Consider the following 72089-nt stretch of genomic DNA (forward strand, 5'->3'; position numbering starts at 1 on the left):
ATGAAATAATCACAGTAAATTCACTGCCATCTATCAACACACTTTAAAACTAAAATGAAGATTTTAATACGATAAAATGTATTTAAATATGGATAAATTATTTTTTTTATTTGCATTAATTATTTTTATATGATTGACCCATGTTCTTTCACTGATATGCGTTAAAATTGTTAAATTACAAACGAAACCGTCAACGCCCTCTATACGAGAGTAGGAAGTGGCGCCATCTGATCGCGATTAAAATTTTCGTGATTTTCGAGGCACGTTATTTTCCTTTGAAACGGGTCACTCACGTATTTTAAGTCGAAAGATGCTCGTGGTAGTTGTTGTTGTTGTTAATATGTCTGTGTCTCACGGAAGTTTTGTTATTAGTTTTTCTTAACATCTTAGAATATTTAAATAATAATTAAGTCTAAAATCAACTGTTACAAGATCATTTTAGGGTCCCGTACCTCAAAAGGAAAAAATACGGAACCCTTATAGGATCACTTTGTTGTCCGTCCTTCCGTCCGTCTGTCTGCCCGTCCGTCTGTCTGTGAAGACCCTTTAACTCGGGAACGCTTCGAGACATCGAGTTGAAATTAAAACCATATACTCAGGTTTACGCTCCCTTGAGCTGTGAAAAAATCAAACTTTTAAGTAAACGTAAAAAAAAGATACGGCCTTTTATACCGCACAAAACGTAAATTTCGACACTCTCAAGGGAATCAAAATTTATAGGGTGAAATTTGGCAAATTACTTGCCAAACACATCGTCTTACACTAAAAAAACCCTCGGTGGGCGAGTCTGACTCGCACTTGGCCGGTTTTTTCTTAGAATTTTTCTTAGAAGAAGAACCGAATTTTACTCCATTGTCGAAAGCAGGATTATCAATACTTTTCTAATCAAAGAAAGCGGTTGCGAAGAGGAAGCGAGATCGCTTTATTGTGAAAGATCTCGGGTCCGGAGGTCCGGGGTTACAGGCAGATTTTAGGGGTCATTTATTTTATTGATTTAGAAGATAATACTGGATAGTGGATGGGTTATAACCTTATAAGGCTAACCTTATACCTAAGTAATGTTTTTCTACTTTTTCTTTTAGAATTCATCCAAGCACCTCTGTGCCGAAAAAATGGCATCAGAATGATATCTGAATGATTGCTTTTAGCTATCGTGCGTCTCGCTTGGGCCAATACATGTACGGACAAGTACTGTCCGCGCGCGAATTCCGTGCACGGCTGAGGAATGTTAGGAATGTTAGGCGTCATGACAGAGTGGTGTCATTTTGTATTTTGAAACTTAAATTAATTCAGTCACTTAAAATACACCAAAACAAATCATAAACAAAGGTAACAAACAGTCCAGTAAACATTAACATTAGCTCAACTTTTTACTTGTACGAGACGTGCTGTTTCAGAATTCGCTTAGCGTGCAACTCACAAATTTAATGCCTCATTACATAGCATTTAAATGCAAAGCCCGTAGAAAAAGGTAATTAAGCTAAAGAAATGCAGTGAAAACTGTACTGCGACCTTCGAAACCCATACAAAACCAACTTTAAAAAGCTAAATTAAACTGTACAGCAACGCAGCAAGGTACAGTTTTGTTTAAACAGTTGATGAAGATGGGACTTTTGAAAAGTACTGCTGAGATATAAGTAATCGAGTTTTTTGCGCTCGATCACGTATTTCAAGTAGTAGTTGGCTAATAACGACCAGATAGATATAGATATGGGTATTTTAGGTAGTTGGGGAGCCTGTTAATACCTTCATATACATATAATATCCATCATATACCTAATTTAATTAAGAATTTTTTTAACAATACCATCTCGTAAATATAATTTTGGTTGTCACGGAGGTCGATACTGATTTAACAATTTGATGAGGTTTCGATCTTGTTTTGACGATAATTCCTAGCGAATGCACTGAAAGTAAGAGTTTTGAATGACTTATATTGACCGGGATATAGACCGTGATTAACTTTTGTAGATTTGTATATCCCGGTGAATATAAGTGCACTGAAAGTAGTCTAATTAACTCATTAAACATCTCACAGATTAGAGTTTTGAATGATTCACGGTTAGTTTCACTAGACTTATATTGACCGGGATATAGACCGTGATTACCTTTTGTATTATTTGTACAAACACAAAATTACTATTATTACTATTATTATTAATTAGTTGTGTATTTATACAAAAGGTAATCACGGTCTATATCCCGGTCAATATAAGTCTATCTCACAGATTCTTTTGGCGCGTTGATTCATCCGATACAATTGATGCTGACTTGCTGACTGTACATTACTTATTCAGGTTTTGAACGCCCCAAGGCGTCCCAGTGTGTCAAATTGGAAGCAATTTGACACACTGGACGGATGTATTATAATAATATAGCGGCTTCTTATAATGTAGGCGGTTATGACAGTAGCCGTTGGACATTTTGTTTAAATTTAAAACCTGCAATTAACCGGGATTGTGTAAAGCTGTAATTGTGGACATTAATTAGAGTAAACATAGTGTTCAAATACTAGGTTCCTGGTGGATCCTACGTGTTCTCCTTCTTCTTCTTCTCGTGTCGATGGTTTTAGACTTTCCAACTATGCGGGACCAAAAGTTAGTAGTTAGTTTGTGCCGGTTCTAGCCCCTCCTCCTCCTCCCGTTCTAGACCAAAACTTTTCCGCTAGGGGGCGCCACTAGTTAGTTTGGCAAAGATCCGTCAGATGGCGCCACTAGTTAGTTTGGCAAAGATCCGCTAGATGGCGCCACTTGCTAGTTCCATAAAAGTCCGCCAGAGGCGCCACTAGTTAGTTCTAAAAATATCCGCTATGAAATGTATAGATGGCGCCACTTGTTAGTTCCGCAATGATCCCCGCTAGATGGCGCCACTGTGTATGTGTAAGAGCGCCTGTTGTTATTTTCATAGCAAATCCGTTAGATGGCGCCACTTGTGAGTTCCATACAAATCCGCCAGAGGCGCCACTAGTTAGTTTGGCAAAGATCCGTGAGATGGCGCCACTTGTTAGTTCCGCAATGATCACCGCTAGATGGCGCCACTTTGTATGCGAGTTATCGATTCGCTTAATGGTTCTCGATGAGATGTATAGATGTCGCTAGAGTCAGTGGACGTGGAAGTTTTAGTTCCAAAAACATCCGCTACAAAAAGGTATAGATGAGCTGCCGTCCGAGTAGTTCTAAAAAAGTCCGCATTTTACGACGTTTTGATCGCGTGGTTCATGCTCCACGTGGGTGATTGGATGCATAATAAAATAATGTATTCACTCACTAAACATTTTTATTTAGTCAATAGACAAAACTAAATTTATACCATATATATGTAAAATACAAAAAATATTATCAAATATTAAAATCTAAAACAAACACATGTAAAATTAGAATATAATATCTAACATAAATCTATAAATAAACTATAATATGCATCTATCTCCTTATGTCCTAATGCCAATGTTTGATGTGGTTTTGATGGGATTGGGAATCGCTTGTCATCATAATTCTTTAGAGCGATTTTGTTGACAGTTTGTGAATATAACTGATGACCTTTACTTCGTATAACATTCATGTTCCTATATTGAGGTGGAGCGTTCATTACACAGTTGTAAAAATCCTCACCTCGTACAGTTTTAGCTATGACATATTTTTTTATGCCCTTGATTTTTTTAATAACATTATCCTCTTCCTTCTCTCTACCCCCTATTTCCCCCATAAAAGCATTCTCTGCTTTCTCTATATAATAACATTTGGATCTTATCCCTATAAATTTAGAAATTATTCTCCCACTAACCTCATCCTTCATTTTTCCCAATACATTCTTATTAACTCTAGGTAAAGCGTAAATATTATCAATTTGCAAATCTGATGTATCGAATCTACCTTCTACATCCGGTTTGATATCCTTATAGAAATCATTAGTATTAATGTTATAGATGAATGAGTCTGTATCTGTGTATAATAGCTGTATATTTTCATTATATTTAGGTAGCATGTAATTATAATGGAAATCATACATATGGGTTTTACTTAGTTCTAAGACTGTAAACCCTACATATATAGGCTTATCATACTTTATACTATTTCTAGTCATTTGTATTATCGAGATATCATCACTGATTATGCATGAGCTATGAAAATTAAGACGACCGATTAGAGCGCGCGCACCTAACCGTCTTCCTTGACTCTCCCAAGCACTAACAACTCTAACATCCTGTCGTTTTTCAACGTTTTCCATAGTTTTACCAAAGACTGCATTGTTCATTAATTTATAAAAGTCTTTCTCAAACTTGTTTCTAGACTGTATTCTTTTATCTGTATTGAGATCAATGTACGATTTAAGCCATGGACGTTGAGTAAACTCGAGGATGCGGTGATTTTTTTTTACTTTCAATCCATGTCTTATAGCCTGTAGCAGATTTATATAATGAATTTTATAATTGCTTTTATCTTCTAGTGTAGCTAATAATTTCTTTGTTTTACTCATACCTATCGATGGAACCTTATTTTCAAGACAAAACGGGAGGTCGTTGTGTAAATCATGCAAGCTCGTAGGATACTCTAAATCTACTTCAAAAAAGTAACCCTTATCATTTTCAGGACATAATGTACTCATATCGAAACTGATTATTTCCTCTTGAGACAGCCAGCGAAAACTTCCTGTAGGCAAATACTGGGACATAGCCCATCCATATAAATTATTAGCATCTAAATAAACGATGTAATTGGAAGGTTTATCCGAATCATAATTTTTCATATATTTATTATTTACTACTGCATATTTCCCACAACACTGACTCAGCCCCCCTCGTATTCCAGATGAAATGAATTTTATCATAGATATGTCAGTAAGTAGTTCTAACTCGATTTTAGTATGCTTTAGCATAGAGTCCCAGCTGAGTCCGGGGGCGGTATAATAATGAGCCGGGTCAAGCTTATACGTCTTAAGACAAACATCACGGAAGTTCTCAAAAACTTCTGCCAATAACATGACGTCGGTCTTAAGGTAGTGGTCACTATACTCCCCCAGAGTTCCGATATTGAAGGCATCCCAAACATCTCGGGCATATTGGTAATCCTCATCGGAAATGGGGGAGCTGGCGAGGCTGTTATAGAAGGCAGTCACAGGAGGTAGTGAAGTTTCCTCAAGCTGGGCCCACCCTCGTACATACTCATATGGGAAAACCCCCTTGCGCGTGAGTAAATCTATTTTATCATGAGGGAAATGCGAGGTGATAATGCTAAATTGATTTTTTGGAAGGTTTTGCACTAATGTATCCAATGAGGATGCCATGAATCTAAAAGAGTCTATAAACCTAAGATCTAACTTTAGAACCTCACTCTTTAAACTAAGTGATATAAATTTCTCTTTATTCTGAGGTATAACATTAACATTATCATACTTTTTCAATGATTTAATTATAAAGTGTGAGTCATACCCACTGAAATTATGCATCACTATGGGGATTGCGTTAATAATCTTATAATTTAAGTTGCAGTTAGAATGTGCAGCGCCCCTAAACTCACCTGTGAGGTGACAATGATCACGTACCCTATCATCTCCTAACACACCCCCACAAATATGACAGTTTATAACAGATTGGAATTCTACCTGCTGCTCTCGTGTAAGAGAACGCATAGGTTCTATAGTATTAATCTTGTTTACAAATGGCACTAACTCTGTCTCTAATGATTTAATAAACTCTTTCGCACAGTCCTCACCGCGAAATGTAACATATTTCGATTTTGATTCATCATATGAGCATTTAATAAAATAACCAAAGCTATACGGTTCATGTGACTGATAGTCTAGAGTATATGAGGAAGATTGAGACGGCGAGCATGTAGGTATTATAGGCTTTAATAAAGCCTCGAAATCAGCATACACGACAACTGGTGCTCGTAATTGATTTCGAAAGTTTTTAAACTTTAATATATTATCCCCATCATTTGGTATAATTGTTTTAACATGGGAACAGTCATGTTTTATATGCTGCTTGAATTTAATTTCATTAGAAAAAGGTAAGAGACATCCATCACAAAACCACATCTTATGATGATGTCTTGAAAGCTGCGCGCTTATCAATCTACTTAAATTTTTTATCCAACAAAAGTGTTTCTTCTCACCATCTTCGATTATAAGCATATTTATATGACGGTCGCGTCGTTTTTTCGAATGATACACAGGTCCCGCTATTGACTCCTCAATGATTTCAAATACGTTTACACTTATATTATTCAATACTTCAAAACGTTTAATCCCACTCAATGACATGGGAAAAGACACTCCTTCAAGGTTTAGTATCTCCTTATAGTGGGGATATGATGTGGGGCGATCCACATGTTTATCACCAGGGTAGAGAGCACTAACAACGGCCCACGCAAAGCATGCGTTATCATCATTTTTAACATTAATACAGGCCTTCCTCGCTTGCACCCACTTTGGAAGGGGGATGTACGATGATCCTTGCAAGGGTTGATACTTATTAATATTCACTTCTAGATGCAACACTTTACTTATAGCCCACCCACTGTCACGTTCTTGAAAGTCTTCAGCCTTGACTCGGATCTCCTCCATAAACGATTGATATATTTTATTTATTTTGCTAGCATCTAATGAAATCACTTTATTCTTAGTATTGAAAGATTTCACCTCCTCCACCTCCTGATCATTATCATTAACCTTTATCCATTTACTGTATCGTCCGAAGAGTTCTAAATTCACCTTAACAGCGCTCTTAACCCTAGAAATGTTCTCCTCTATGAGGTTAATAACTCGCAGGCGTACACTCTCCATGAAATCTTCAGGAGTGAGATATTCATCCTTCGAAAACAGTCTATATGAGATTATCCGGCTCTTGAAAGCGGATGTTACTATTTCCGTATCTCCATCATACATCTCACATTTTAGACTCTGTTTATGCATTGCACTCTTCAGGTGATTATGTAATGACGTGACATCTGTTTCACATATATCACATTTTCGCTTTTTGGAGGTTGATGCGTCATCTTTAGCTCGTAGTGGTAGCTCTTCATCGCTAACTCGACTGCGTTTCTCCCCCAACCGCTGATATGAATTTTCACATTTGGCAGGTATATCTTGCTTTGGAAAGGTCTTATCACGTTTAGAACACGCTGACTTATCCGACTTTAAATGTTTCTTACAGTAAACCACATGTCGAAGCATGTTATCTTTCCGAGTAAAGTTTTGGTTACAATATTCACAAACAATGACCATGTTTACTTTTTACACATCTACATACACTCAGACTGACGAAATTATTATTAGCTGGAAATTATTTACGAGGTGCGGGGCGTGCCACGTGACGGCTGACTCGCAGGCAACTGGGCGTGCGTCTGCGGGGCGCGGGGAGCGGGGGACGTGGAAGTGTCTAGAAAGATGACGTAACTCAGGAATGCGGCGGTGAGGTGCGCTGGCACTGCCTGGTACACTCACATACACACACACACACACACACACACACACACACACAAATGTCGCGACGGCAGGTGCAGGACGGCGGGTGCCGCCCACGCACATATTATTATTATTATTGTGATTATTGCATCATCAATCAAAGACAAGTCAAAGAAGAGACTGCATTTTTTTTTTGCTTAAAGAATAATAAGGGTTTATGTTAAAATAAAAAAATTGGTTAGTTATTGATACTTTTTATTTTCATCAATCTTTAATCTATTCAATGAAAATATAGGTATTACACAAAATATCGGCTGCATAACACTTTATTTCAGAGTCGACAATATCGTTTACGTTGCACAAACTACTTATAATATTGCGTGCCTGCTGAATATTGGTGGGGTAATATATCTTGAAATGCTTTTTGAAAAAGTTGAGACGGTTCTCATATGTAGACTTTATCTTGTTCAAGTATCCGATACGTGCGTTAATACACTCCATAACACATTCGATAAGACTCCATTCCATGTGGTTAATCACCAAGGGGTGTGAGTTTGTCATAGATTCATCATCATCGTCACCGTCACATGTGAGTAAAAGCAACGGTACTGGAGAGATACACATCCGAAGACGATCGCACTGAAGCAGCTCTGGTGAAACACTCATTGGGTTATGAAAGTAGTTTCCAATTACATCAACTTTTTCCGCAAACATTGCATTCCATTCTTCACAGGTGAGTTCATATTGTCCATTAAAACTGACACAGGTATCTAATCTGATTTTAGCTTCAATAAACTGCAACTTTAAGTATACATGGATATTTTCAATCAGAGCACTTGCATCAGCAGGACAGCGTTTAAGATTGTAGACACTCTTGCTCAGCTCACAGCAACCGAAACCAACAACATTAGCAGCAGCAGCAGCAGCAGCACCGGAACAATCAATTGACGGTGTGTAAGAAGGTGAAAAAATGTTTGAATAATTCATTTTTTTAATTATTATTTTTTTAAAGCTCCAAGACACGTTTACAAGTGAAGACGGTCAATGGTCTACTGAATGATTTTACGCGTGGTACTGGTGAGTGCGTTGTACTCAAACAGTGAATCACTGATAATGAGACAGTATGCCGTGGTGTTAGCCGGCACGTTCCCTTTAAACTCCATTTCCAATTTAATATCAATAGCCCCAGCTCCCGAGTTGAAGCTGTCACACTGTCTTGACGTGTCGATGACTACCAATGGAGATTGTGTCTTGTAATGAGCATAATTTACTTGGGGGCTGGTATGATCACGGTTGTAGTAGGATAGTTGGAAATTGGTAAATGCGTCATATAAAAGCACATAGTTGTTTGTTTTAAATTCAGCCGAAAAGGAATCGTATGGATAATACTGTGCGTTCAAATACGCCCTGCAATTGGTGAGATTACAATGGTCGAATATACTCATATCTTTGCTCTTGTCGTTCCTACGAGCCGTTTGGAAACCAACAATGAGATAGCGAGGTTTCTCCAGCTGAGTACTCGTCTTGATGCACCAAATATGACGTTCTGAGGCAGGTAGTATGGGGTATTCATACAGCTCCCATGTGCGGAACGCTATCTGAACCGGTATGCTTCTCTCAACATACGACATTAAGCGCAGTTTCTCCTTGTCTGATACTTTTATGACAGGCATCCTCCATGTGACACGGGTGATTTCAATCTCACCATTTGGAACCGGCGGTTGCGGTACCGTGTTGGCATCAACGGCTGCTAAATCTAAACAGTTTACATCTGTACTGGCGCGATTCAATATCAACTCGTTTTTCCCATTCATTATAACCTTCTTATAGTCCTCGGCGAAACCCAAGATATGAGATAGTGGTATAGTTACAGTAAACTTGTCATGTATCTTTTTGGCGCCAACTTCCCACCCCGCCGTCTGAAGACTATGATCCATTTCCTTGGTGTAGGAGACTAGTCCCTTCATGGTGGACGTGATACCGCAGTTTCTCGCTTGATCAATCTCCACACCGTTCAATTCATAACGAATGTCTTGAAATAAAAATGCAGCACCATTGTTCACCAGTAGACATCCTTTCTCCACTGTGCCCTCCACTAATATTTGACTCTGACTCGGCAGTAGAATTAGATCTTGACGGTTGATACAAATGTGGATGTTGTCGTTATTTTTGAAAGAGTCATTATACGGAGTGTATGGGTGAAATTCTATACTTTCTATACTATCGTCGAATAACACCTTCTCCCCAATGTCTAATATAGATGACGAGGACATACTTTGAAACCGATACTCTGTAAAAATGCACTGTTTTCTCTAGTCAATTTCTTTGGTTGTTGTTGTTGTTTCTGTAGTGACTGGTGCAGCTGTCTCTTGTTAATACGACGATGACGATGAGGACGAAGAGTAGTAGTAGTAGTAGTTTTCTCAACGAGAGCAAGATCTCGACTAATTGTAGAGGTGTTGTTACCAGGGCTTTTATTGTTATGAATAATCATTTTACTTTTTACGAATATGCAAACGAAGTGCAATGCTTTCACCTCGAAAATTCACCGTATCACCGTGCTCGTTTACAATGCGCAAACCAATGTTTTGTATGCGAATGTTACTCTTCTTGACAGGCAGATATATAATGTTGGTGGGTTGTTCAATAATTTGATAGCCGGGCGGGACGTCAGGTGAAAACTCGTGTAAAACATGTGACGGCTTGTTGTTTACGAATGAGCCCTCCACAATGTTGCACTCTATTCTTATAGTGTTTGTTATGATTATGTTAATTGTTTTATCCGACCAATGTGCAGTTTTTGCTTTGAGCTTTTTCGGTGAATAACCAAACAGTGACCCTATGCTGTTTGGTTTGTCAAAGTGAATATCATACTTTGGCGAGAATATCATACACTTGGAGGTATTGTTATTTACCAAGATGTCTGCCACTGCCACCATTCCTTCACCCTCTGACCCTTTAGTCCTCTTTGACATTTCCTCCTTCAACAAGTGTATTATGCTGGAGAGCTCGTATGAACCTTCGGGAATTGCGATTATATCATCCCCATAGTGAAACAGATTATTGCTGTTATCAACATTGGGAATAGTGTTGAAAGTCTTAAAGTACACGAGAGCACACTCGTAAAAACCATCAATGTCCAATTCTAGAGCCGGTTGAAAGTCTACATTCAACACAGGCTCGTTACCGCTCACACTAATTGTGAATGATGTCATAGACATGATGATGATGATACCTGCTGACGTCTACCACGTTTAATGTAAGAATGAAACTACACATGTAATGCTCATGATATTTATTTAAAACAAACGCTTAGCATTGGTATATAGGAAATCCAAACACAAGTGTCCACAATTTACAGTATTAAATTTCTGCAATCGATTGTAATTATACTCTATTCGCACGTTGCGTTGTTGTTGTTGTTTGACATCATTTATATAATCAATAAACTCTCGAGGTGGCCTCAAATCACCAAAGCTATCAAAATATAGACAATAATCACCCTTTTTCGCATAGGCACACCAATGCGTACCTTCACCCCGCTGAGAGTCCAAATTGATAATACCAGTTTCATAATAGTGAGGTTTCTTTGGGAGATTATCTCGCATGAAAACACCTCTAAAGTAGGGGATTTTCACTCTATGTGCAAATCTCACAATGTCCACATCGGTGAGAGCTTTACCCATTGGGGGTAAATTTAATTTCTTGTTTTTTTTTTTTCATCGCCTCCATTAGCCGGTGTAATGTAGAGTCCCATTCCACGTTTATAAGGTGCTAAATATAAACCTCTACCGAAAATCTTGCTTTCGGTATTATTATTATTATTTCTCCTCTTTACCATTTCATAAATATTTTTAGCAACAGTGGTAACACCACCGGCCAAAGTTCCAGTGGCGGCTAAAGCACCCAGTAGCGGTATCAAAGCTGGCAGGAAACCGCCTCTCTTGGGTATCGGGATGACTCGCTGTTTGTGTTGTCCCTTGACAATTTTTCCTTTAACAAAATGTTTTGCCGCTTTTACACCCACTTTGAGTAGTGTATTAGTAGTTGTATCCTTCTTTTTCGCAATGTGTTTCTTTACAGCATCACGACTTGCTTTTATGACTTTTGATATGGGAATCATGCCCATACCGTGTTTAACTTTATACTTCATAATCTTATCTACCGCCAACGCGGCAATACGTTCACCAATTGGACGATTGTGGCCACCAAGCCAACGATTTTTAGCAGCTTTGGCCAATAGTAAATCTGCTTGATGTCGTCCCTCCAATGTCTTGTCACGCGAGTAGGCTATATCGTGTAATTTACAAGCTTCGTCAAGCGGATTCACACCGGGATCGTTGCGAGCCAATCTCTCCTTCAATCTAGTACCGGGACCGCAATAATTGTAACCGGGTATGTGCACTTCAAATGGTAGATTATTAATTAAACTATTTATTATACCACCACCGCTACAGCTATTATGAGGTTGCTGTCGTCTACGTCGTTTGGGATTATGTTTAACACTAACCCCACCAATGTGTGTTATCATCTCAAGTATCACTACTTGACTGTGCCGGTGATTATAAAGTATGCCTATATATATCTATATAATTTTTATACTTTTGGACATGTGAATGTGTATAAAATACACGTCCTTACGATTTGGTACATCACACTGAAATGAAGCTTAAAAAACAAAACACGTCACTCGCTATTAAAGATTGGAGTGTTGTGCTGGATGACAATGTAAAAGCACATGATCAAAACTCTTTTAAACATGGCTCGTTGCTGGCGAATAACATTAGATGTCTCATCTGTGGACCTTCCAATTGTGGCAAGACAAATGTTTTGTTGTCTCTACTCTTACATCCGAACGGTGTAAAGTTTCATAATGTGTATCTGTACTCGAAATCATTGAATCAACCTAAATACAAGTTTCTGGGTAAAGTTTTAGAGCAGGCGGGTGACATGCCGTTTCACACGTACAATGATAAGAGTCAAGTCGTCCCACCGGAAGAAGCCGCCGAGGACAGCGTCATTGTATTTGATGATGTGGCTTTGGAAGATCAAGATGCCATTCGTCAGTACTTTGCAATGGGACGTCATCGTTGGTTGGATTGTTTCTACTTGTGCCAGACATATAGTAGGATACCTAAACAGTTGGTACGTGACAATGCCAATCTTATATTGCTATTCAAGCAGGACGAGTTGAATTTAAAACATGCCTATGACGATCACGTAAACACCGATATGAGTTGGGAAAAGTTTAAGGAAATTTGTCGCGAGTGTTGGCAGAAAAAGTACACTTTTTTAACAATCGACAAGGAGAGAGACATTAACAAGGGTCGATATCGTAAAGGATTTGACGTTTTCATTATTGTATAAAATTTAGTGTCATCTCCGGTTTATTATCAGTTTTATGCGGTCAGCTACTGAGGACGAACCTCTATTAATTTACATTAGCAACGGTGCACTTGTACTAAAAAAGAAGAAGAAGAAGACATGTTTGGTAACAAAAAGTTGAAACGGAAACTCGTAGACTCCATTGAGAGTGTAAAGAGAAAAGTAAAAGCGTTGCGAGCAGATAAGACGTCGCTCGACACTTCGCTAGCGCAAACCTTTGAACCAATTACAAAACCGCTCAATGTTTTGATGAATAAAGCTTTAGAGTCAAAGGGTAATAATAAGAATGATAATGGTGACAATGCCAAACCCACAGTAATGAATTACCCTCATCATCCTCATCCTCCCTTGATAAATACCTCCACACCATTACCACAAGGATCACGTAAAAGGAAATATCTAATCAAAACCGAAGAGCCCAATAGTAAACTACTCAAGTACAGTAATAATCTTTTAAAAAAAACACAACAGTTTGCTGATGATGATGATTATGATTCGAATGATTTTAATGATGATGATGATGATGAAGAAAAAGATGATGGAACAAAAACAGAGGGAGATGAAGAGCTTACGAGTAGCGATAATGATGATGATGATATGAAGTCGGCTCTTGACATTGACGCTGATGAAGGTGGTGGTGGTAATAATAGTAGTATTGATGATCTACAAAACAAATATATTAAACATCTTATTAAAACGCCAAAAATACCATTTGGTGTTTATCTCGAGGATGATAAAATGCATATTGGTAATAGTCGAGTTAAAATCATTGATGACGTGTTACATGTTAAACATGCACGATTCACCATGACTCCTGGACTGTTGGAACTCATCTTTAAAAGACTACCAAACAAGCATATTGTTTCGAGAAAAGATGTAGAGGATTACAATAAGATTTTAGACATGACAAACGCTCATCGTAGAGGATTCTCACCAAACGGTCAATTGAGTGGAGATAGAAGTTTAAAGTATCAACGCTACATTAAACAACTACAAGAATCAAAGAAACATAAAGGAGGTGGATGTTTGAACTCTGGTAAAAGGGATTTATTAACAACTAAAACTTTTTATCCGAAAACTGATTACATCTATTGGGATGATCCAAACGAACTGGTGAGTCGTTTACAGCTTTTGATAGCATCACAGAGTGCTGGCAACACCTCTCATTCGAACGAGATCAATGCAATCGTTGAGGAACTGACTGAGAGCGGTATAGTTTTAAAGTAAGAAAACTGACCCTCTTCTGTTGGCTGTTTTTTTTTTTAAACCTGTTATCTAATAAAACAGACCTGTTTTGTATCCAAGCCTCCCCACACGTACACGCCCCTTGTTATAAATACGGATGAGGACTCTCTCCATGGTTCACTTTCACAATGCCTCTTAACAAGTTTGGACAATACTTGGGTAGCGAATCTACAATCCGTGACGACATAAAAGTGGAACGAGATTTGGTAAATTTTGAAAATAGACGAGTGGCGGGAATTCACAAGTCTTTTCTCAAAACTGATGCCATATGTAGAGCTGAACTAGATGAACAAGTGGTATTTTTAAACGCAAAGCTAAAGGCAAATGTTAAAGATTTAAAAGATTTACGGTTCAAGCTTGAAAAATTATCACAAAGAATTGCTACACCACAACCACAAACACCATCGGAAGCGGCAGCGTTTCCAGGAAAGCGTATTATATTGAAGAAAAATGAGTAAAGCTCAAGTAGTAGACGAGATACATAAGTATGCGAGAAAAACATTTCCACGTCGTCGATTCGTTCAGAGGGGGCTCGATGACACGTGGCAGATTGATCTAATTGATATGCAAAAGTACTCCAAGTATAATAACAACTATAAATACATTCTAGTGTGTATTGATACCTTTTCAAAGTACGCTTGGATGCAACCGCTAAAATCTAAAAGCGCTGAACATGTTACAAAGGCAATGAGCAGAATTTTGAGTCAAGTCGGCAGAAAGCCCAAGAATATTCAATCAGATGATGGGAAAGAGTTTTTCAATGTCAAATTTCAATTGCTCATGAATCGTCATCACATCAATCACTACTCTACCTATAGTGCGATGAAAGCTTCCATAGTGGAAAGACTAATTAGAACCTTAAAACATTGGATTTGGAAACAATTTAGCTTGAATGGTTCATACAAATGGCTACAACTGATAAGCCAAGTGGGATATTGTTACAACAACAAACTGCACCGCACTATCGGTATGGCGCCGGCGAGTGTGAATAAAAACAACTCTAAACAGTTGTTACATAAAGTCTACAATCACATTAAAATCAAACCTCATGCCAAGTTCAAGGTGGGTCAACATGTGAGAATTAGTAAATATAAATCCACTTTCGCCAAAGGCTACATAGGCAATTGGACTACGGAGATATTTACAATAACTAAAGTGCAAACTACGAATCCAGTGACATATTTACTTCAAGACGCTAATCACCAACCCATCTCTGGATGTTTCTACGAACAAGAGTTGCAGAAAACTAAACACAATGACATTTATCTAGTGGAAAAAGTTTTGAAACGTCGTGGAAATAAAGTGTATGTAAAATGGCTCGGCTTAAATGAAAAGAGTTGGATAGATAAAGATAACATTGTCTAAGTTTTCCTTTTTCTCAATAAATATTTATCTACTCTAAGTCAATGAGGTTTCATTCAATAAAAACATCTCTATATATATATATTTATTTTATAATTGTGTAGTACCTATTTATACATTCGCAGCGAGCTAGCAATTTAAAATTAAACAATTAGAATGGAAAAAAAAAACATCTATATCTGTACGAGGACTCTTACACACATTCATAATCACCGGAAGCTATTATATTCGGACCTACCACACAAAATATAACATTGATCAAACAATTAAAAGATTTCATATTGAACACTGCACGTGAAAAAAGTTCCGCTTTAACACCGCCTAATAACACAATCCAGTCTTGATAGTTGATTTGAGCGTCTTCTACAATCTCTTCCACTGTATCGTTTAAATCATACCACATTACAATTAACCAGTAAACATGACAATCGTCTGCATGGTGACCTTCGAAATATATACGTTTCAACAATTTCGCTACTTCCCCTCTAAATGTGTGTAATACCATGGGCAGGCGCCATCTTTTAATCAGAGTATTGTCCTCGAACGCTTTTAGCCACTTGATTTTCATTTCATCACTGCTGCTGCTGCTGCTGGTATCGCTCTCGGTATCGCAGCAGTACATGGCCCCATCGTCTTGTGCTTTTGTTGTTGTTGTCATCGGTTGTGCTGCTGCTGCTGCTGCTGCTGCTGGTGGCGATTGAGAAGTGGAACTGCTACAGCCACTGCCGCCGACGCCGCCGCCGCCTGTTTTAATGGTGGACAACCAGCACTGGCAGCACCAAGTGGTGGTGGTGGTGGTGGTGTTGGTACCGTCAGTCGTGTCAGCTGCAGCTGGGGAAGATATAATACAAAATATTGTAATTATTTATATTAAAAGTAAGCAAGTGTAAAAGTGATAGATTTTCAAATTACATAGAACAGAGTTTAAATACTCAACATGTTAGTACAACTTGTATATAATTGAAATAAAAACTTACATTTGGCATGTGATGAAGCTTGCAGATCCATCGTTATTGACTATAACGCGATATTCGTTGTGACACTGTAGTAGTAGTAGTAGTAGTAGAATATGGTAGTAAGATGACTGTTTTATAAAAATATTGTTTACGAATCGCGAGCTCAAACGACACCGTACGGCGTGACGTGGCGTGAGGTTGGCTGGCCGACAACAACTGGTCGAGAGAATAACTTGCGTCATGCGCCGGGTGTCTAGACGCATGACGTAATCATGGAATGCGTACGCGGCTGAGTGGGCGTAGGGGGCGGGGTGTCTGGGTGCATACCTCATTTGCACGTGTCACTGCTGTGATGCCACATTCCGACATTCCAGTAGGACTCGCTGCAAATTTCACACAACGCCTAGTCCTACTATGATTCTGCTGCTGCTGCTCACATATAGTCTCGAAATTTGAACCTGTTATACAGTGACGAGGTGGCCTAAGGGTTCATCATCATGAATGAGAGACGTTAGCCCGGTTAGCTAAAGAATAGCGCTGGTTCGAATCCGACCTTAGCCACTGTGCATGGATGCGCCACCCCGTCACTTTTTTGTTTTTTTTTTTCTTTATAAACTTAGCTTACAAAGTGTACTCAGTGCTGCTAGCGAGCGCCATCTATACATTTCTTAGCGCACTTTTGAAACGTAGCTTCCTCTAACGGATCTTTGCCTAACTAGCTGCGGACTTTTTTAGAACTACTCGGACGGCAGCTCATCTATACCTTTTTGTAGCGGATGTTTTTGGAACTAAAACTTCCACGTCCACTGACTCTAGCGACATCTATACATTTCTTAGCGCACTTTTGAAACGTAGCTTCCTCTAACGGATCTTTGCCTAACTAGCTGCGAACTTTTTTAGAACTACTCGGACGGCAGCTCATCTATACCTTTTTGTAGCGGATGTTTTTGGAACTAAAACTTCCACGTCCACTGACTCTAGCGACATCTATACATTTCATCGAGAACCATTAAGCGAATCGATAACTCGCATACAAAGTGGCGCCATCTAGCGGTGATCATTGCGGAACTAACAAGTGGCGCAATCTGACGGATCTTTGCCAAACTAACTAGTGGCGCCTCTGGCGGATTTCTATGGAACTCACAAGTGGCGCCATCTAACGGATTTGCTATGAAAATAACAACAGGCGCTCTTACACATACACAGTGGCGCCATCTAGCGGGGATCATTGCGGAACTAACAAGTGGCGCCATCTATACATTTCATAGCGGATATTTTTAGAACTAACTAGTGGCGCCTCTGGCGGACTTTTATGGAACTAGCAAGTGGCGCCATCTAGCGGATCTTTGCCAAACTAACTAGTGGCGCCATCTGACGGATCTTTGCCAAACTAACTAGTGGCGCCCCCTAGCGGAAAAGTTTTGGTCTAGAACGGGAGGAGGAGGAGGGGCTAGAACCGGCACAAACTAACTACTAAAGTTAGAAACATTTATCGCCCTGTCTGTCGCATCACGGAGGTAGGAGGTAATAAACTTATTTTGCTTTAGAACTGCAAAATTGTAATGAAAGTCACACCGGAAAGGAAATATACCGGAGGTTTACGGTACGGGATAATGTAGTATATGTACGAGAAACGATAGTAAAACGTACCGTAAACTCAGGTAACTTTAGTCCACAACTTACAACTATGGTCCAAATTCAAGTTCCAGTAAAATATGTATATATATTTTACAAATTATGTTGAGTATATAATATAGAAATAGCATTAGTATATATACAGACACACAGACAGACAGACATACGGACAGACGGACAGCGGAGTCTTAGTAATAGGGTCCCGTTTTTACCCTTTGGGTACGGAAGCCTAATAAAAAATCATGTTTAAAGCGCCGCCTTCAGAAACTCTTTTAGACATTTTTTCCTCTAAACACACACCAAAATCGAAAATTGCCCATCACAAATATAACCATTCCGAACTTTTACGAGCCATAAAAAAGACCAACGAATAAAGTGATGATACAGTTGAAGAAATGTGCTTAGTTCGCCCTCAGTATGTGGGTCCCGGCACATAAGTCTCTGGTCCCTGGGGCTGCGACCTTTGCTGATCTATTGCCAACTAACTTTACGGTGAAATTTTGCTTCAATGTTATTGATTCGGGGAAATATTTTGGCTGAGAGAGTCTGAAATATTGTTTTAGTAAATTCCGAGGAAATAGACGCAATTGCTTGTTTAAATGAGACATACTGACATCAGTAATTAATTCAAATTTATTATATTTCTTTAGTTTTTCGTTAAAGAAATATAATAAATTTGAATTAATTACTGATGTCAGTATGTCTCATTTAAACGAATCCGTATGGTTCGCGGATCTATACTTCCTTTTCTTGGACATTTAAGTGATAGTGACGTCTTTAAACTTTTAAAAATCATCGTCGGCTACTGAAATATACAAAACCTGCTTAATTTAAATCTGTGTACAGTCCCCCCCTACAAATAAGTTTATATGCAGGGGGTTCAGTTATCTCTGCAGCTTACCTACTGTATGGTATGGTAACCAACTCACCCAACACATAATCCTAACCAGCACAACTTCTAGCTTCAACAGCGTCTAATTCCTCAACAACTTCATATTAATCTGGCCACCAACTTCGTTACGTGGCCACCTAGGTTCCAGAACTGAATGTACTACAAAGCCAAATTTAATACCTTACATGCACTGCGAAGCCTTGCAGCGTATTAACGTGATGTAATTAAATTCCGTAGGTAAACTTAGGAGAAATTGAAATGGGTCACTTTACCGATTTTTTAAGGTGATTCCAAAATTCTGCGTCTTGTAACTGTCTGCGTGAGATTATTCTGATGATCTACACACACACACACTATCACACACTATCTTCATACCCAATATAAAATTAAAATCACTCAAAGTTAATCTGAAAAAGCTTTGGCTTTCCCACGAACTGTGATTTGGTTGAGTGCTAATATATATATTTTATTTATATATAGCATTATGCAATAAAATAAATATGTACTAGCATACATAAATATATAGTACTAAATAAATATTAAATAAATATATATATATATATATATATATATATATATATATATATATATATATATAATACATCAATAGCATTATGCAATAAAATAAATATGTACTAGCATACATAAATATATAGTACTAAATAAATATTAAATAAATATATATATATATATATATTTATTTAATATTTATTTAGTACTATATATTTATGTATGCTAGTACATATTTATTTTATTGCATAATGCTATTGATGTATTTTAGTTATTCGTAGACGTTAATATTGTAGTTTTCCTTTTTAAATATTATTGTACGTTCTGTAAGTTTGTCTATCTATCTAATTCGAATTTTCCACTCATTTACTCTAAGGTTAGCTGGAAGAAATCCCTTATAGGGATAAGCTCGCCTTTGTACCTAAATTTATATGAATTTCATGTTAACAATTTTTGTTTTGTACAATAAAGTGATTTACTACTACTACTACTATAATTTATTTACCCATTTAAATTTATGTTATATGATAAAGTATGACTTGCATACGAAAGGAAACTATGTTGTACAACTGGTACCCCGCGATACAGGTGCAACCTAGTGCGGGGGGCCCCTGGTAACTATGTTTTGTAAAACTGTTTGAGTAATAAACTATTCTATTCTATGCTATCTAAATCAGTTCCGCGGTTTTAGCTTGAAGAGACAACAGACAGACAGATAGACAGAGTTATTTTCGCATTTATAAAATTAGTACCTAGGGATAGGGATAACATTAGTAGGGATTGAATGTAGAGGCCACAGAAAAACTTGACAAGTTTTTTTAAGTTTTACCTATTTGGACAATGTTAAATTTCAATTTATTTATTCAAAAGACAAAAATGGCCCATAATGGTAAGTAACAATTAAGATTAAAAACTAAGTGTTAGTGGAACAAAAAAATCGGCCAAGTACGAGTCGGACTTAATACAAGACCCATCGTATTTGAAGTGTCAACCCTTTACTTTACTTTAGCAAATACCTAATGCACGATTCTTAACACTTCCAAACTTTGATTCCATTATTTCAACTAAATATTTAGACAAATAAATCAATGCCCCTCAAAACTAAACCCTATCTCTGTTAACATAACGTTCTATTTTCATTACATTTCGATACAGTCGTGAGCTTACAACGGTTACGGCCCCAAATGCACCAAATAGGCCGATTCTGATTCCACAATTCGATATAGTTTTCATCTTATTTTGATACCTCGAGTCGTGTCATAATAAAGCTTGGCAAAAATGCTTACAAAACTTCGCCTCAAATAGCATGAAAATCATACTCCGCATTTAGGATTTGGCATACATTTTAGTATAGGTAACAAAAAAATCATAATAAAACCGTGGCAGTGTAATGCAATGCTGGTGTTGTAATTGGTGCTCACGGTCAAGGTCGTCTCAAAATAAAAACCATATCAATTTTTAAAAAGTAGAATCCGTCTCCAGGGCCGGAATTAGTCCTCGTTTCACAGACAATAAATTTAATAGAGACCGGCGTACGCTTAGGGATAGGCAAAAGGACGGACGCAGCGTTGGAAGACTGCACTGTGAATTTCAAATGGAAGTGTAAGTACAGAGAAACCATAAATTAGAGGTTCTAATATCAGCATAATATTTTTAATAATGTAAATCAGCCAGAAAAACTATGTTCTCCCAGAAATCAACAAAAGTTGTTTTAAGGCATAGGTTGTTGCTGAACTACGAACGTGAGTGGTTAATAAATGGGAAACTCGAGCGCTGCTAGAATTTTAAGGAATGCGGGTTAAAGAAACTTTGCTAGCGAGTGAAACACAATGTTAGCGACGCTCTAACACGACAGTAGATGATTCTAAGTTAATTTAAATCGAATAGTTTAAGATTGTATTCTTAATAAAGATTTTATCGTTTAGGTAGGCAAATTCGCTCTAGATTGTTATTAGTTCGTAAGTAACATGTATATACGCGTTATTTTATAGCCTAGGATTAGTTATGTATCTAGGTTTCATTCGATTTCATAAGAAAAGGTCAAATTATTTCCCTTGAATTCCTAATCCCATAGTAAAAAGAGTGAGATAAAGCATTAGAAAGAGATTAGAATGTAGATTCGTTAATTGGCTCACGAATTATAGCCAATCATAAGAAAATGTAGACAAGGATAGGTAAGAATGAGCAGGACGCACGATCAACTTCTCATTGGTCACACAAAATCCGCCGAGCATTTCGATATCGCTCAGATTTTACTATGGAGTTAGTACGTTCGATCAAATATCACGTAAATTATAAATATCCGACCATAATAATGTATGTAGAAATCGTAGAGAATAATATCGTTTATCGATCAGTGCAGGTACTATTGTCATAGGCCTAGCCAAAGTATTGTATTCGGCCAGCGAAAGGGCAAAAAACCCGCGCTATTGTCCTCGACGCGAGCGGACAATAGCTCGTATTGTGTGAGTATTACCGAGCAGAACAGAAGAGATTCGCTAATCGAGAAGCCTAATGGTTTAGATGTTAGGATACATAAGTTTTAATTCGATAATTACGTGATTAATTAAGTAAACATAATGTAAGCGATAACGAGATAACTAAAATCGAGGCGATGACGGCCGGATAGCGTCATTAGCCAATCAGAGCCCTTCGAATCGAACGAATGGAAATCGATCTTATCTCCTTATCGTAGGAGCTTTCCTTTTCTTAAATTTTCGTATAAATACAGGGAAGGACGACTGGGAAAGCACAGTATCGGAAAAGCAGCTTCTACTATCAAAAAGTCCTCAAGAAAACCTGAAGAAGTTTAAAGTGCTCAGTCGTTCTACTCTCAGTTACCGTGTTAGGAGTATTTTTATACCTTGTACCGCGATTAATAAAAGTCAGTTTTTACAAGTGTCGTAATTAGTTTAATTCGAATTCGTGGATAGTTATCCTGGTCCTTCGAGGGTGAGTCGGCGTGGGAACGGACACGTCTCGGCAGTACGAGTGGCGGCGGCAGGGCGTGCCAGCGACCAGACTCTACAACTGAGCTCCGGAGGCTATAGTGCGTCGCGGATTGCATTATTTTCTGGTCCTTCGAGGAGCCGGATTTCCTGTCAGCCCATCGAGACGTCGTGTTCAAGCCCATGTCTCTCAATATGGTAAAAACGAGGTCGAAGTCAGCGTCGCGGATCGACGAAGACAGGCAGCGCTTCCTAGACGAGGGCGCGGCGGCGGCTCAAGCGCGTGAGCTCGCCCGCGTAGCTGCAGAGAGGGCCGGAGGCGCCGACGCGGAGCGTCTCTCCCCTCCACCGGCCGAGTCGACCGGCGCAGAAAGGACCAATCAGCGCGCTGCGAGTGCCGAGCCGCTCGGCGCAGCGGCCGCGCTACCACCGATCGAACCCAGGTTTGGGGACTTACCGAGGCCACCGAGGTCTCCATCGCAAGATACAATGATGCTGTGGAGCAAGGATCTCAAGAAGCGCTTACGGCGTCTATCGAGACCGACACCGATACCGTCACGTCATCCGAAGACAGTCACCAGAGACTATACGACGTCACAACCGCAGGTAACTCCTAGGGAGGCAAGCACCCCGTATGCCCCTACCCGCTCTCATTCCGTGCGTTCGTGCGCGAGTACTATCGTCGAAGCCAGAGTCTCCCAGATCGAGTTGGAAGCGGACGAGCGGCTAGCGGCGATCAAGAAAAAGGAGTTACAACTCGAAGCCGACTTAATTCGTAAGCGGCTAGAAACCCAGAAGCTGCAAATACGTGCAGAAGGTAGTACGACCGACGCGGTTTCCGATCCAGACGACATCGAGCCGCAAAAACAAAGAAGAATCCTTAAGTGGATGGACGAATCGCAGGACAAGACACGAACCGAGCCCGTCAAGTCCAACAAAAGGTTAGCCAACGAGCCACCGCCAGACTACGACACTCCCAGGCGACCTACGCAGGCGGAGCGGCATATTCGACGTCGCTCACCGAGCCGCGAGGATCGTCGGCGATCGTTATCGCCACCGGACGAGCCCCGTACGCCGCACACGGCACGTACGCAGCTCACGAACGAAGGTACGGTTGCGGAGTCTATGCTGCAGTTATTCGAGAGAATGCAAATGGCGGCTCGTCCGGCACCGAAAGATATATTCGAGTTGCCCCACTTCTACGGCGATGTAAGTGAGTGGCGAAGTTTCTACAATACGTACACCGAGACGTCGAAGAGATACAAGTTTACGGACTACGAAAACGTCGCGAGACTGCGTATGGCGTTACGCGGGGACGCGAAGACGTGCGTGTCACACGTCCTATCGACCGCTACGAAACCAGACATGATAATGCGGATATTGAAGAAGCAGTTTGGCCGAAGCGAAGTGCTTTTGGACAAGGCGATCGAAGATTTGCGAAGACTGCCGCAGTTGGGACCGAGCGCGAACGATCTCAACACTTTCGCAATCAAGATTATGAACATAGTGTCAACAATCATAGACGTCGACCGAAGACACTATGCCGATAATCCGATGCTCATACGAGAAGTCACGGACCGATTATCGCCTCATTTACGCAGCAGATGGTGCGACTATGCAGCCAGGCATCGGGACATCGACAATCCGGAGATTCTACAACTCGCGGATTTCCTGATGGAGGAGAGCGAGCAAGAGATGTCGTTCTGTCACGCTCGCGCGGCCCCGAGGCGCGCGCAGACCCCGTATGCACCGCCGCACGCGCGCGCGACCGGCGCTCGACTGACTGCATCCGCGCCGCGCTACCCCACTCCGGCTACCGCGAACGCGAGCCGCTACGCGATTGGCCCGAAAGTCACGTACGCCGCTCGTCATGTAAACGTCGCGAAGTCAACGTGCCTGTATTGTGGGGGCAATCATTCGACACCGGACTGTCGTAAGCTCGCCACACAGAGCATAGGAGCGAGATGGGAATGGGCGAAGCTGAACAGGATCTGCTACAGATGTATGGACGCGAAACATCTCAAGATTCAATGTAAGGCGAAAGCGTGTGGCGTGGCAGGCTGCCCGCACGTGCATCATCGATTACTCCATGCTGACCCGATGCAGGAGCCAAACGAAGACACTACAATGGCGGTAACTCTGTCTGCGCAACGAGCGGTTGCCCCTCCGAGAGTTACGTCATCGGTCGAGCCAGCGGCGAGAGCGGAGCCGCGGCCCTCAGAACGAGAGGACAACGACCCACGCGTGTACGTGTCATCGACCCCGAACTATAACGTGCTGCTCAAGGTGCTACCTGTTACGGTAACAGGCCCGAAAGGTACAGTTCAAATTTTTGCCTTTTTAGACGACGGATCGACGCTATCAATGATAGATCAAGATGTCGCGGACGAGATAGGAGCAGTGGGCGAGGACGAGCCCCTCTGTATCCGCGGAATACGCAATCTGAAGCATACATCAATCACGCAAACGGTAAAGGCAACAGTGAGATCTGCACGAGGAGGCACCGCACACGGGATCGTCGTAAAAACAGTAGAAGGTTTGGGAATCAGATCGCAGTCGCTCAATAAAGCCGAGTTAATGAAGTACGAGCATCTCGCAGACCTAGGAGACGAGTGCTACACAGGTACGGGAGTACCACAGATGCTGATTGGAGGTGACTTTAGTCATTTAATAACTCCCATGGAGATAAGGCAGGGCGGCGAGGACGAGCCGTGCGCGATGAAGACTCCATTGGGATGGGCATTTTTCGGAAGAATGCCGCGTATAATTCGTACCGTCGAGCAAACAGTCATGCATTGTCGTACCGACGACGAAGACTTGAACGAGCAAGTGAAGAAACATTGGTCGATCGAGGCGCTTGGAGTAACACAGAAAGAAAATGTAAGTCCGAGCGATCAGCGAGCCATCGACATATTCAACGCTACGGTACGCAAAACTACGAGAGGCCGGTACGAGGTAGGACAACTGTGGGCGTCCGACGAAGTGAAGCTACCACCGAGTTATGCAATGGCACGATCGAGATTGCATAATCTGGAATCGCGAATGCGACGCGATAAGGACTTTGCCGCGGACTACGCAGCCCAGATACGGAAGTTACTACAAAAAGGATATGCTGAACGCATAATGGAACCACCACAAACCGATCGAACTTGGTTTTTGCCGCATTTCAGCGTGTTTAACCTCAACAAAGGAAAGGGGAGAGCCGTATTCGACTGCGCAGCAAAAAGCCAAGGAAACAGTCTGAATGATTACATCTTAGCGGGACCGGACTTGCTACAGAGCCTGTTAGGCATACTACTGAGGTTTCGCGAATGGAGCTTCGCAGTAGTAGCGGACATACAGGAGATGTTTCTTCAGATCCAGATACGAGCCGAGGACCAACAGAGCCAGCTCTTCTTGTGGCGAGGTACAAGAAGAGACATGGAGCCGCAGGTTTACAAACTTAATCGAGTTTGTTTTGGGAACGTGTCGTCACCTTTTCTCGCGCATTCCGTGCGCAACCGGAATGCGATCGATAACGCAGATAAGTATCCCGAGGCGGTCTACGATATCCAGAACAACCACTACATGGATGACTACGTGGCGTCATACAAAACCGAAAACGAGCTGTTAAGAATATCATCGCAGGTACGAGACTCTCACGCCGAAGGGAACTTTCACTTGCGAGGCTACGCGAGTAACAGCAAACGATTGCTAGCGAGTATAGAGCCGGAATTGCACGCACAGGAGCCGACGCATCTAGGCGAGAGACAGCAGACCGTTCTAGGTATGACCTGGGACCCTAGCACCGATACGCTAGGCTACAACACGAAGATGCTGCGTGTACCGGAGGCCGTGAAGACTCGCGAGCGACTGCCGACAAAAAGGGAGCTACTTAGCGCGATAATGTCCATTTACGACCCGATGGGACTTATCGCACAATACGTAATAAGCGCGAAGATTATTTTTCAACGAGTATGGGCGAAAGGGACGACATGGGACGCACCGTTACCGAACGAAGAAGCCGAAGACTTTTTTCAGTGGCTGAAAGCACTGAAATTTGTAGCGACTCTACGCATTCCGAGGCAATACGAGTCGCCGAGTAGAGTAACAAGGTACACTCTACACATTTTTACAGACGCATCGACCGAGGCATATTGCGCTGTAGCGTATTGGCGCATAGAGAACGCGGAACACGAAGTGCAGGTCAGCCTGGCGGCGGGTAAGAGTAGGGTTTGTCCCCTGAAAGTACTTTCCGTGCCGAGGCTGGAGCTGACAGCTGCAATTATCGGAGTCCGACTGGCAGACACAATAAAAAACGAACAGAGATACGATATTGAAAAAGTAAGTTATTGGACGGACTCGCAAGTGCTGCTAGGATGGATCAGAGACGACGCACGAAACTACAAGCCGTTCGTGTCACACCGCTTAGCTGAAATAGCTGAAAAATCGGACCGACAAGCGTGGAGGTACGTGCCGACCGACGTGAACCCGGCAGACCACGCTACACGAGGCAAGCCGACGAGGAAAATCGACATCGACGACGATTGGTATAAAGGCCCGCCATTTCTACGCCGACCCGAGGCGGAGTGGCCGAGTCAAAATATCACTGAAAAACCGAGTGAAGACCTCCCTGAAAAGAAGTCTAACGTGAAGGCGGAGACCACGCTGACTACGACTACATCGAGACCGGACCCATCGAGCGTGTTACCGGACATACGACGTTTCAGTAACTACGATCGACTAATCAACTCTACAGCCTACGTGTTGCTATTCGTAGAAAAATTGAAAACGAGAAATAGAAGACTACAGCTTCAAGTAAGTCACATTAAGCGAGCCGAGCATATGTGGCTACAAAATAGTCAGCGGAGGAGCTTCCCGGACGAGATACGAACACTGAACGCGGGACGAGAACTGGAGAAGAAATCGAGATTATACACTCTAGCACCCGAGCTGAGCGATGACGGCGTGCTACGTATGAAAACCCGCTTAGGTAGCGCTCCAGTCTTGTACTCATCACTGCATCCTGTTATATTAGACGGAAGGGATCCATTTACCAGATTAATGGTCCTACGAGCTCACAGACGATCAGCGCATATACTGCTACGGGTAGGCTGAGAGAAATAAATGTAAACGCTGTTAAATAATAAACTTAATTTATTCTCCCGAAATTCCGCCGCAAGCATACGAAAACGTCGTAGGGTAGGGTACGTTTGGGCCGGCACTGATTTCGCTCCGAGCTATTGTCCACCACGCAAGTACTCCCCTGATGCTGCTGGAGTCACTGCGGGAGGGAGACGGGCGCGCTGAGGGACGTCAGCATCGGCCGCTCAAGAACCGGAACTGGTCTGCTGGCTACCTTTCAGCCGTAACTACGTTCCCTGGAATTTATTTCCATCGTGTGCACAAAGGTTCTTAATAAATCTCCGCTGACTGTACCCGACAAGGCATAAAGCATAAGCAGGAAACAAGTACTGCGTGATGATGATGGTGAAAGGTTGGTGATGTGCGGAATGGTACAGTCAGACGGAGTTTACACTTTGCACTGAAGCTAATTTCCAAGAAAACAAGTTATAAGACAAAAACTGATTTTAAAATCTAACGGTCAAATTTTGAATTTAAAAATTACTGGAAACTAAATAATCTTAAGAACTAATAAAAAAAAGGAAACACAATTAAGCATTTTAACAAGAAGTAAAAGTAATGCTATGAGTAGTTAAGTTTAGAATTACGTGGCAAGAAAAATCACACAAAGGAATTGCATAGTGAAATAAGCCGTTAGAAACATTATTTAAATCTACCTGCTTAGGATTAGCATAAGAAATGTTCAACACTTACCCAATGGGGATTTTTAACACTAAAACGAATAATTAGTACTGAACTACGGAACTTATTTTCCGTAAGAAATTAATTTCGCCGGCTACGTTTAGGGTCGCGTTGCACGGAGGCAAAGCGAACGTGCGCCGGCGTCGAAAGCTAGATCTCTCTCGCTCGCAGCGCTGGCGAGTGGGCTGACGCGGGGAGCAGGGCGCGAGGCGGGGAACGCCAACAGCCGGTTACTTCGAAGGACAAAGGAATGTCGCGCAAGTACAGTGCGTTGCAGAAAAGAGGAAACAAGTTGGGACTTCATAATATATATATATATATATGATATTAATGTATTTCATTTTAGTGTATTTAGGTAAGTGTTTTATTATTAAGGTATTATTGTTTATTAGGAAATTAGTTATTTTATACTTTAATTTAATTTTTATAAATGTAACCTAGGTTACGTAACGTTACTACGTTACAATACCCCGGCGCGTGGTCAAGGATTTTAGGTCATCTAAATGAAATAAAATCCGCAGAGTTAAGCACTTATAGATACGCTTCCATTAATCTCCATTCATACTTCACGCTTTCATAAAACACATTAGTAACTATTTGACACATATGTTCAAGAATAAAATTACTAGCGCATAATTACAAAATAATAATGAGGTAACCCGTTACACGAACTTGAAACCTTACAAGTGCTTTTGCTTAAAGGTGGTAGCACGCATTTAGCTAAATTAAATCAATAACCTCCCATATAACTAATGATGTGACTATATGTGACTAACGGAGAAGAAAACGAACTACTTATTGAGACCAACTAACTTGAGGTCCTTTATATGCCAGGTTCCTAAATCTTTACCTGACAAATCTTGCAAGACATAAACTAATGGTGACTCCTTGGTAACAATTTTAGCCTTGATAAATTTTGGGGCCAATTTCTTCGTAAATTGTTTACCTTTATCACTCAGGAAGTACGCGCGCTTCATTACGATGTCGCCAACGTTAAATTCAGCAGGTTTACGTCTGGTATTATAATGAGACGTGTTCTTGACATGAGCGTGCCACAGCCTACGTTGTACATCGTCAAATAAGGAAGACATAACACCTAGATTCTCTGCGTATAAGTCACGCGGTAGGAACAACACTTCATTTCCGAGGTCGTTATCTGTATAGTGTGTTCCACATGGTACTAACTCGCGACCAAACACTAAAAACGCAAGGGTTTTATTAGTTACCTCATTTACTGAGCTATTTATGGCAAACTGAATCCGTGGGATAAACACGTCCCAGGACCTATGGTCATCCTCAACAAAGGTGGAAACACACGTAATAATTGTGCGATTGTAGCGTTCGACCAGATTTACTTGCGGTGTGTATCTAGGACTATAAAACACGTTAGGGACATTAAAAGACTTAAAGAAATTGTCCATTACCTTCCCAGTAAATTGCGTGCCATTGTCCATTAACACCGTCTGTGGGACACCATGCACAAGAAATACTGACTGTTCTAAAATTTTAACTATGACATCCGCAGTAGCCTGTTTAATAGGAAAAATTAAGCAATACTTGGAGAAGCAACATGTAACGACTAATATATAGTTGTTCCTTTCCCTAGTTGTTGGCAATGGACCCATCAAATCGATCGAAATCATCTGAAACGGACGTGAGCATTGTTTTGGCCTCCCCATTTCCCCTAAGGTTTGATGGTTCTGAGCCTTATACGACAAACACTTATCGCACGTCCCGATGAATTTGACGACATCCTGATACATGCCTTGCCAGAAGTAGCGTAAAGCAAGTCTATGGTATGTTTTAAATATGCCCATATGTCCTGCAGTAGGTTCAGAGTGGTTTTCATGAATTGCTTTTTCGCGTAACTCTGCAGGGACAACCAATTTCCAAGAGAACTCAGAAGTGAGTTCATGCTTGTTTTTAGTCAAACGGTACAAGGAATCATTTTTAATGAGATAATTGGGAAAATCTACAGGGTTATGCAAACAGCCGTTATAAGTATTAGTGTACCAATTATCTTGTGACCTTAAATGGACGTTTGTAGTGTTAATAGCACCAACCGGAATTCGAGACAAGGCATCTGGAATAACATTATCAACCCCCTTACGGTGTTTAAGAATGAAGTTAAATCCAGATAAGCGTATACCCCATCGAGCCAATCTACCAGTCGGGTTGCTTATGGACAAGAACCACTTAAGAGCGCTATGATCCGTGTATACCGTGAAGGTTTGACCGTTTTCTATGTAGCAACGCCAATATTCTAATGCTGTCACGACAGCCAATGTCTCGCGTTCGGTGATACTGTAGTTTTTTTCTGCTGGTGACAAACTCTTTGACATATACGCGATCGGGTGCTCCTTTCCATTAATGGTTTGTGTAAGCATACCGCCAATCCCGTAATTGCTAGCATCAGTGTGTACTTCGAACGGCTTAGAATAATCGGGACAACAGAGAACCGGAGAAGACACGAGACACTCCTTAAGTTCCCGGAACGCAGACTCAGCCTCCGCAGTCCATTTAAATGGAGGTGTGCCTTTCCTTGTGGAAGTTAATTTATTTAAAGGCCCAGCGATAGTACTAAATTTAGGAACAAACCGACGATACCAAGTAGCGGTTCCAAGAAATCGCTTGAGGTCTTTGCTGCAAGTAGGAGTCGGAAAATTTAAGATAGCCTCGACCTTGGCAGGATCTGTATGCAAGCCAGAGCCGTCGACTACGTAACCGAGGTACTTAAGCTGGTTTCTGAAAAATTGGCACTTATCTAAATTTACAGTAAGGTTGGCCTGCTTCAATTTATTCAGAACTCGCAAAAGTAAGGAAACATGGCTATTGAAATCCTGCGAGACGATGATAATGTCATCGAGATATGCAAAAACCTTGAGTCCGAACTCAGAAAACAGCATGTCTACCAACCTCTGTTGAGTTGCAGGAGCATTGGTTAAGCCAAAAGCGGTACGCTTAAAGTGGAAAGTACCCCTGCCCGGAACATAAAATGCGGTCTTATTCCTATCCTCCTCAGCGATTTTAATTTGCCAGAAGGCTTTGGATAAGTCGATGCTGGAAAGATAGTGAGCATCTCTGAGGTTATCTAAAATCTCGGCGATATAAGGTATGTTGTATGCGTCACGCTTTGTTACGGAGTTCAGCTTACGGCTGTCTAGGCAAAACCGGGGTTGGCCATCTTTCTTATTCACAATTAGGACCGGTGACGACCATGCACTCTCGCAGGGCTCGATTACGTCGAGGGATAACATTTCATCTACCTGTTCTACTAAAATACGCTGCTTTTCGGGAGAAAGACGGTAATAGCGTTGACGAATGGGGCCAGAGTCCCCGGTGTCTATACGATGCGTAATCACGTCAGTAACACCGAGTCCCTTACGCTGAAATGAAATGTCTTCGAACTGCCTAACGACATTATCAGCTACTTGCTTTTGAGATTCGTCTAACCTATCGTAGCCTTGGATAAAGGAACCTTGCCCCGGTGAGATAATAGTATTGTTCATGTTAGTGTCGTCCGAGACAATGCTGCTAAGGTATTTTGGCAAAATCTGAAAAGCACGCCAAAAATCATCCCCTAAAATGAGATTGTTTACAATAGTTGGCACAATAACAGCCTTTAAAACGTGAAATTTATTTTCGAAACGCACTGGAATCATCATATATCCTTCGTCACCCAAAATATGTCCGCCAGCTGTGGTAACAGGGGTGATGGTATCCTTCAACACCTTCAACCCACTGTCTACAAGCACTTTATGAGCACCGTTGCCTAGAACTGTCACCGCGGAACCAGAATCTAATAATCCGGAAATAGTAACGCCGTTAATATCAACCGGAACATACGGTCTATCATCATCAAAACTGTCCTTCAGAATTGCGTCAATCCTATATGCTTTAAAATACAAATTAACTGTACGTAGCCAATCTTGCCAGTCAGCTTTATCAAATTTGGCTATGTCAGTATTATTGACACAACTCTGAGCGACTAGTTTTTTTGAGACGGCTTCTTATTTTTGTTGCAATCTGGACAGTCAGGTGCCTTGACATTCTTACGGCCACAACCGAAACACACCAAAATATCTTTGCTTGCCGTGCACTGTCGCAGATTGTGAGTATCCACGCGACATCTAGGACAATAACGTGTCTTTGATGTCGAGGGAGTAATGGCATCTACATAGTTAGGTTTAGTTTTACTATTATTGTTATTTATATTATTATGTTGTGTAAATGACCTATTGTATTGCTGATTTTGTGAGAACCTGTTATAATTAGGTTTATTGTTGTTAAAATTTGTATTATTGCCGAAATTAGGTTTCGGTTTCGACGAACTACCCGAATACGCAAACTCAGGCGCTAATGTATCTGCAGTCGCCCTTGGAGGTTCTTTAAAGTGAGAAAGACGCGACTGTATACTCTCGTAGTTACGGCATAACATTTTTAGTTGCTCGATAGATTTAATTTCCGACACTGAAGATAAGGTACTTGTATAACATGGCCGGATGTTATGGAGTAAAATCTCAAGTTTCTCCTCTTCTGGCAAGGGTCTTGTTAGGCGAGAAAAGAGACCGGACATAACCGACAAGTATATTATAATATTCTCGGTTTCTCCTTGCGTACGGGACTTGATTTCATTAACTAACCTGTAGTCATAGTCGGCCTGGCCGAAATCCTGCTTCAAAAGCACTACAAGGTCGTCCCAACTTGTGACCTGCTCCTTGACGCTGCGGAACCAATGAAGCGCACCGCCCGTAAATATTTCAGTACCGTTATGGAGAACTTTACTACTCGAGATATTCTTAGCGAGACAAAATTCTGACACGCGTTCGATGAACGCCCGTACACAAGACGAGCCGTCGTATTTAAGTTTGGATAGCTTGTTCGCTTCGTTGGCTTCGCACGTGACTGTGACGTTAACCGGCGTTGACGAAGTAGCCGCAACAACAGGAACAATGCTGCTATTAGAAAATAACGGATCCGTAACGGTGACAACGTTAAGAGAGTTAACCCGGTCTGTGCAAACCCTGAATAAAGCCACGCATCGGTCATAAGCCTCCTTTTGTTCCTTATCCTCGCACGCAATGCGGTTTAACCGGTGGTACAAATGGTGCACTAAATTGTGAGCGCGAAGCAAAGTACTTTTGATTAATGGTTTGGAATCCAAGAGAGAATTTACTTTTTCCACCACCTCTGCAATGCTATCTAAGTCGTCCTGAACATCAAAAGGACTGACAAGAATGTCCTCAGAAGGAAAAAGAGGTCCACACTTCGCAATTTGTTTACGCAATTCCTGTACTGTGTCTCCGGGGGTCTCACCCCGAATTGCTACTTCGTACTCTAGTTCAGTTTTTTGAAGCGACATGAATTTAATAGGGAAAGCCATTTTTTTTTATGTGAGAAAAAAAAATTTTTTTTTTTTTTTTGGGTAAATGTTGAACAAATTCCAAAAACAACAAAACACTCCGTCTGTTACAATAGTAGTTAAGATTTACGTACGTTTTTGGTTGTTTCTCTTAAAAAAGCACTTTACAAAAATAAGTGTGAAAGAAGAGAAAAGAAAAAACAAACAATACAGAAATAAGAAAAAGAAAAGCGTTTAAATGCAACTAAAGCGTACGGAGCGTAAATGTGCAAAAGAAACCAAAATTACAAATTTAATTTAATTAAAAATAACACAATTTTATATGGCTGACTGTACTAAATAAAACACAAATAATAATGCTTACAATTGAAGAACTAAGGAAAAACAAAAAAATTACAATAAATTTAACAAATTGCAGCCAACTGTACAATGCGTTAAATAACAATGAGATTGCAATTTAAGCTTTACTCTATAACTAACTCCCTACACTGTAGTTGCTGGCAACCAAAAATAAGAAAAGAAAAAAACGTTTACAAAAATTAAAAAAAAAAATACCAAAACACCACACAAACACACAAACCGTAGGTGATAACTCAGAGCAAAATCAGACCCTATTAAAGAAACCACGTGAGGCGCCAATGCTACGGGTAGGCGGAGAGAAATAAATGTAAACGCTGTTAAATAATAAACTTAATTTATTCTCCCGAAATTCCGCCGCAAGCATACGAAAACGTCGTAGGGTAGGGTACGTTTGGGCCGGCACTGATTTCGCTCCGAGCTATTGTCCACCACGCAAGTACTCCCCTGATGCTGCTGGAGTCACTGCGGGAGGGAGACGGGCGCGCTGAGGGACGTCAGCATCGGCCGCTCAAGAACCGGAACTGGTCTGCTGGCTACCTTTCAGCCGTAACTACGTTCCCTGGAATTTATTTCCATCGTGTGCACAAAGGTTCTTAATAAATCTCCGCTGACTGTACCCGACAAGGCATAAAGCATAAGCAGGAAACAAGTACTGCGTGATGATGATGGTGAAAGGTTGGTGATGTGCGGAATGGTACAGTCAGACGGAGTTTACACTTTGCACTGAAGCTAATTTCCAAGAAAACAAGTTATAAGACAAAAACTGATTTTAAAATCTAACGGTCAAATTTTGAATTTAAAAATTACTGGAAACTAAATAATCTTAAGAACTAATAAAAAAAAGGAAACACAATTAAGCATTTTAACAAGAAGTAAAAGTAATGCTATGAGTAGTTAAGTTTAGAATTACGTGGCAAGAAAAATCACACAAAGGAATTGCATAGTGAAATAAGCCGTTAGAAACATTATTTAAATCTACCTGCTTAGGATTAGCATAAGAAATGTTCAACACTTACCCAATGGGGATTTTTAACACTAAAACGAATAATTAGTACTGAACTACGGAACTTATTTTCCGTAAGAAATTAATTTCGCCGGCTACGTTTAGGGTCGCGTTGCACGGAGGCAAAGCGAACGTGCGCCGGCGTCGAAAGCTAGATCTCTCTCGCTCGCAGCGCTGGCGAGTGGGCTGACGCGGGGAGCAGGGCGCGGGGCGGGGAACGCCAACAGCCGGTTACTTCGAAGGACAAAGGAATGTCGCGCAAGTACAGTGCGTTGCAGAAAAGAGGAAACAAGTTGGGACTTCATAATATATATATATATATATGATATTAATGTATTTCATTTTAGTGTATTTAGGTAAGTGTTTTATTATTAAGGTATTATTGTTTATTAGGAAATTAGTTATTTTATACTTTAATTTAATTTTTATAAATGTAACCTAGGTTACGTAACGTTACTACGTTACAATACATAACGAGGCCGTTATAAATCAATTGCGTCAAAATTATTGGATTTTGCAGTTACGACCGACCGTGAAAGCTGTGGCGCGAGATTGCGCGCTGTGCAGGCTACGCCGAGCCTTGCCGCGCGCGCAACCTCTTGGCGACCTACCACCCGAGCGACTACAGGCTTACCAGAGGCCATTCACCTACACCGCGCAAGATTACCTAGGTCCTATGTACGTGACCATAGGCCGACGACGAGAGAAGCGCTGGGTGTGTCTGTACACATGCCTAGCAACACGAGCCATACACTTGGAAAGTGTATACAGCCTGTCAACGGACAGCGCACTCCTCGCGCTACGTCGCTTCGCAGCGAGGCGAGGATGGCCGAGCACCATGTATAGCGACAACGCAACGTGCTTTAAGGCCGCATCGAACGAGCTGCGTGAGGCCTACCGACAATTACTTCCGCAACTACAAACCTACGGCGTGCAACAGCGAATGAATTGGAAATTCATTCCCCCCGGCAACCCCTCGGCAGGCGGAGCTTGGGAGCGCATGGTGCGCACCGTGAAGACAGCAATGCTCTATACATTCAATACTAGAGCCCCGAAACCCGAAGTTTTCGAAACTATATTGACCGAAATCGAAAATATCGTCAACCGAAGACCGCTTACACACGTCAACGTAGACCCGGACAGCGAAGAAAGTCTCACACCGGCACACTTTCTTTTGCTCCAAAACGCTAACCTACCGATGATTGGAGCCTACGACGAGAACGAGACGAGACAATGGAAAGCTGCCCAGGCGCTAGCTGACCACTTCTGGCGGCGCTGGACGAAGGAATACTTCCCACTTCTGGCACCACGCAAGTCGTCCGATGACGGAGGGCGACAGATCCAGCCGGGAGATGTGGTCATCATATCCGAGCCGAACGGACCACGTAGCGTGTGGCCCAAAGGAGTCGTCGAGATCGTCTACCATGGACCCGACGGACGGGTTCGCTCCGCAGACATCAGGACGAGGCACGGGACGCTACGCAGGCCAACCTGTAGGCTTGCGGTCATCGCGTCGCAACCCAGACACCAGGAGTCTTCGACTGCGGGGACAAAATGTTAGCGACGCTCTAACACGACAGTAGATGATTCTAAGTTAATTTAAATCGAATAGTTTAAGATTGTATTCTTAATAAAGATTTTATCGTTTAGGTAGGCAAATTCGCTCTAGATTGTTATTAGTTCGTAAGTAACATGTATATACGCGTTATTTTATAGCCTAGGATTAGTTATGTATCTAGGTTTCATTCGATTTCATAAGAAAAGGTCAAATTATTTCCCTTGAATTCCTAATCCCATAGTAAAAAGAGTGAGATAAAGCATTAGAAAGAGATTAGAATGTAGATTCGTTAATTGGCTCACGAATTATAGCCAATCATAAGAAAATGTAGACAAGGATAGGTAAGAATGAGCAGGACGCACGATCAACTTCTCATTGGTCACACAAAATCCGCCGAGCATTTCGATATCGCTCAGATTTTACTATGGAGTTAGTACGTTCGATCAAATATCACGTAAATTATAAATATCCGACCATAATAATGTATGTAGAAATCGTAGAGAATAATATCGTTTATCGATCAGTGCAGGTACTATTGTCATAGGCCTAGCCAAAGTATTGTATTCGGCCAGCGAAAGGGCAAAAAACCCGCGCTATTGTCCTCGACGCGAGCGGACAATAGCTCGTATTGTGCGAGTATTACCGAGCAGAACAGAAGAGATTCGCTAATCGAGAAGCCTAATGGTTTAGATGTTAGGATACATAAGTTTTAATTCGATAATTACGTGATTAATTAAGTAAACATAATGTAAGCGATAACGAGATAACTAAAATCGAGGCGATGACGGCCGGATAGCGTCATTAGCCAATCAGAGCCCTTCGAATCGAACGAATGGAAATCGATCTTATCTCCTTATCGTAGGAGCTTTCCTTTTCTTAAATTTTCGTATAAATACAGGGAAGGACGACTGGGAAAGCACAGTATCGGAAAAGCAGCTTCTACTATCAAAAAGTCCTCAAGAAAACCTGAAGAAGTTTAAAGTGCTCAGTCGTTCTACTCTCAGTTACCGTGTTAGGAGTATTTTTATACCTTGTACCGCGATTAATAAAAGTCAGTTTTTACAAGTGTCGTAATTAGTTTAATTCGAATTCGTGGATAGTTATCCTGGTCCTTCGAGGGTGAGTCGGCGTGGGAACGGACACGTCTCGGCAGTACGAGTGGCGGCGGCAGGGCGTGCCAGCGACCAGACTCTACAACTGAGCTCCGGAGGCTATAGTGCGTCGCGGATTGCATTACACAAAAATTAGATTTTTACAATAAACATTTTCTATTCTATTCTATTCTATAAAAAAATTACCACACCAAAACGAGGATAATATTACTGTAAAACAATACAAACCAAATCCAGATGAAATCTATTAAATAGGTATCATTCAAAATCATCACTTAAGTTAATTCCACCAGCTTACATTGAGAATTAACTCAAAATTTGCATCTAATTAATTACTTTGCCACTCTTGTGGATAAAATGCTACTTTCTCTTCTTACCAATTTTTGAAGAATAAAGAGAGTGGAAAATGTTGACATCATACTCCATATGAATTGTGCCAAAATTTGGAGAATATTCTCCCATTATATCTAAGAGATTTCTTTACAAAATCTTCATACTTGTTTTTTAATTAAAAACTATCGAAAAATTCTTAAGCCATTATAATATTACTTACCTAAAAGTCCTTTCACTCAAATCCAAACCCAGTTCCGAAGAACAAATTATAAACAAACAGAGCAACAAAATTATTAATCCCTGACAAAATACTTATGTAATTTAATGAATCGTAAAAAACTGTCACGTTCACGCTTTGATCGTACTTCCTGATGACGATGACTAACTACACACACGCTTAACGTAGGTGGTCTTTATGAATGAGTGATTCAGGTGGATTCTTGTCCACGATTTTGTAGTTGTTTGTGTAGCAACCCTATATTTTTACCGTTGGGTAAATAAAAATTAAACAAACAAAACTTTAACAACTGAGGAATAAGGATCATTGAAAATTATGGTGGAGGTGCTGGGATGTTGCCTTGCGTGTTAGTGGAAACTGAATAATAAAATTGAATTGATCATTTACGTAAATGTGTACGATAAGGAATTCAATTGCATTGAATGGTCGACAGGTTGTGCTAGGAATAACGGAACATTGAAATGATAATACTGTATTCCTATTGGCTACCGGAGTAGAATAGTCACGTGATAGTTATGGATATGAATACTGTGTTTTTTTCTTTTTTACCGAAAAGGAAGGAAGATTAATTAAACAAGTACTTACTTTATTTGGGAATGATAATTTCGCTATCTACACAATTGCATTGTTTAAATATTAACATTAGGTATTTCAACTTTCGTTACATCGACTGACTTAACGATGGTCAATAAAATAAAGTAAATGTTTTTTAAGTACTTCTTACCTAAATGTATTTAAATAGCTTAACGACAAACTAAACTAGATTTTGAAAATAAACAGTAGTACATTTTGAATATCATAAGTTTACTCGTAAAGTCGTAACTAATAAGCTTTTAGGTCCGTGGCGATCCAACATTATAAGTATTATAACATTTAAACGCTGTTTTAGTAAACTATTGACATAAGGATAACACTTAAATTACATATTTTGTTAATTATTTTGTTTTCTCTTACACTAGTTTGAACATAAACTACTGCAAAGTTAGCATACGAATGCAGTTAGGATGCAGAACATTAGTGACACTTGTCAAACAAAATTGTCAGTAAATAAGAACAAAAAAACTATACTTATCCCTTTTTTTGGGTGCTAGTACTAGTGTAAGACAAAGATAGTATAAGGATAGTATGTTTGAAATGAGACAGTCCTTATAAAACAAAGCTAAAGACCAGAGAAGATCTACAAATGTAAACTGAGATATACAAAAGATTCAAAATATTCAAAGAGTATGTGGCTTAGCGGTTAGTTTGGTATATTTACATACCTTTTTATACCAGTATAAATTAAGCATCGTTGAATAAAATAATGCGCTGCAGGGCTCACAATAAAAACTAAAACCAGTCTTGCATGCTCATCATAATCCCTGAAATCCTACCCCACGATCAAATCCAAATCGAATAAAAGAAATCAAATCAGCTTTACGATCGTCAAAGACACACAACATAACGAAGTTTCTTAAACATTCAGTGAACGTCCGTACTTCGTAAACCCATTAAGTATGACAAGCGTCGCAGCTGATCCTATAACCGCTACACAAATTAAATTCGGATTCTGAACGAGTAATCAAGCCAGACTTCGATGCACATCTGCGACATATTCTTGCAAACTTATAACATTTCTTACAAAAGCGATTTTCAACCTTAAGTGCGTAGATCGAGGGTTGGTTAGAAATGCACGTAGATTTGTCGTGGTTATGTTAAAAGGATTAAAACTCGGACCTTGTGAAGACTCGATCACATTTTTAAGAGGGTGATATAGGCCGTGAGATGATTGCAAGAAATAGAAAGCGTTGAGTAGAAAGATTACTATTATTTATTATATTAACCTCTAGCCTTGCATTCACTGGAATGGAAAATACCATGTTATTTGATTAGACTTCAGGATAAATAACTTACTGGATTAGATATATGTATTAAGTTTGGTTTGGTCATTACATTTCAAAACACTAATAGGTATTTATGTAGGTATAATTTAGCAGAATTGAAATTGTGCTTAGTAGAGCTTAGAATAATTTAATAATATGCTGTAAAAGCTAAAGTGGAACCGGGCAAGACACGTTTGTCTTATGTCGGGTGACTTGCGGGCTAAAACAACAACAAATTGTGTCCCAGAAAATCGAACCTCGGGTCGATGGGTGCGAGATGACTTTGACAACTTTGATAGATAGATCGACGAGTCAAGACCGGGAAACATAGAAATGCCTTTGCTCAATAGTGGGACACATTAGACTCAATTCAATGAAGCTTGTTTTTCGCATTTCGTCTCCCAGCCTACATACCCATCTCATTTGCTCGTCTAAGTATAAAGTCCGCTATAAAGGGGTGACTAATCCCAACTTGAAGGGATTGTGACGAATGGAATCGTAAAAGTTTGTGACGTTTTCATAACGGAAACCCGAGTGATGGCTTTGTGATGTTTTTGTGTAGTTTCGTATTTCTAATGCAGTTTGTTCTTGTGTTTATGGGTTTAGTGACAAATGCACATGCGTTGTATAATTTGAGTTATGATAAGGTTTTATTTTAAACGAGACTAGGATACCATTTTAATGGATTATAAATTTTGGTCTTTATAATATAGGGAATCAGGAGAGACTTGATTCTTAATGGTGTACAATGATCATATTTAGAATTGATCTAGTTAAACAAATAATACAATTTATTTCAATAATTAGTTTTCATTATAACACAGTGCAATACGCCATTCTCTAGAGTTGACCGGACATCGTAATGCTTACTGTTTGATGTCTGTCAGTAAATTCATTATAACGGAGCTGTTTTATACACATCGTACATACATACATTGTGTTGTATACATATCACAACAATATTAATACAACCATGCAAACAATCAAAGCTATTACTTAAACTAGATCACCAACATTTGATTGCCGTGATGGTATCATGTTCGACAAGCGTGAAAATAACAATGTTACTCTCGTACTAGTGGCCAATTATACAACGGTATTTTGTAAAAACATGGCCAAGCGCGATAAGGCTGGAGGGTTCCGTAATTTGATCTAGCAGTCAAAAGTTATATTGTAACGATCTGGAAAAATCATAGAATGCACATAACGCGCAAACCTAACATAATAAGTTAACGTAAGCACAGGACGGACACGCAGATACATCAAAAATCACTTGCGTTTCTATGTGTGAACGGCACGTCTCTACACGCGGCATGCGTCATAGTGTGAGAAAGTTGCTTAAAAATAGTACTGAGCGGCCGGCAAACGGCCGTCAATCTGCTGTCGCGGGGCGAGGTAATTCGAGTCGGGGCGGGGCGGTGCGTGGCCGTTCTGTATAATAATACTGTTACTTATTCTGTGGCGTAAGTAACGGTTTAACAGACCTTATATTAACGCTTTTTGGTCGTCTTTTTAAATGAGCTCAAGATCCGATCGGTTACAGATTTGGTGTATGCTGTAAGTGGCTGCTATTTATAACAGGTAGAAATAATTTATTCGTAAGCAAAAACACAGAAGAGCAAATTATACAAAACAGGGAAACAAGGAGAAAATGCAAAGAAATGATCTCATCTCAGCATAATGTTGGCGACTTCCAGCACTGTCTTCCGATGAGACCAGATCAACCAGATGATGTGAAACAAGTACATAACAAACATAAAAAAAAACATACAAAATATAGGAATATGTACATACATGTGGCGAACTAAAACTTACACGACATTTAAACTTACAACCTGAATAAGCGGGAAACTAGACCTTTTCGTAATATTTTGCTTCATAAAGAAGCAAGGCTTCAAGAAACTCTTCGGTACAAGCCAGGGTTCGAACCTACGATCTGCGGTTGAAGAATCTAACGTCTTATATTATCACTCAGCTACCATCTCTCTTCTAATTCGATTAGAGTAATCCACTTCTAAACTTCTTGAGTCCCAAATGTCCCAATTACTTCTGCTAATTAGTCTTAGAGAACTTGAGCAGGTAATTATTGCCTTAGCAAAGACGAGTTCATAATAAAGACTGTCAAATTCACATAAAGAACAAAGTAACCTGAAGACCAGGGGTCGTAGCACGGTACGCTTATCACCATGCCTGTCACGTTCTAACAAGTATGTGAGTGTGAAAGTGACGGACTTAGTGATAGGGGAACCATGCTGCGCGGGCAGGTTTAATAAGTTGTCCAGCTGTTGGTGTACTTATTCCTATTTATCCCCGGCCCTACGTGACCCCCGCCATACATAAGGCGGGGATGGGAATTATTAAAATGAATGCACCTATTCCCATTTGTTCCCGGCGGGAATAATGAGAATGCACCTTAAATATACAAGGACATTATAATATATATCGACGATCAAATTTTATTAAAGCGACTACTTTTAGACCTTTTAACAATGTAAATGATCTTGACGCGACTTTATTTTGTTAAGAGAATGTGCGTGTCAAGGTAATTTTGAACACGTCGCCCGCTTAGCAACTTCTGCTGCTGACTGTATACAAAACGAACACTAGTGGTTTACATGCGATAGCCGAATGCTAATGTTGTAAGGCGACAAACATTGCATGCATGCGATGAGCGACCTAGTGTAGTTGTATAAGACATCGACCTAACAAGTTACCAGTCTTTTCAATTTATTAGTCTCTATCGTTACGTAAGCCTTTGCGATCGGAACTCAGTAATTAGAACGATTCGGGGGCTTCCATATTTATAAAAGAAATTCTTTTTTTTTTTGTTTTCGAGTATATCAAACAAATTTTCAATATTAAGAGTCCCCGGCAAGCTCGGCCGAATTTCACGGAGTTTCGTTCTCATTTTAAAACTACGTGTTGAATTGTTAATGAAACTGCTCATACTTACAATGACATGAGATATATCTAGGTCTGTAATTAGTTTATATAGCTCCAGTTTATAAAACAAACGAAATAGAGCAAAAGCAAGTTTTGCATGAAAAACTTAAATTCGCGGTAGTTTTTTAACTATGGTATCTGACACTACATAAACTAATTACAGACCTAGATATACCTCATCCTATTGTAAGTACAAAGTTTCAGAGCAAACTCGCTAATCGTTTTAAAATGAGAGCGTAACTACGTTTGTATGGAGAACCGAGCTTGCCGGGGACCCTTAACAAGATGTCCGTATATTTGTTAAGCATCACAGGGATAATTATTAATTAAATCCTGTAATTGTGTACTTTATATGCGACTAGTTCTAAATTCAAAAGGGGATATTACTGCAATGTTCTGCCACCAGAGTGCAGGACTAGCCTTTTTAGTATACCATAGAGTAACTTATACATACTGTACCTTTAACAGGTTTTTGACAAGTTTTCAGAGATAATAAAACATGACATTGAAGCATAAAGGCGGTTTGTTTACAGAGGACCTACCGGGAAACGCGAATCTGAAAATTCGCTATCTGCCTCTTTATCGCTCGAATATGCAAGAGTGACAGAGATGTTAGATAAATTAATTTTCTTGTTTTACGATAGACCCTCAAATTGTTGTTGTAGTGGCGCCCTGGCGCCTCCTACGCAGAGTTTCTCGTAATATTCCCTATTGATGTTAGGATTATATTTAAAAAAAATGTGGACAGAAAAATGGTACATAAAACCCTTTTGATCTCTATTGATTGGATATACTCATACAATCGAAAAAGTGACATTCTAATAATTATAATTATGTTTATTAGAAGTCATTTGACAGCCTCCTAGCCTAGCGATAGCCGGTAGTGACCCTGCCTGTACAGCAGGAGGCTCCGGGGTCGAATATAATATGGACCGCGCCTTTATTGCACAAAAAAAAGCTATCCGCGCTATGGTGCGTATACCGCAATGGGAATCTTGCCGGGAACACTTTAAGGAGTTAAAGATATTGACAGCTCCCTCTCTTTATATTTTAGTTCTCTTGACGAGTGTCGTGAAACATCGAGAGTGTTATGAGTCACAGGCTGACATGGCATTAAGACTACAGTCGAGAACGAAACATTTCCCTCTTACTGCAGCGTCGCGATTAGCGGTGGTGTCGCACACTGCTAGAGTTCAAGCAGTGAAGTTGTTCAACAAGTTGCCTATCGAGTTTAAATCTATGACATATCACAAGAAATTCAAAGCGAAACTTAAATTATTTCTGTTGGAAAAAAAATATTACAGCGTTGACGAGTTTTAACTTTTATTATTTGACTTTTAATCATGATTCGACTATTGGCTACCTATTTATTTTTGACATATTGTATTATTTTGACATTTTGTATAATTGTAAATGAAATAATTTAATTGTAAATTATTTGTAAATAGGCATGTTTTATTTAATAATGTAAACATTCAAACACAATGTATTATTGTATATGAATAAATGAAATGAATTGAAAATCCCGGTAAGGGCATTTATTTGTGTGTTCCTGAGTTATGGATGTTTTTAAGTATTTAATAACTATATATTATCCGGTTCGAAACACAAGTATGTTGGGGAAATGTAGTTGATAGTCTAGCATAGACCGTAATTTGGGACTGACCTGATGACGTGCTGGTAAACTTTCTCCAGGGGCCCCTGTTCCTTCGATGATGAATGTAGCAACCTCATAGGCTGGAGTCGACAGACGATCTTCTATTTGTGCTGGACACTTGGTATGGCCTATTATACTTATATATATATATATATATATTATTATATATTATATATTATATATTATATATTATTATATATTATTATTACTTATATATATATATTATTATATATTATATATTATTATATAAGTATAATAGGCCATACCAAGTGTCCAGCACAAATAGAAGATCGTCTGTCGACTCCAGCCTATGAGGTTGCTACATTCATCATCGAAGGAACAGGGGCCCCTGGAGAAAGTCTACCAGCACTTCATCAGGTCAGTCCCAAATTACGGTCGGTTATATATATATATATATAATCGTGTAGTACCCACATCACGAACCTTATTGAGCTTACCTAGGGACTAGATAGAGCTTTGTAAAATAGTCGTATTATATTTATTTATTTATTATTTATTATGTCATGACTTTTACATTAAAAGTTGCGCAAAATATTTCGTATCATTACTAAACTTGAGAGAAAAATGAAAATTAAAAATTAAAAAGCGTTTATTGGTTACAATATTGTGTACAGCAAATTATGGTTGGAATCTCCAAGTAAGTAAAATTACACTTATGGCAGGAGATCCCGCTCTTCCTACCAAAGTTACATACAAAGTAACCGAACATATACTTAACTGAATATCTTATAAACTAAACTAAACTAAATTTAAGCTGTGTGTGTGAGTGTGTGTGAGTGTGTGTGTGTGCATGTGTGTAGTTGTGTGGGGTATGAATACATACATTTATTTATTTATATTTATTATTTTATTTATTGTCTTTGTAAAAGTGCTTCTGTTTCCTATGACAAGCGTTTCGACTATCCAAAATCTCATTTAACTATTCTCATATTTGTAAATTGACCGAAACAATTCCCATTTGGAAATAGCGCTGCGAACCCTAATTTGAATACATAGTGTTCCAAAACGTAGGCCGATTCTAATTAGAAATTTTGATATAGTTTTCATTTTGATACATCTTTGAGTGGTAATATCGATTTTTATTCAATAATTATGTCATTGTACCAAAGATAATTAAGAAGACAGAGTGCTCATTCCATACATCAGTTTTGTTACAAAAAAGACTAATATTTTCGTAGTCTACATCTAGCGTCAAGTAGCGGAACTCTTAGTACTGCTACTCGACAATAGATGTCGCGGCAAACGGAAAGTCTAATGCTCAACGATTTTAAGCTAATATTATAACCGGATTAACCGGAACTCTATTTTCAACTCCTCCTGCTTAAAAAAATATTTATACACTTTCACTGTCAGTCGCGACACTGATAGTCGATAGTTCCGAACTGATAGTTCCGCTACTTGACGCTAGATGTAGACTACGAAAATAATAGTCTTTTTGGTAACAAAACCGATGTATGGAGTGAGCACTATGTCTTCTTAATTATCTTTGATTGTACCTATTGAACTGGCTCGCTTCACTTCATTTCGCATGCACCAGTCGCCAATCTTCAAGGTCGTATAAAATAAGATCAAAACCGTGACAAGTTATTTAATCTGAGTCGGGCTCAAGTACGAGCAAAATGCCTATTGAGACAACTCCTGAAGGATTTTCGTAAGGATCAAGTGGAATCAATCAGCGTTCGCGGTATCAAAATAAAATAGAAACCATATCAAGCTAATTTTACGGTGTTTTAAGTCACTCGCGCGACATGTTTCGGAGAGCCTAGGACACCATTTACAAGCACTAATAATTAATAGTAACACAGAATAATTAATAGTATTATCATACATAACGGCCACGCACCGCCCCGCCCCGACTCGAATTACCTCGCCCCGCGACCCGCAACAGCAGATTGACGGCCGTTTGCCGGCCGCTCAGTACTATTATAAAGTATGTAGTCTGTGGTACGATTTCTAAGCAACTTACTCACACTATGCCGCATGACGCGTGTACAGACGTGCCGTTCACGGCCTTAATGTTAGTACTTGGTGTGTCTCACGACAGTTTAAATTCGAAAACCATACCAAATTGTTAAAACAGATTAGGCTTTAGTGATCCAACATGTTGTTAAAACAACATCATAATCAGAAGCTAGCGGTCGAGCAATTAAGCCCGGCGAGATCCATACAGAAGTAGAAAGTAGTTACTTGTCCTGTGCTCTGATTTCGACAAAATTTGCTGTATATTCGCAATTATAATATTTGAAATCTGAGAGACCGAACTGCTATGAAAACATATAAAAACTCAAAAATGCGCGTTTGCCCAGAGATAACACCTAGATCGATTTTTCACCCCCGAAACCCCCATATAGCAAACTTTGTCGAAATCGTTAAAGCCGTTTTCGAGATCCCCGAAATATACAAGAACTGCTCGTTTAAAGGTATAAGACAAGTGTATAAGATAAATAATGCTTAAATCATCTGTTGGTACGTCAGACAAAATCTCCACTGTATTTTTATTTGTTCAATTTCCTTGTTGTATAAAAATTATTGTACATTCAGAGAATGCAGCTTTGAAATTATTGAAAATGATTTGAACACACCTTTATTGTCAAGAGAATAAGGTCCTTATTAACACCTGGCCAAATAGCCACAACTTTTGCTACTGACCATGCAACATTGTACAATCGAGTCACAAAATTCTTGTGGCAAGCCTCCCGCGCTCGCCTTTTTAAGTGTTACATAAAATACTTAGAAATTCATTATCTCATGCGCCACGCATCATAAAGAGCAAAATAATACAGAATTCCAAAGTTATATTGGTGACCGCAGATGGGGTAAAGGCGCCCGTAAAAGTGCCTGACCACACTGAATGTGTCATGTATGCATAACATATGAGTTTTAATATTGCGGTGACCTGAAATTCTCTTTTCTTATACTGGTCGGAGTAAATTTGCATTTTATGTATGGTTTATGATTTCTTTCGTATATTGTAAATTAAATTAAAACGTGCAGAGACCACGGATTTCCACTTGCTACGATCCTGACATACCTCTTTCGCTTTCTTCACTTTCATAACATTTCTCATACACGCTCGCCGGTTTAGGGTGATCTTGACTTGGCCTTTCTTAAGGATTTCCCCGATCTGATCAGAGAAAGTCCGCCAAGGTCTGCCCCTTCCAACTCCCGTTTCTACTTCTCCCTTGTACACTCTCTTTGTTAGCCTTCTTTCACTCATTCTTTCCAAAGTGGAAATCCATGGTGTCTGCCTACCCCTCCGGGAAATAGGCGTGATTATATGTATGTATGTGTATGTATGTACGAAAGTGCACATAATATAACTTTGTTATGCGAACGGCTAAGGTGTGGAACTAACTTCCAGCCCACTTTAACTTCAATCTTTTCAAATCGAGGGTGAATAGTCCCTTATGTATGCTCTATCCTAGACTACATCGGCACTACTATCAGGTGAGATTGTGGTGAAATGCTTTCCTTTATCCAATAAAAGAAAATTGTATATTTATATAAGATTTTAAAATTACTTAGTGATCGTGTTCGTATGCACAAAACATTTCGCCATCATAAACTACTTTCACAGCGAGGACAGATGACCACAATTTAAATACCGTCACCACATTTTCAATGGCTCTCAAACTTTAAACTGAAATTCTTTGAAACGCTCACAAATCACAGTTTGAATAATGCCGTCGATCAATTTGCTGACCCATTTCCTCGCGGCAGTGTGTTCTTATTGCTGTAAGAATCAAGTTCTCTGGCGCTATTGTAAAGTGACCTCGCGATCATTGACAAATTAATTAACAGTCTTAGGGTAGATGTTGCTTCCTAGAAGGCCCATATAGTGGAAATATTTGCTGTGTTGGGCTGTTGGGTAAGGTCTTGGTAGCTCAGATGGAAGAGCATTGGGCTAGTGATCCAGTGGTCGTGAGTTCAAGGCTCAAGTCCAAGGCAGTAACTTTTTCGCTTGTTGCAGTCTTTTCTGCTCGATACATTGATAGTCTGTTAGTGACCTGGGTTCTAGCAGAATTACCAGTGCTTCTTCGCTCGAAAGAGACTATATAACTGAGACAGAACCCTTTTGTTTTGCTGCAACGCACACAGCAGTTCTACGGTTTTTTTAAAGTTTTGTTTTTTTATCTTAATGTTGCTTTTTTGTATCTCTTCTGTTTTTTTTGTTTTAATATGTGTGTATTGTGGCAAACGAATAAATGGTTTATCTATCTAACTATCATACAAAATTAGTTGACAACTGTGCCACAAAATAAGGGCTGTTTGGCAAAAAGTGTTCACTGCAGAATTCAAATTGACTTTTTTGGAATATTAGAAAGCAAAATATTGCTAATTACAGAGTAAAATTAATTCCGTCGATCGACCACATACCGCAATGTAACAACAACCGCATCTAGTCCTTGAACCGTCTAAGTATATGGCGCTTTAAGGATGACTCACGTTAGACCGGGCCGTCTCCGGGCCGGAGCTTCCGGCGCTTATTTTTCTATGACATGACAGGTGATCACGTGATGCTTTCCATAGAAAACGAAGCGCCGGAAGCTTCGGCCCGGACACGGCCCGGTCTACCGTGAGTCATCCTTTAATCTGACAGCATTCTTAAACTGGTTCGCCTAAAACTCAACCCACCTATATATTTTATAATATTAATGTCATTAAACAGGTCTAACGCGATTAAATTTCATTATTTTTACCTTTCGTGACCACAGCTAGTGCAACCTAGCTGAAACGTCGGGAAAAAAAGGTAAAATAATTAAAAATCGCGTTAGACCTTTTTAATGACATTAATTATGTGTACAAAACGCGAGAGTTTAAAGTGTTATAGTTTATATAAATCTCAAGGTCATAGTTGTATTGGTTTGTTCGTAGGGAGCCTGTAAGCAATAGGAATAAAGCTCATGTCAGCACCTACTTATAATGCATGAGCATTGGACGCTGAAACTGGTCGAAACCGTTCGATACATAGTAAAGGTACAGACAACAGCAGAAGTAGCTGATGAGTAGGTAAAACGTTAGAATAGAATAGAAACACGAAAAAGTAAGGGCAAATCGCCTAGCATGGTACGGGCATGTGATGCGGAGGGATGAAAATCATGTGACAAGAAAGGTATTAAGAATGAATGTGGAGGGAAGTACCAGGAGAGGAAAACCGAGGAAAAGTGGACTGTGTGAAAGATGATATGAAACTAACGCAAGTGAATGATGAGATGACGGGTGACAGAGATGTATGGAAGAAAAAGACATGCTGCGCCAACCCCAAGTGAATGGGACAAGGGCAAGCGAATGATGATGAGAATAGAAACACATGTTTACTAACATCTACTTAATACCTATATTAACTATGCTAGCAACATGCAAATTATGTCTTAAACTAATTAGTTAGGTACTGCCTAGAACTAATAGTTAGTTATTATCTAAAATAAGAATTTCGCGACTTCAAAATATTCCTTAATGTTGTAAAATGTTCTCTGTAGTAGCCAATGTTTAAATTCACATGTAAACTGATTGCACTCAAGTGTATTGTATTTATATATGTACTTTTTTTAAATTGAGGTTTTGACTATAGGACGAACTAAATCATGCTTATATTGGTTACGCAGGTTACTTTTAATTTCCGATTTCTTAAATAAATATTCAACGTTTTTTTAAATAAAAGTACCAGTATAAATTCCAGTTAGCGTTATGCTCTGACTCATGTGTATCTGCAGTAGTAGGTACTCTACTATCTGTAGTGCTACAGGCGGAGCTACGGGCACAACTAGTTAAGTAAAAACAGCCTTGTTGGCACAGCCAAAAAGATATTATAGATAATGTTAGCATGGACCAAATTTTATAAACCTACCCAGGTATTAGCATCCTTAGTGCTTTTTCACACAATTTTAGTAAGGGTGAATAGTAAATTGTTAATCAAGGGATGAAAGGCACTCATTTCAGTAGAGTAGCCGAGACTGAAATAGTGCCTTTCACCCAAGTTAAATACTGTACTATTCATTTCGAATACGAGGAAAGTACTTGTGTAGGTATTTAAAAAAACATGACAAAATATAAAGTTTCATAGTATTTTTTCAATTAACAATTTCATTAAAAGATCGCTATTTATGGAATGGGGCGTTAAATATCAGAATGAAAATTGTACTTATACAACACATCCATTTAAAAACAAATTTCAAATGCCTATCTTAAACAAAATGAAAAATCGTACTTGCAAAGTAAAATGCCTGAGAGCAGAAGCGTATCACTTCTGCACACTTTATAGAACAACAATGACCCATTTTCAGGACATGAGAAATAAAAAGATTGATATAATTGTACTTAACACTTCAACAGTCACCATTTTGCACAATGAAGCGCGTAAAAATATTCGACACAATCCTAATTCTAGATTCCAAATCATTTCGTGCTCCGAGGAATTGTTCGGATTAATCCCTGCAGCCTCTTTTCGCCATCGCCCTACGCGACAACATTACCATCCTCACCACTTAGATGGTTGGCAGTCCTCAACTGTGCGTTTCTCTAGAAACTTCCTGCCTCGCACAGCTAAACTGTGGAATGAACTGTCGCCTGCGGTATTTCCGGACCGATATGACCTTCAAACCTTCAAGAAAAGAGCGTATTCCCATCTTAAAGGCCGTCAACGCACTTACAACCCCTCTGGTGTCGCGGGTGTCCATGGACGGCGGTAATCGCTTACCATCAGGTGATCCATCTGCTCGTTTGCCTCCTATTTTATAAAATAAAAAAAAATGTGTTGTTGTGTAATATATTTGCAGGTGACTGCAGTAGGTTTCTAGGCTTTAATATTCTTGGATTGTGGCAATAAATAAATTTTCCTGCACGAAGACTTTCTTTTGAAGTCTCGGTTACACAAAGGTTTCGACGTTTATCTCTTTAGCGGGCATTTATTGCGGCCAGTAAAAAGGTTATAGGATCAAAGGGGCAAAACTGGAGCAAATATACATTTCAGGAAGTAACTATTTTAATATCGATACGTGTCGATACCAATGAATAGGTACCTACATTTTCATATGCGAAGAAAATCTTAGTTATTCGTCATCTGATAAAATATGCCAAAAACAAATGAACAATTAAATTTAAGCTCAGCTTTCGAATGATATATGAGTACATTACTTGATCTACTTAGTAACTAGTTTGAAATTTTGCCTCCTTTGGGCATTTTCCATAGTTAATAAAAAATAAAATAACACCTTCAATGTTTCTGGGTTTGCGTTATTCATGACTCTTCCTTTCAAATCGATAGCTTAAGTAGTTCTCGAGATATTTAGTAATGTGACAGACGGACATACGGACAGTCGCACCATAAGGGTTCCTTTTGTACCTTACGGAACCCTAATAGTCATGTTTTACCAAAACTTAGTCACCGGTTTGCGGCCGCCGACCGCATAAAACATATGAATATCGAAATAAATACAAATTATTAATTCCACAAACGGTAACCAATAACATACGGTAAACGACCTAGCGGTTTTATTTGCGGTTATTTTACAAAGCCGAGCTTATAACTAGGCTTACAGGATATTGGTAACTAATCCGTTTATGTATGATATTTGCGGCAAAAATGACAATCGTTTGGACAAAACTCTACAACCTACATGCTTTGTAGTTTAGAAAGAAAGTTGCATTTACATTTATGAGCCTGGAGTACCCCATTTAGGGTTGCCGTATAGGGCTTTATCGGGATTGCGGGGGGACTTCACGAGTGTCAGGGTTTTGTAGAAACCTCTAATAATCACTAGAGTAGAAGCTAGTTAAAAGTTTAGTTGGGCAAAAAAAGGGTTTCGAAATCGAGGACATTACTAAATAACCGAATGCGTACGGCTTCCAAACTTGTTGTACAGTCAGCAATACTATTCGCTTAGCACCTTTGCATACAAACGTCTATGCAGGAGGGATCAATCTTCTCTGTAGCTGACTGTACAATCAGTGAGATGATGACAATTGATCAGATAAACGATAACCAATAATGAGTAACGGAAACTCATTGCGACAAAATTTCTTTGGTGAGCACTTCGTTTTGTACGCGAATTATAAATTAAAAAGTCATTTCATCATCATAATATCTTACGCCCAGAGATGCTCAGTGAAAGTGAGGTTTAATACGAGATACGAATGCAACTGAACTGACTCGGTGACTTCGGTGAGGTTTACCATGCCAATTCTACTCTTCTGCTTCTTCCTGCCCTTATCCCACGTTATGTGGGGTCGGCACAACATGTTTTTCTCTTCCATTCTCCTCTGTCTTTCGTCACCTCAGCACTCACTCCTTTCTTTCTCATATCCTCTTTCACACAATCCATCCATCGCTTTTTGGGTCACCACCACCACCATGCCAATTCTACTAAAGTCATTTAAATAAATAAATAAATAAATAAATAAATAAATAAATAAATATTATAGGACATTCTTACACAGATTGACTAAGTCCGACAGTAAGCTCAAGAAGGCTTGTGTTGTGGGTACTTAGACAACGATATATATAATATACAAATACATAAATACATAGAAAACACCCAAGACTCAGGAACAAATATCTGTGCTCATCACACAAATAAATGCCCTTACCGGGATTCGAACCCAGGACCATCGGCTTCACAGGCAGGGTCACTACCCACTAGGCCAGACCGGTCGTTAATAGTAACGTAAGGGCTGATATTTATTTCGTTGTCGATTTTTTTCGTTAGATTTCGATAAAATTTGGTGAATACGTACCAAGATAGAGCCCTTATTCTGTAGGTACAATTTAATCGCAATATCACCGTATGTCCTAAAAAAATCTTACCCTGATTTACGAAAACTTTTGGAAATTCATAACACAACGGAGTATTGCATACATTTTTTGTCCTAAATTTTGATTTCGTGTTCATTCCGTTCAGAATGAGGAGCTTTTCAATTATTATTTTTATCAAAATCTAACGAAAAAAAAAGACTTGGCCCATAAGTCATTTTAGCCTGCGACGGTCGAGCGGAAACTGCGCATGTATCACCGCACTATCGCGCATCTGCCACACAAGGTCCGCAATTAATCTGGTTAATGCGGCAATTAAACTTAACTTTCGCTTCGACCCGAAATAATTAGGCTCTGCGAAACGGACTTAAGGAACTCGGCATATAGGGAACATTACGAAATGGTTAATTGACACAATTGTTTCTATTATAATTTTGTGGTGCTGTGGTAGTTACCTACTTACGAAATTAATTAGACCATAAAATGTAGTCTGAGGTCAGCCTTAGTTGAGTTTATTTTTACGTTCGATTTTTTTTTATAGATTAAAACTTATCTGGGTTCGAATCGATGAAGTTACCAGAGAATGGCCTCTAGATTGCTATTTATATTTTTGGACAACCGTAATTTGACCTAAAAAGCGCTACGATTTTTCAAAAACTCGGCTGACTGAACGCACGGAACCTTAAAATACTCCGTAGTTGGTTAAACCGTTAAAGATGTCGGCCATTTTTATCTTCAGCATTCACCGGCGTCGAAGCTCGCGAAAAGCGACCACCAGAACCTTAATTAAAACTAAAAAGGTTCCAACATACTTCACTGAGCATTTATAATTGAAGAGAAGATAATAGTATTTATTTGAAATTTACCGTCATCGGCAAATTACAGGTCCATATTTCGGTTTTACAGAAAGACTGTGTCATTAACCATTATTCAAATTAATTTGGTCAGCTTGAATTAAATGGACTGAGTGCATTAGCGGCATCAAAGTACCTACAGTACATATTTATATATGTAAATCCAGATTAATAACTATAATAGTATTGTATCCTAATATTGTCTTCGGTTACCGCGATAGTTACTCATGAAATAAAACTATGAAAACGGATTATATCGCGTATATTGAATTTATAATACATCCCGACGTTTCGAACTCTTTACAGCGCTCGTGGTCAACGGGCGACTGAGGAAAAACCACAAAACGCAAAAACACCCACATACCAAAATAATGAACAATCATAGACTACAAACTTTAAGGCTGGTTGTACATGCAAAATCGGTTCATAAGGCCAGTTATACACTATAATTATTTTTCAAGTAAAGATATATATATATATATACGCGATAAAAAATAAACTATGCCGGCTCCAACCCTACACCACGGACCCGAGAAGATTTAATTCCCTCCTAAATTGTAGGAGGGTATCCCAATATGGGACCGGCAACAAACTCGGCGGGACACATCTTTTCAAAACATCAGAATGTCCAGCATCATCCAACACTACGGTCTCACAGTCTATGTCTCGCTTGCTCCTTTATCAGGTGGACTACAGGATCCCAAGCTGGTGGTAGAGAAAAGCCATCTTCCCTATTAAAGTTTGGATATTTCTTAATCTCAATGGCCTCGCGCAGCATTCTGGGTATGTAACGCTTCTCCTTGGCAAGAACCAGAGGCTTATCAAACTTGATTGAGTGATTGGCTTTATCCATGACATGCTCACAGACAGCAGACCTAGGTCGACGGTGCTTGACATCAGCTATGTGTTCCTTCACCCGAGTGGAAATGCTCCGTTTCGTCTGCCCGACATATGATAGGCCACACTCACAGTCCAGCCTGTACACTCCTGCAGTCTGTAGAGGGGTATTGCATTTTACAGGCCTCAGGAATTGTGACATCTTCTTCATTGGCTTGAAATATGTTTTTATAGAAGCACGCTTCAAGATGTGGCTGATCCTGTCCGTGACCCCCCTGACAAAAGGCAGAATGGCAGGCCTGCGCTCGACTGTGGGGATCTTAATGTGGGACCTCTGGTTGACCCGCGGTATCCTGAGCTCGTTTGCCTGGAGCGCGCGCCTGGCATGCTGGAGCTCCGCGGCCAGATGCTGGTCATCACATATCCTCTGGGCTCTCTGAAACAAAGATTTGCCTACTGTAACAAGTTGACTGGGATGGTGATGCGATTTGCCATTTAAGTACCTATCAGTATGAGTAGGTTTCCTATACACAGTGCGACCTAGGGTGTTATCAGGATTTCTTTTTACCAATACATCTAAGAAGGGGAGAGAACAGTCTTTTTCCAACTCCATAGTAAATTTTATTTTGCTATGGATGGAATTTAGGTGATCCAAGAAAGTTGAAACACTACTTTTTGGAAGTATAGTAAAAGTGTCATCTACGTATCTTTTAAATATCTTCGGTCGCACAGGAGCCAATGAGAGTGCCCTCTCCTCGAAGTCCTCCATAAAGATGTCAGCGACTACTGGAGACACCGGAGACCCCATGGCCACGCCGTCGACTTGAAGGTAGAATTCACCATTCCATAGCAAGTAGCCAGATGTAAGGCAATGTTCCAACAGCTTAGCATATTCCTCTGACATGTTCTGCTCACATAACCTCTTCTTGACAATTTCAATGCAGTCTTGTACCGGTAGGCTTGTAAATAGCGACTGGACGTCAAAACTGACCATGATCTCATCATCAGTCAATGTTAGGTCTTTAATCTCACCGATGAAATGGTAAGAATCCTTTGTATGCGTGCTAGTGTTACCACGTAATGCTGAGAGGGCTCCCGCGAGGTACTGAGCCAATTTATATGTGGGAGCATCTATCTGGCTCACTATGGGACGTAGTGGGGCACTAGGTTTGTGTATTTTTGGCAACCCATACAACTTTGGAGGCACGGGGCAGTCAGGAACTAAACTTGCAACATTCAGATCAAGGCTCTCCGAGTAATCACTAATTAGTTCTTTAGTGGTTTTCAATATTTTCATAGTCGGGTCCGTCTTTACATGTTTGTAGGTTGTAGTATCCGCTAATAATTCCCTAATTTTCTGGTTATAATCTGAAGTATTAAGTACAACCGTCGCATTTCCCTTATCCGCTCGAAGAATAGTAAGGTCTGGATCATCGCGTAACGTTTTCAACGCGGCCAATTCATCTCTAGGCAAATTCCTTTTCGGAGGCTTGGCTTTCCGTAATAATGACGAAACATCCTGCCGTATAGCCTCCAAATCTTCCTTCTTTACCTGATTTTTCACCAGACAGTCTTCTACACTAACAATAATGTCCTCAAAAGGGATCTTTCGCGGAGCCACAACATAATTAAGACCTTTTTCTAATACTGAAAACTCAGACGTCGACAATTGTTTACTGGATAGATTGACAACCGACCGATTTGACACTGACAGCGACGTTCCGTTAGCGCTATTATTCTGAAGCCCTCCGTTATCGCTGCGTCTCGTTTTCGATTTTAACTTGTCAAACTTGGCACTTTGTCGTTTCTTGCATTGTTCAAATGTAAATGCGTAACGTTTATTACCTTGTTCAACAACATCATTAAAATCGGTGCTTGTCAACACTTCCTGCAATTGACCGGTGCCTACCTTAATCTGTTGCTCAAGTTTATAAGCCGTGTAACGGTTGTTATGGATGGTTTTGCACAGTAATCTCTCACTCGCCCGGCGAAGTATGCGTTCACTGCCGATAATGTCCTTCTTCGGAGCTATCTTCACGCATGTAGGAATAAGATTTTCATCTCGACACCTCTTCAAGAAATGCAGAGCGCAACGAGCGCGCGCGAGCTTATTCCCAAGGTCTTCATGTCGCCGGATTTTGGTTGCAACTTCCAGTCCGTACTGGTGTACATAATATTGTCTTCGGTTACCGCGATAGTTACTCATGAAATAAAACTATGAAAACGGATTATATCGCGTATATTGAATTTATAATACATCCCGACGTTTCGAACTCTTTACAGCGCTCGTGGTCAACGGGCGACTGAGGAAAAACCACAAAACGCAAAAACACCCACATACCAAAATAATGAACAATCATAGACTACAAACTTTAAGGCTGGTTGTACATGCAAAATCGGTTCATAAGGCCAGTTATACACTATAATTATTTTTCAAGTAAAGATATATATATATATACGCGATAAAAATAAACTATGCCGGCTCCAACCCTACACCACGGACCCGAGAAGATTTAATTCCCTCCTAAATTGTAGGAGGGTATCCCAATATGGGACCGGCAACAAACTCGGCGGGACACATCTTTTCAAAACATCAGAATGTCCAGCATCATCCAACACTACGGTCTCACAGTCTATGTCTCGCTTGCTCCTTTATCAGGTGGACTACAGGATCCCAAGCTGGTGGTAGAGAAAAGCCATCTTCCCTATTAAAGTTTGGATATTTCTTAATCTCAATGGCCTCGCGCAGCATTCTGGGTATGTAACGCTTCTCCTTGGCAAGAACCAGAGGCTTATCAAACTTGATTGAGTGATTGGCTTTATCCATGACATGCTCACAGACAGCAGACCTAGGTCGACGGTGCTTGACATCAGCTATGTGTTCCTTCACCCGAGTGGAAATGCTCCGTTTCGTCTGCCCGACATATGATAGGCCACACTCACAGTCCAGCCTGTACACTCCTGCAGTCTGTAGAGGGGTATTGCATTTTACAGGCCTCAGGAATTGTGACATCTTCTTCATTGGCTTGAAATATGTTTTTATAGAAGCACGCTTCAAGATGTGGCTGATCCTGTCCGTGACCCCCCTGACAAAAGGCAGAATGGCAGGCCTGCGCTCGACTGTGGGGATCTTAATGTGGGACCTCTGGTTGACCCGCGGTATCCTGAGCTCGTTTGCCTGGAGCGCGCGCCTGGCATGCTGGAGCTCCGCGGCCAGATGCTGGTCATCACATATCCTCTGGGCTCTCTGAAACAAAGATTTGCCTACTGTAACAAGTTGACTGGGATGGTGATGCGATTTGCCATTTAAGTACCTATCAGTATGAGTAGGTTTCCTATACACAGTGCGACCTAGGGTGTTATCAGGATTTCTTTTTACCAATACATCTAAGAAGGGGAGAGAACAGTCTTTTTCCAACTCCATAGTAAATTTTATTTTGCTATGGATGGAATTTAGGTGATCCAAGAAAGTTGAAACACTACTTTTTGGAAGTATAGTAAAAGTGTCATCTACGTATCTTTTAAATATCTTCGGTCGCACAGGAGCCAATGAGAGTGCCCTCTCCTCGAAGTCCTCCATAAAGATGTCAGCGACTACTGGAGACACCGGAGACCCCATGGCCACGCCGTCGACTTGAAGGTAGAATTCACCATTCCATAGCAAGTAGCCAGATGTAAGGCAATGTTCCAACAGCTTAGCATATTCCTCTGACATGTTCTGCTCACATAACCTCTTCTTGACAATTTCAATGCAGTCTTGTACCGGTAGGCTTGTAAATAGCGACTGGACGTCAAAACTGACCATGATCTCATCATCAGTCAATGTTAGGTCTTTAATCTCACCGATGAAATGGTAAGAATCCTTTGTATGCGTGCTAGTGTTACCACGTAATGCTGAGAGGGCTCCCGCGAGGTACTGAGCCAATTTATATGTGGGAGCATCTATCTGGCTCACTATGGGACGTAGTGGGGCACTAGGTTTGTGTATTTTTGGCAACCCATACAACTTTGGAGGCACGGGGCAGTCAGGAACTAAACTTGCAACATTCAGATCAAGGCTCTCCGAGTAATCACTAATTAGTTCTTTAGTGGTTTTCAATATTTTCATAGTCGGGTCCGTCTTTACATGTTTGTAGGTTGTAGTATCCGCTAATAATTCCCTAATTTTCTGGTTATAATCTGAAGTATTAAGTACAACCGTCGCATTTCCCTTATCCGCTCGAAGAATAGTAAGGTCTGGATCATCGCGTAACGTTTTCAACGCGGCCAATTCATCTCTAGGCAAATTCCTTTTCGGAGGCTTGGCTTTCCGTAATAATGACGAAACATCCTGCCGTATAGCCTCCAAATCTTCCTTCTTTACCTGATTTTTCACCAGACAGTCTTCTACACTAACAATAATGTCCTCAAAAGGGATCTTTCGCGGAGCCACAACATAATTAAGACCTTTTTCTAATACTGAAAACTCAGACGTCGACAATTGTTTACTGGATAGATTGACAACCGACCGATTTGACACTGACAGCGACGTTCCGTTAGCGCTATTATTCTGAAGCCCTCCGTTATCGCTGCGTCTCGTTTTCGATTTTAACTTGTCAAACTTGGCACTTTGTCGTTTCTTGCATTGTTCAAATGTAAATGCGTAACGTTTATTACCTTGTTCAACAACATCATTAAAATCGGTGCTTGTCAACACTTCCTGCAATTGACCGGTGCCTACCTTAATCTGTTGCTCAAGTTTATAAGCCGTGTAACGGTTGTTATGGATGGTTTTGCACAGTAATCTCTCACTCGCCCGGCGAAGTATGCGTTCACTGCCGATAATGTCCTTCTTCGGAGCTATCTTCACGCATGTAGGAATAAGATTTTCATCTCGACACCTCTTCAAGAAATGCAGAGCGCAACGAGCGCGCGCGAGCTTATTCCCAAGGTCTTCATGTCGCCGGATTTTGGTTGCAACTTCCAGTCCGTACTGGTGTACATAATATTGTCTTCGGTTACCGCGATAGTTACTCATGAAATAAAACTATGAAAACGGATTATATCGCGTATATTGAATTTATAATACATCCCGACGTTACGAACTCTTTACAGCGCTCGTGGTCAACGGGCGACTGAGGAAAAACCACAAAACGCAAAAACACCCACATACCAAAATAATGAACAATCATAGACTACAAACTTTAAGGCTGGTTGTACATGCAAAATCGGTTCATAAGGCCAGTTATACACTATAATTATTTTTCAAGTAAAGATATATATATATATACGCGATAAAAATAAACTATGCCGGCTCCAACCCTACACCACGGACCCGAGAAGATTTAATTCCCTCCTAAATTGTAGGAGGGTATCCCAATATGGGACCGGCAACAAACTCGGCGGGACACATCTTTTCAAAACATCAGAATGTCCAGCATCATCCAACACTACGGTCTCACAGTCTATGTCTCGCTTGCTCCTTTATCAGGTGGACTTAGTGATGGGCAGCGGTAACATTCCCGCTACCAGTAAGTTTCCATTTGGGAATGTTACTAGTAAGTTACCAATGTTACCAGTAACATTCCCAAAAGCCGGTAACATACGAAACTGATGATAGTGATGACTTATATGAGATAAAATAAGGTTCAAAACTTATTTTTTTAGTACAACTTACTCAAAAATATGTCCCATAGTTCTTAATTCGCTGACATAAGAGCTATGGGATCAATTTTATAAATTTGGTATACAGATAGTGAGCACCGGGGAAGGACATAGGATATTTTTTACCCCAGAACTCACCCCTTAAGGGGATGGAAAGGGGAGTTGACACTTGTATGGGGAATCAATAACCGCTGGACCGATTTAGATGAAGTTTGGTATGGAGATAATTTGGGTCCTGGGGAAGGACATAGGATAGATATTCGCGGGCTTGGTTTCCGCAACTCGACGTCTTACTATTGCGCCTATTTTGCGTGAGGGACACAGGATAGGTTTTACCCTAGAAATCAACCCTAAAGGGGGTGAAAAGGGGAGTGGAAATTTGTATGGAATCCAATAAAACCGATTTAGATGAAATTTGATATGGAGATAGTCTTAATTGTTGGGGAGGGTGTAGAGTTTTTATTCCCGAAGTCATCCTGTTCTCTTCTCCACTCTTCTAACACTCACTCAAAGTGCTGCTGGTAATGTATGATGGAGGCAGCTCAAGACCTGGAACACCGGGAGTGCTCCTGGGTGCAACTGTCAGGGGTAACAATCACTCAACGTGCTGCTGGTAGTATACGATGGATAAAGCTCAAAACAATGTGGAGTGCTACTGGGAGCAAAGGGTCAGGGGTAACACTCGCTCAACGTGACGCTGGTTGTATATTATGAGGAAAGCTCAAGACCTGGAACACCTGGAGTGCTGCTGGGTGCAACGGATCAGGGGTAACACTCGCTCAACGTACCGCTGGTAGTGTATTATGGGAAAAGCTCAAGATCTGGAACACCTGGAGTGCTGCTGGGTACAAAAGGTCAGGGGTAACACTCGCTCAACGTGTCGTTGGGTAGTGTATGATGGAGATAGCTCAAGACCTGGAACACCTGCAAGACTTTGGTGACCAAGTTTCTGCTGGAGACGCTGCTGATCTCCCACCAGGGGGCTACCACAAGCTATTCAGCGGGTAAAATTTAGGTAGTAAAAAGGGGTGGAAGTTTGTATGGGGAAACAATAAATCTAGCTGATTGTTTAAAAATAAGCTACCCAAATTACTAATTCCACGCAGACGAAGTCGCGGGCAAAAGCTAATATTTTGTATAAAACTGTGATCATTATTTATTATCCCTTTACTACTACTACTTTAATTTCAAATTTGATTAATTAATATAAAATCGAAATTCCAACAACTCAAAAATGACGTTTGTCACTTGAAACGTTATACGAAACTAGCTTTTGCCCGCGGCTTGTTGTCTAATGTACAGGGTGCGGGGGAGGCACCGCGCCGCCCGCACTCGCCTAGGTACCGATTGACGACGATCGAGATGGCACCAATACAAATTTAAAAATCTATTAGGATAACGTGGGTCTCCATACCTCAATAGCAAAATTAGAACCCTTATAGGATCACGAGTGGCTGTCTGTCGGTCCGTCTATTACAAACGATTTGCTCCGAAACTACTGGACCGTTTGAATTGCAATTTGGCACAAATACGAGTACTTTCAAGAATTTTCATGAGCACATTATTCAATTTCAAAATCGATGCGATTTTCGTAATTAACGTCCCAAAAAACCATAAAAACGACACCCATATTGATATTTAGACATTTCAACCCCATTGCACCCCAACAGGGGAGATGGTTTTTCACGTCCGTCACGTTGGATTTTAAAATCGTTCTTATTTTCCTAATTAGCAACCCGATAAACCATATAAACAATACCCATGTTGATTTTCAGACTTTGTCACCACATTTCCCCTATTAGGGGGGAATTTGCAAAAAAAACCTGTAACACGTGTTTATTCATTTATCGTTAGGAATACTCCTGTGAAGTTTCGAATATAATAGTCTAATCTTGTTTCCCCATACAAACTTTGAACCCCCATTTAACCCCCTTGGGGGGTGAATTTTGAAAAAATCATTTCTTAGTGCACCCCTAGACCTTATAAGAAACCTACGTGCCAAATTTGGAATCTCTAGAACCAGCGGTTTGGGTTGTGTGTTGATATGTCAGTCAGGCAGTCAGTCAGTCAGTTTCTTCTTTTATATATTTAGATGTTGATTGGTTTATTCTAATAATTAAACTGATTTATACACATATTTTCTTTTACTTTATTTCCAGTCTTCACTTTTAATCATTATTTCCAGATAGTAATGTTCCCAGTAACTTTGGAAAAATACCTGGTAATATTGGGAATGTTACCGGTAACATTGGGAATTTACTCTTTCAGAGATTCCTTGACTGTTTTATGACTGTAAATAATAGCATTATTATTTTCTTAAGTATTTAACACGAAAAAAGCATATACAATTCTAATAATTTTTTCAAAGTTACTCAATGTTACCGATCTGGGTAATGTTACTGGTAGCATTACCGGGAATATTCCCACTTTTGAGTAAGTTACTGGTAACGACCCATCACTAGGTGGACTACAGGATCCCAAGCTGGTGGTAGAGAAAAGCCATCTTCCCTATTAAAGTTTGGATATTTCTTAATCTCAATGGCCTCGCGCAGCATTCTGGGTATGTAACGCTTCTCCTTGGCAAGAACCAGAGGCTTATCAAACTTGATTGAGTGATTGGCTTTATCCATGACATGCTCACAGACAGCAGACCTAGGTCGACGGTGCTTGACATCAGCTATGTGTTCCTTCACCCGAGTGGAAATGCTCCGTTTCGTCTGCCCGACATATGATAGGCCACACTCACAGTCCAGCCTGTACACTCCTGCAGTCTGTAGAGGGGTATTGCATTTTACAGGCCTCAGGAATTGTGACATCTTCTTCATTGGCTTGAAATATGTTTTTATAGAAGCACGCTTCAAGATGTGGCTGATCCTGTCCGTGACCCCCCTGACAAAAGGCAGAATGGCAGGCCTGCGCTCGACTGTGGGGATCTTAATGTGGGACCTCTGGTTGACCCGCGGTATCCTGAGCTCGTTTGCCTGGAGCGCGCGCCTGGCATGCTGGAGCTCCGCGGCCAGATGCTGGTCATCACATATCCTCTGGGCTCTCTGAAACAAAGATTTGCCTACTGTAACAAGTTGACTGGGATGGTGATGCGATTTGCCATTTAAGTACCTATCAGTATGAGTAGGTTTCCTATACACAGTGCGACCTAGGGTGTTATCAGGATTTCTTTTTACCAATACATCTAAGAAGGGGAGAGAACAGTCTTTTTCCAACTCCATAGTAAATTTTATTTTGCTATGGATGGAATTTAGGTGATCCAAGAAAGTTGAAACACTACTTTTTGGAAGTATAGTAAAAGTGTCATCTACGTATCTTTTAAATATCTTCGGTCGCACAGGAGCCAATGAGAGTGCCCTCTCCTCGAAGTCCTCCATAAAGATGTCAGCGACTACTGGAGACACCGGAGACCCCATGGCCACGCCGTCGACTTGAAGGTAGAATTCACCATTCCATAGCAAGTAGCCAGATGTAAGGCAATGTTCCAACAGCTTAGCATATTCCTCTGACATGTTCTGCTCACATAACCTCTTCTTGACAATTTCAATGCAGTCTTGTACCGGTAGGCTTGTAAATAGCGACTGGACGTCAAAACTGACCATGATCTCATCATCAGTCAATGTTAGGTCTTTAATCTCACCGATGAAATGGTAAGAATCCTTTGTATGCGTGCTAGTGTTACCACGTAATGCTGAGAGGGCTCCCGCGAGGTACTGAGCCAATTTATATGTGGGAGCATCTATCTGGCTCACTATGGGACGTAGTGGGGCACTAGGTTTGTGTATTTTTGGCAACCCATACAACTTTGGAGGCACGGGGCAGTCAGGAACTAAACTTGCAACATTCAGATCAAGGCTCTCCGAGTAATCACTAATTAGTTCTTTAGTGGTTTTCAATATTTTCATAGTCGGGTCCGTCTTTACATGTTTGTAGGTTGTAGTATCCGCTAATAATTCCCTAATTTTCTGGTTATAATCTGAAGTATTAAGTACAACCGTCGCATTTCCCTTATCCGCTCGAAGAATAGTAAGGTCTGGATCATCGCGTAACGTTTTCAACGCGGCCAATTCATCTCTAGGCAAATTCCTTTTCGGAGGCTTGGCTTTCCGTAATAATGACGAAACATCCTGCCGTATAGCCTCCAAATCTTCCTTCTTTACCTGATTTTTCACCAGACAGTCTTCTACACTAACAATAATGTCCTCAAAAGGGATCTTTCGCGGAGCCACAACATAATTAAGACCTTTTTCTAATACTGAAAACTCAGACGTCGACAATTGTTTACTGGATAGATTGACAACCGACCGATTTGACACTGACAGCGACGTTCCGTTAGCGCTATTATTCTGAAGCCCTCCGTTATCGCTGCGTCTCGTTTTCGATTTTAACTTGTCAAACTTGGCACTTTGTCGTTTCTTGCATTGTTCAAATGTAAATGCGTAACGTTTATTACCTTGTTCAACAACATCATTAAAATCGGTGCTTGTCAACACTTCCTGCAATTGACCGGTGCCTACCTTAATCTGTTGCTCAAGTTTATAAGCCGTGTAACGGTTGTTATGGATGGTTTTGCACAGTAATCTCTCACTCGCCCGGCGAAGTATGCGTTCACTGCCGATAATGTCCTTCTTCGGAGCTATCTTCACGCATGTAGGAATAAGATTTTCATCTCGACACCTCTTCAAGAAATGCAGAGCGCAACGAGCGCGCGCGAGCTTATTCCCAAGGTCTTCATGTCGCCGGATTTTGGTTGCAACTTCCAGTCCGTACTGGTGTACATAATATTGTCTTCGGTTACCGCGATAGTTACTCATGAAATAAAACTATGAAAACGGATTATATCGCGTATATTGAATTTATAATACATCCCGACGTTTCGAACTCTTTACAGCGCTCGTGGTCAACGGGCGACTGAGGAAAAACCACAAAACGCAAAAACACCCACATACCAAAATAATGAACAATCATAGACTACAAACTTTAAGGCTGGTTGTACATGCAAAATCGGTTCATAAGGCCAGTTATACACTATAATTATTTTTCAAGTAAAGATATATATATATATACGCGATAAAAATAAACTATGCCGGCTCCAACCCTACACCACGGACCCGAGAAGATTTAATTCCCTCCTAAATTGTAGGAGGGTATCCCAATATGGGACCGGCAACAAACTCGGCGGGACACATCTTTTCAAAACATCAGAATGTCCAGCATCATCCAACACTACGGTCTCACAGTCTATGTCTCGCTTGCTCCTTTATCAGGTGGACTACAGGATCCCAAGCTGGTGGTAGAGAAAAGCCATCTTCCCTATTAAAGTTTGGATATTTCTTAATCTCAATGGCCTCGCGCAGCATTCTGGGTATGTAACGCTTCTCCTTGGCAAGAACCAGAGGCTTATCAAACTTGATTGAGTGATTGGCTTTATCCATGACATGCTCACAGACAGCAGACCTAGGTCGACGGTGCTTGACATCAGCTATGTGTTCCTTCACCCGAGTGGAAATGCTCCGTTTCGTCTGCCCGACATATGATAGGCCACACTCACAGTCCAGCCTGTACACTCCTGCAGTCTGTAGAGGGGTATTGCATTTTACAGGCCTCAGGAATTGTGACATCTTCTTCATTGGCTTGAAATATGTTTTTATAGAAGCAATTTAAATACTTAGGATCCATAATTGCCAGTACCGCGAATGTAGAGCCAGACATAGGGCATAGAATAAGTGTTGCCTGGCAAAAATGGCGGTCGCTAACTGGGGTCTTATGTGACCCTAGTATGCCTGTTCGCACAAAAGGCAAGGTGTATAAGATGGCGGTGAGGCCGGCGATGCTATACGGGGCGGAATGCTGGACGGTAAAAGAGTCGCATGTGCAAAAATTACATACCGCAGAAATGAAAATGTTAAGATGGTCAGGAGGAGTAACTAAAATCGACAAAGTCCGGAATGAATATGTCCGTGGTAGCTTAAAAGTGGCCCCTATCCCCGATAAACTAATAGAAAGTCGCTTAAGGTGGTATGGCCACGTAATGCGTAGAGACGAAGAACACGTGGTCAAAAAAGCTCTATGCCTCCCGGAACGTAAGAGAGGCCGCGGATGCCCTTTGCTGACATGGTGGACCAGCATGACCAAACTAGCAAATAAATTAAATTTACCCGACCCGACAACCCATGACAGGCAGTCTTGGCGCCGAAAAATTAGGAGAGCCGACCCCACCTAAAGTGGGATGGAGCAAAGAAAAAGAAGAAGAAGAAGAAGAAGCACGCTTCAAGATGTGGCTGATCCTGTCCGTGACCCCCCTGACAAAAGGCAGAATGGCAGGCCTGCGCTCGACTGTGGGGATCTTAATGTGGGACCTCTGGTTGACCCGCGGTATCCTGAGCTCGTTTGCCTGGAGCGCGCGCCTGGCATGCTGGAGCTCCGCGGCCAGATGCTGGTCATCACATATCCTCTGGGCTCTCTGAAACAAAGATTTGCCTACTGTAACAAGTTGACTGGGATGGTGATGCGATTTGCCATTTAAGTACCTATCAGTATGAGTAGGTTTCCTATACACAGTGCGACCTAGGGTGTTATCAGGATTTCTTTTTACCAATACATCTAAGAAGGGGAGAGAACAGTCTTTTTCCAACTCCATAGTAAATTTTATTTTGCTATGGATGGAATTTAGGTGATCCAAGAAAGTTGAAACACTACTTTTTGGAAGTATAGTAAAAGTGTCATCTACGTATCTTTTAAATATCTTCGGTCGCACAGGAGCCAATGAGAGTGCCCTCTCCTCGAAGTCCTCCATAAAGATGTCAGCGACTACTGGAGACACCGGAGACCCCATGGCCACGCCGTCGACTTGAAGGTAGAATTCACCATTCCATAGCAAGTAGCCAGATGTAAGGCAATGTTCCAACAGCTTAGCATATTCCTCTGACATGTTCTGCTCACATAACCTCTTCTTGACAATTTCAATGCAGTCTTGTACCGGTAGGCTTGTAAATAGCGACTGGACGTCAAAACTGACCATGATCTCATCATCAGTCAATGTTAGGTCTTTAATCTCACCGATGAAATGGTAAGAATCCTTTGTATGCGTGCTAGTGTTACCACGTAATGCTGAGAGGGCTCCCGCGAGGTACTGAGCCAATTTATATGTGGGAGCATCTATCTGGCTCACTATGGGACGTAGTGGGGCACTAGGTTTGTGTATTTTTGGCAACCCATACAACTTTGGAGGCACGGGGCAGCACTGTAGATGCTCCCACATATAAATTGGCTCAGTACCTCGCGGGAGCCCTCTCAGCATTACGTGGTAACACTAGCACGCATACAAAGGATTCTTACCATTTCATCGGTGAGATTAAAGACCTAACATTGACTGATGATGAGATCATGGTCAGTTTTGACGTCCAGTCGCTATTTACAAGCCTACCGGTACAAGACTGCATTGAAATTGTCAAGAAGAGGTTATGTGAGCAGAACATGTCAGAGGAATATGCTAAGCTGTTGGAACATTGCCTTACATCTGGCTACTTGCTATGGAATGGTGAATTCTACCTTCAAGTCGACGGCGTGGCCATGGGGTCTCCGGTGTCTCCAGTAGTCGCTGACATCTTTATGGAGGACTTCGAGGAGAGGGCACTCTCATTGGCTCCTGTGCGACCGAAGATATTTAAAAGATACGTAGATGACACTTTTACTATACTTCCAAAAAGTAGTGTTTCAACTTTCTTGGATCACCTAAATTCCATCCATAGCAAAATAAAATTTACTATGGAGTTGGAAAAAGACTGTTCTCTCCCCTTCTTAGATGTATTGGTAAAAAGAAATCCTGATAACACCCTAGGTCGCACTGTGTATAGGAAACCTACTCATACTGATAGGTACTTAAATGGCAAATCGCATCACCATCCCAGTCAACTTGTTACAGTAGGCAAATCTTTGTTTCAGAGAGCCCAGAGGATATGTGATGACCAGCATCTGGCCGCGGAGCTCCAGCATGCCAGGCGCGCGCTCCAGGCAAACGAGCTCAGGATACCGCGGGTCAACCAGAGGTCCCACATTAAGATCCCCACAGTCGAGCGCAGGCCTGCCATTCTGCCTTTTGTCAGGGGGGTCACGGACAGGATCAGCCACATCTTGAAGCGTGCTTCTATAAAAACATATTTCAAGCCAATGAAGAAGATGTCACAATTCCTGAGGCCTGTAAAATGCAATACCCCTCTACAGACTGCAGGAGTGTACAGGCTGGACTGTGAGTGTGGCCTATCATATGTCGGGCAGACGAAACGGAGCATTTCCACTCGGGTGAAGGAACACATAGCTGATGTCAAGCACCGTCGACCTAGGTCTGCTGTCTGTGAGCATGTCATGGATAAAGCCAATCACTCAATCAAGTTTGATAAGCCTCTGGTTCTTGCCAAGGAGAAGCGTTACATACCCAGAATGCTGCGCGAGGCCATTGAGATTAAGAAATATCCAAACTTTAATAGGGAAGATGGCTTTTCTCTACCACCAGCTTGGGATCCTGTAGTCCACCTGATAAAGGAGCAAGCGAGACATAGACTGTGAGACCGTAGTGTTGGATGATGCTGGACATTCTGATGTTTTGAAAAGATGTGTCCCGCCGAGTTTGTTGCCGGTCCCATATTGGGATACCCTCCTACAATTTAGGAGGGAATTAAATCTTCTCGGGTCCGTGGTGTAGGGTTGGAGCCGGCATAGTTTATTTTTATCGCGTATATATATATATATCTTTACTTGAAAAATAATTATAGTGTATAACTGGCCTTATGAACCGATTTTGCATGTACAACCAGCCTTAAAGTTTGTAGTCTATGATTGTTCATTATTTTGGTATGTGGGTGTTTTTGCGTTTTGTGGTTTTTCCTCAGTCGCCCGTTGACCACGAGCGCTGTAAAGAGTTCGAAACGTCGGGATGTATTATAAATTCAATATACGCGATATAATCCGTTTTCATAGTTTTATTTCATGAGTATTGTATCCTATCAAAAATCAGTTCATTTATACTATATATATTCGTCGAGTACATAAATTATTCGTAAGTGTAACATATGAGTACACATATGAGAAGTACAGTCAGGAATAAAAGTGTGTCACAAAAATAATTTGACAGTAACTGGTTGTATGCATGTATTTAAATAAATATAATATATCATATGTGTGCTTCAAATCTTGTAACATAAATTTAAACCATTTCCCGGTGTTTGATTGACCTGAAAGTTGGTATGTATATGAAATTAAGCTCATTAAAAAGATCTCGAGAAGTATGTGATATGTACCTATTACATATGCAAAGGAGAGAAAGTACAGTCAGCAATAAAAGTGGGAATCAATAAATATTTTTGACGTTTACTTGTTAGGGTTCCGTATCCAAAGGGTAAAAACGGAACCCTATTACTAAGACTCCGCTGTCCGTCTGTCTGTCTGTCTGTTTGTCTGTCTGTCTGTCCATCTGTCACCAGGCTGTATCTCATGAACCGTGATAGTTAGACAATTGAAATTTTCACAAATTATGTATTTCTGTTGCCACTATAACAACAAATACTAAAAACAGAATAAAATAAATATTTAAGTTGGGCTCCCATACAACAAACGTGATTTTTTTGCCGTTTTTGGCGTAATTGTACGGAACCGGACTCGCACTTGGCCGGTTTTATTTTATTTAGGTATATTATCGGTTGTATCACATAAGTAACAGCTAATCTGTTTGTTACTGTACTTGCATACCGTCAGTCGCATGCTCGACAAATGTTTATCTACCGAGCATCTACCGTGAACACAAGCCATGCAATTCATAAGGGCTACGAACTGTTGTGGTATAGGTGGACCAGACTACGAATTATTCCTAGAATCATAGGCTACATCGCGTCAATGCTATGTGACAATCATACACCAATCGAGCAAATCACACACGTAAAATTGTAGATTTTAAATTGAACTTTATGTTTTACAAATTCGAGACAAAGTATTTATTTACATTTAAAATCATTTTAATGCATATGCATATTTTAATGCGTGCATATTACGCTGTTTCGTGACGGGATGGTATTAAATAATTTAGAATATTGTTTCTGTTTGAAATTAAGCTGTCGATATAAAAAAATATTAACCTCTAAAATGTTTGAAAAACGCTTAAATACGTTTTTTTTTTTGATAAAAACTACGAAATAACATTTAAATTGTGACAGAGTTAAATTATTTAAAAACGGGTCTTTGAGTATTTGAGTCTCACGGGAGTTATATAGTTATACACCTTTGACTAGAAATTTTAAAATTACAAAATAGTGCATCAATAAACCCCGTTGCTAGTTGTTATTATCATGGATGAATCATGAATAATCATGGATTAAGTATTCCGTGTTGATTCAGTGATTATTTAGGTACGTTACTTTTAATAAAAAGAATAGTGCCAAATTGCATTGAAATAAGACAACGAAAAGAATTTTGATCCAAAAAAGTTCTGACATTTCGTGAAACGGAAAACGGCCCTTACAAGAGTCATCGGGCCGCGATCGCAAGTGCCCGGCGACAGTGTTTTAGGAAAATCTGACCTTAGTGAATAGTCCAGTAAGTAAGGCATTACATCGGGCGCGCGGCACGCTCCGTACACTTCGATATCGAACGTGGCGATTGGACCTCCGGGAGTTTACACTGAGACTGTACCAAGGTACAGTAAAATCTCAAGAGACCTTACTGACTATAGTCACACTATTTTATTCTTGATGTAATTGGTTGAATATGTATTTCATTGTCATGCACCTCACCCACACGAAGTATCTCCCCTGTATTTGCAGAAACCTTTCATTACAAGTGCAGCATCGATCGCTTCTCTCTCTTGCTTTTGGTAAATAGCCCTTATTACATAGGTAATATAGTTCAGTGATAATAATAGCATGTCTTCCCTCGCCCTGATGATAGTGAGCACCGTGAGCACGCGATTCTTTCATATACTAGAAGTGTCTTCTAGTAAATAAGGGTTAAAACTGTAAAGTGCACTTTAATGGGACATGCCATCGAGTATCGGGCACGTATTTATATTTAATACTACCTAAAACCACAGTCTATAAAACAATACATTTACTCGTGCATCGCCCACGTAAGACACTTCTACACATATCAAAGGATTGATTCACCCCGCGCCACATCGCTTCGCTTCGCGTTCGCGTGTTGTTCGCCTACGTAGTACGCTGCGCAAAACAATTGAGCTTCATCAGAAGTGCTGCTGCGGGTATAAGTTTGATCATACAAGCCTGTGAAGAGCCTCAAAACACCATCGCTATCCTAATCTTTAAGCATTAGTGCGGTTAAATCTTTGGTTAATATCGACACCTCAAATGTTAACACATCCAGTAACCATTACTTTGTGCCCTAGGACGTCATTATGCCAAA

At 40.5% G+C, this 72089-nt stretch overlaps 2 protein-coding genes across 2 annotated transcripts; both read right to left on the reverse strand.

Annotated features, from left to right (window-relative positions):
* Positions 1-8456: 8456 nt before the first annotated feature.
* On the reverse strand, positions 8457-9680 carry LOC134744957 (uncharacterized). The gene has a single exon (XM_063678903.1). It carries the CDS (start codon positions 9678-9680, stop codon positions 8457-8459), a length of 1224 nt encoding a protein of 407 aa, XP_063534973.1.
* Positions 9681-32079: 22399 nt separating this feature from the next.
* On the reverse strand, positions 32080-33528 carry LOC134744897 (uncharacterized). The gene has a single exon (XM_063678844.1). It carries the CDS (start codon positions 33526-33528, stop codon positions 32134-32136), a length of 1395 nt encoding a protein of 464 aa, XP_063534914.1. The 3' UTR covers positions 32080-32133.
* Between the last annotated feature and the right edge of the window lie 38561 nt (positions 33529-72089).

The sequence above is a fragment of the Cydia strobilella genome, chromosome 10, assembly GCF_947568885.1.
Source record: "Cydia strobilella chromosome 10, ilCydStro3.1, whole genome shotgun sequence".
NCBI classification, from domain to species: Eukaryota; Metazoa; Arthropoda; class Insecta; order Lepidoptera; family Tortricidae; genus Cydia; species Cydia strobilella.

What these genes read in the sequence shown, in the direction of transcription:
- LOC134744897 (XM_063678844.1), bottom strand. Translation starts at nt 33,528, where the DNA reads ATGGCTTTCCCTATTAAATTCATGTCGCTTCAAAAAACTGAACTAGAG.
- LOC134744957 (XM_063678903.1), bottom strand. Translation starts at nt 9,680, where the DNA reads ATGTCCTCGTCATCTATATTAGACATTGGGGAGAAGGTGTTATTCGAC.